The 64800-nt window shown below is 44.1% G+C and overlaps 3 protein-coding genes across 3 annotated transcripts; all 3 read left to right on the top strand.

The window, feature by feature from the left end:
- The first annotated feature begins 26643 nt into the window (after positions 1 to 26643).
- On the top strand, positions 26644 to 28667 carry LOC141083383 (E3 ubiquitin/ISG15 ligase TRIM25-like). The gene has a single exon (XM_073567602.1). The coding sequence runs from the start codon at positions 26676 to 26678 to the stop codon at positions 28275 to 28277; it is 1602 nt and encodes a 533-aa protein (XP_073423703.1). The 5' UTR covers positions 26644 to 26675; the 3' UTR covers positions 28278 to 28667.
- Positions 28668 to 38064: 9397 nt separating this feature from the next.
- LOC141083382 (E3 ubiquitin/ISG15 ligase TRIM25-like) lies at positions 38065 to 41918 on the top strand. Its single transcript, XM_073567601.1, has one exon. The coding sequence runs from the start codon at positions 38533 to 38535 to the stop codon at positions 40120 to 40122; it is 1590 nt and encodes a 529-aa protein (XP_073423702.1). The 5' UTR covers positions 38065 to 38532; the 3' UTR covers positions 40123 to 41918.
- Positions 41919 to 53331: 11413 nt separating this feature from the next.
- LOC141083380 (E3 ubiquitin/ISG15 ligase TRIM25-like) lies at positions 53332 to 55122 on the top strand. Its single transcript, XM_073567599.1, has one exon. The coding sequence runs from the start codon at positions 53332 to 53334 to the stop codon at positions 54934 to 54936; it is 1605 nt and encodes a 534-aa protein (XP_073423700.1). The 3' UTR covers positions 54937 to 55122.
- The last annotated feature ends 9678 nt before the right edge of the window (positions 55123 to 64800 follow it).

Raw genomic sequence — 64800 nt, 5'->3', positions numbered from 1 at the left:
TCATCGCAAATTACCGCGAGACATCGCGATTCCGCGAGAACGGACGTCATCGCGGGCATTTTCGCAAAGGATTACTGGGAACGGATGCGTGGAGAGGCGGGAAGGCTGCGCGGGACGTCGGAGGGTAAGAATAACAATATTTTTTATTTTTTTTACATTTTATCTTTTACTACTGATGCCGCATAGGCGGCCTCAGTAGTAAAAAGTTGGTCACACTTGTCAAACACTATGTTTGACGAGTGAGACCAACCTGTCAATCAGTTCTCCAAGCGATGCTACAGATCGCTTGGAAAACGCTAGCATTTTGCAAGCTAATTACGCTTGCAAAATGCTAGTTTTTCCGCGGGAAAATCGCGGGAATTTAAAATGCGATTTTCCCGCGGAATGGAATTCCGGAATTCTCGCGGTAATTTCCGCGAGAGTTCCGGTACGTGTGCACTTAGCCTTATTTGCATTGGACTCGTTACTGTGCGAGTAATCGCTTGGAAACTCGCAGAGTACCGACTCCTGCGAGTCCCCTACTACTCGCAGAGTAACGAGTCCTAACGAGTAGATTCGCCCATCCCTAGTCAGGATCTGTCTGGATTATGAGGTCGGGCAGTTGTCCTTTTATGAGCTGTGTGACCCCATCAGACACTTACACACCTTCACTGCCACCTTCACCGAGCCCCTTCATCCTGCATTATGTGTACCTTGGAGAAAAGTTGATGGAAGCTGTGTGGATAACTGGGTGAGGATTACAGGATAGGAAATGACATCTTATGAGGTGCTCTCTCACCATTGCAGTTGAGGACCGCACCGCTCCATATTTCATGCCTCAGCTCCTGATTTATTGATAGTTATCCGTGTGCCCTTGGATGATACAATCAGGGTCAGCTTTGCCTTAGCTCCATTAGAGGAGCGCATTTGCACTGAAGCAGAACCAGAGATCAGGCAGCTTCCCAACATTGCTTATAAATACAGGGACAGGGTGGGCCATTTATATGGATACACCTGGGTGGGCCACGTATATGGATACACCTAAATAAAATGGGAATAGTTGGTGATATCACCTACCTGTTTGTGGCACATTAGTATATGGGAAGGGGAAAACTTTTCAAGATGGGTGGTGACCATGGTGGCCATTTTGAAGTCGTCCATTTAGGATCCAACTTTATTTTCTCCAATGGGAAGAGGGTCATGTGACACATCAAACTTATTGAGAATTTCACAAGAAAAACAATGGTGTGCTTGGTTTAAATGTAACTTTATTCTTTCATGAGATATCTACAAGTTTCGCTTTGTTTACAGCCATTGACATGTCGCAGAGGTTAACACGTGAGGAGTCGGAGCAGATAGAAATTGTGTTGATGTCTGGTGAACGCAGTACCCGGGTCATTACAGCAGATTTCAATGCAAGACACCCTACGCAAGAAAACAGTCACCATTCCCACTTTATTTAGGTGTATCCATTTAAATAGCCCACCCAAAAAAGTTTGCCTCATCACTGAACATAATGTTCTGTGTAAACTGAGGGTCCTGTTCCAATTTTTGTTTTGCCCATTCTGCAAATTCAGTGCTCCCATCTGGCATCAGTTGAACATCCTTCGGCGGATATTAGCTACTCACAAATGGCACCCTTACAGAATCTAGCTGCTGCAGCATCTCAACAAGGAAAACCCAGATCGGTCTGCGACATGTCAATGGCTGTAAACAAAGAGAAACGTGTAAATAACTCATGAAAGAATAAAGTTATGTTAAAACCAATCACACCATTGTTTTTCTTGTGAAATTATCAATAAGTTTGATGTGTCACATGACCCTTTTCCCATTGGAAGAAATAAAGTTGGATCCAAAATGGCCTACTTCAAAATGGCCGCCATGGTCACCACCCATCTTGAAAAGTTTTCCCCCTCCTATATACTAATGTGCCACAAACTAAGCACCAAGCTGTAAACAATAACATTCATTGATAATCTTAATAAGTAAATTGTAGATCCTTCCTTTTAATAGACCTTTGAAATTTTAACTATTTATAATGAAAATAAACTTTAAGGTTAAGCTACGGGGGTTGTCCACCTTTGGGGGCATTTTTCATTCTACTTAAATGCTTGTATTTAGGGTTAAAAATCATGTTTTACATGAGGATTTCATTAAGAATTTTCGTCGGTTTGGCTTTTACAGGCTTTTTGTTTCCCTGTTTATCTCTGATTTGGTCTATGCTCATAAATTAGCTGAGAAGAGGTCAGAAAAAGAGGGATAAAAGAGTTACAAACTCTGCCGGAATGTGCTCACGGTACAAGTGTTCGCTCACATCTTCGTTTTTTCATTCACTTATCATTCGTATGACAGCCGTATGAAATGCGCTTTTAACATCATGTTTTACATATAGTAATTCTCTATGTAATTTAAAGCTAGTTTACAAAACTAATAAAGCAATCTTATATACAGATATAAATATAGATAAATGGAATAGTTAGATGTCCGTGAGATATATAATCACTGCTTTACGTGTGTAACTTACTGTACATTTATTTAGCTAATAATTAAATAATTTTAACAAATTACGTGGGGTTCCTCTCTATAATTGATAGCCAGCTAAGGTAAATCAGACAGGTGGGGGCTGGTCTTATTAGCCTGGGAAGGGCCCAATAACCAGCCACTGCTGGTTCTCACGCTGTACTACGTATGAACCTGCCTGTAAACTGCAGTGTTGTCAGTTAGGTTACCGCACTTCACAGCCGTTGGTCTCAAAGACAGCAGAGCAAGAGTTCAGAATGATGAGCGGTGATGTCACAAATTTGTTTTCTAGATGTGTTTTTTCTGGTTCTCGAAACCTAAAGGAGATAAAAACACCAAAAAAAACAAGTTCAGCAGCGTCATTTTTAAATGTTTGGTACATATGGATGTAACTGTGGAGCCGTGCTGGGGCCCTCATATGCGGCGAGGGGGTTGTTTTCAGATACTTATATGAGCTATCATGCCTCAGTATATACTGCAATACATTAGTATTGCAGTCTACAGTATATGCCATCTTACTATCACAGGTTCAAGTCTCCTAATGGGACTAAAAGACAAAATAAAGTTTTGTTTAAAAAAAAAAAAAATATAAGCAAATGAATCACCCCTTTAAAAATTAATAAATAAGGTAATAAAAAATCATCTTGGTATTGACACACTGATAAAAGTTTAATCTATCAAAATATAGAATAGAAAAAAACCTAAATGCCAGAAATGTTGCTTTTTCGTTGCCACTCCTGTCAAAAAAATGCAATAAAAATTATTAAAATACTGTATGTACCTCAAAATAATATGAGTAAAATCTACAGCTTGGTATGCAAACACAAATCAAGCCCTCAAACAGCGCCATCAACAGAAAAATAAAAAAAAGTTGCGGCTTTCTGAAAATGGAGGAAAAAAGTTTTTTTTTTTTACAGTATTTTCAATCTGTTTTAGCCACTAAATTAATATAAAAAAACTATATTTGTGGAATCACCATAATCACTTACCTGAGAGATCACATTACCAGGTAATTTTTACCATACAATGAATGATTTAAAAAAAATTAAAAAACAATAAAATAACATTTTAGGTTTTTTTTTCACCGTTTCCACCTTCTTGAATTTTTTTTCCTACTCTTTTTTTTTTTCATTACATTATTTAGAAAAAAATGAAAAACCCTCATAAAGCTATGACAAATGAAAAATAAAAAAGTTATGGCTCTTTGAATTTGAGAAGGAAAAAGTAAAAGAGGGGAAAAAAATAAACCATGGCCTGGTTCTTGAACATGTAAACCTTAGAGATGAGCAAATTGATTCACAGGACTTTGGTCTACAGGCCACGTTAGTTGTCCGTGGCCACCAGACAGGATCCCTGCAGATCTACTTTCTGTTAGAATCCCCGGCGCCTCCTCTGATTTGTAGGCACAATGTCATCTTTGCGCCTGCAAACCCAACCAGCTAATCAAAAGAGCAGCGGATTTGCTGGGCCCCGAACTATTGTTGATTTGATCATTTTGTTAAATACGCAAAGGTGAAGTGAAGACATATGATTTTGCAGATGCTTCTGTGAACCCGGACTGTTAATTTTTTTATGCCTGGGGTTCAGCATGAAGGCACTTTGTGACTGCCTCGGAGTATCGACATGGATGGGGTACAAAAACCCTGTGAACCTTTTTGCTCAGATGTAAAGACAGTAATGTAATATTTGACATAAGTAGATGTATATGCTGTTTTTGGAACTCTAAGGACTGTAGGAAAGCCAGGTAGTCTATGGTTAAATCCTAGCACTACAGGTTCTGATTAGGTCACCTGGCTAGCTCTGTATATAGCCAGGCTAGTTGTTCACCACAGTCGAAGTCAGCTGGGGGAAGCTAAGAAGACTGGATTGTGTTGGAGATAAAGAAAGAGAGAAGCCAGAATCTCTCTGAGAAGAGACTGCACAGAGAGTGGGCACCAAACTGCAAGTATCACTGGATGCTATGGTCAATAGCCGTTTAGTTTGATCGGACTGGGACTAGCTCAGTGTACAAGTAGCCAGGGTCTATTGTGTACTTAGCGCCTGGACAAGGATTTTGTGTTTATGATGTAGTTTTTTGGTGCTGTGCAACCTGTAGAAATAAATGTGAGGAAAGAAAAAAAGATGCCATATAGAGGATAAATAAAATATAATACCATATTTTTCGCTTTGTAAGACACACTTTTTCTCCCCCAAATTTGGGGGGAAAATAGGGGTGCGTCTTACAATGCGGATATACCTTATCTGTGCTGCCGCTGCGCTCTGTCCCCCAGTGCTGCCGGGTTCTACTGCCGCATTCTATCCCCCGGTGCTTGCCACCGCCGTGCTCTGTCCCGTGCTGCGTGGGGGGCTCTGCATGGCCGCCGCGCATGCGCAGATGGAGATCTCGGCACTGAAATCTCGGGAGATAGAATGCGGCGGCAGCATCAGGGGACAGAGCGAGCGGCAGCACCGGGGGGACAGAGCGGGTGGCAGCACCGGGGGACAGAGCAGACGGCAGCACCAGGGACAGAGCACGATGACAGCAACACTTGGCAACACTGGGGACATAGCACAGCGGCAGCATCGGACACCTGCAGCGGTGCGCCGCACATCAAAACACCCCCTCATCTCAGCAGCAACGTTCCACTCCTGCCTCTTCCAGCAGCAACCCATTTCGCCGCAGCCACAACCCCCGGTATGCAATAAGATGCCTGGATTATAAGAAGCAACACCATTTTATTAAAAAAAAGGTTTTTTTCCTATTTTTCTGGGGAGCGTCTTATAAAGCAAAAAATAAGTAAACAAAAGAGATGGGTATGAAGTGCAATGCATGGCTGCAATAATGAAGGTGGCGTAACACAGGCACAGAGAGTGCGGCTATTTAGGTGGATGAGAACCAATCAGAGGGAAGAACAGACGGATATAGTAAGCTAATACAGCTGAATGGATTAATAAACTGTATCCATATTAGTGCACATGATCATGGAACAATGTGGAGGAAGATGGCGCTGATTGCTGGTGCCCGCACAGAAAAAAGCAAACCAGAAATCAAAGAATGCATATGGGGGGCGCTGTGATAGGAGACACACATCACGAAACAATCACTGACCTCAGGGAGACCAGTCAAAGAAAACACTGCGGCAGCCGGCAAAGGCGCTCAATCAGTGAAATCCTAGGTGCAATGCTCCCTGGGAAATATGAATATGCAAATAAAGTCCGTGGAGCCTCATTTAAGAGTCTCAAACACGGGACTAGCCAGATCTTCCTCCAGGGAAGAACCCAGCCAAGGGGTGGCTCCTTTCGGAAACCACCATATTAAGTGGCCCTTTAAGTCAATATCCAGCTCTTTACGAGTTTACAGATGTGACAAGGGAAATACCAAGGCCAGGTATCCATCCACAGACAGCTGTTTCGGGGTGTTGCCCCTCATCAGTGTGGAGTAGGATTCTGGCTAGGTAGGAGCAATGCCTAGTAGACCAACATCACGAAACACTCATTGACCTCAGGGAGACCAGTCAAAGAAAACACTGTGGCAGACGGAAAAGGCGCTCAATCAGACACGGCAGATGGGTGCCGCCACGACGCCTGGCAGAGTCAACCAAAAAATGAAGACTTTATTTTTATTAAATAGCAATTAAAATAAGAATAGAAAAGGTTGTTGAGCTGTATATCCATTGGGCTGCACAGTGTAGGAAATAAGTATTTGATCCCTTGCTGAACAGTCTAAAATTTTAAGGGTAGGTTAATGTCAACATTGAGATATAGAATATCAAAAATAAAATCCAGAAAATCACATTGTATAAATTATATAAATTTATTAGCATTTTGCAGTGAGAAATAAGTATTTGATCCCTCTGGCAAACAAGACTTAATACTTGGTGGCAAAACCTTTGTTGGCAAGCACAGCAGTCAGACGTTTTGTGTCGTTGATGATGAGGTTTGCGCACATGTCAGGAGGAATAGGAGGAATTTTGGCCCACTCCTCTTTGCAGATCATCTCTAAATCATTAAGATTTTGTGACTGTCGCTTAGCAACTCGGAGCTTCAACTCCCTCCATAAGATTTCTATGGGAATAAGGTCTCGAGACTTGGCTAGGCCACTCCATGACCTTAATGTGCTTCTTTTGAGCCACTCCTTTGTTGCGTTGGCTGTATGTTTTGGGTCATCGTCTTGCTGGAAGACCCAGCCAGGACCCATTTTTAATGTCCTGGCAGAGGGAAGGAGGTTGTCAATCAGGATTTTACGGTACATGGCTCCATACATTCTTCCATTGATGCGGTGAAGCAGTCTTGTAGCCTTAGCAGAGAAACACCCCCAAAACATAATGTTTCCACCTCCATGTTTGACAGTGGGGATGGCGTTCTTTGGGTCATAGGCAGCATTTCTCTTCCTCCAAGTTGAACTAATGCCAAAGACCTCAATTTTTGTCTCATCTGACCACAGCACCTTCTCCCAACCACTCACAGAATCATCCAGGTGTTCATTGGCAAACTTCAGATGGGCCTGCACATGTGCCTTCTTGAGCAGGGGGACCTTGTGGACACTGCAGGATTGTAAACCTTTATGGCGTAATGTGTTACCAATGGTCTCCTTGGTGACTGTGGTCCCAGCTGCCTTGAGATCATTAACAAGTTCCCCCATGTAGTTTTAGACTGATCTGTCACCTTCCTTATGATCAAGGATACCCCACGAGGTGAGATTTTGCATGGTGCCCCAGATCGATGTTGATTGTCTGTCATTTTGTATTTCTTCCATATTTTCTTACTATTGCACCAACACTCTCCTTCTAAGCCAGCGTCTTACTTATGGTTTTATAGCCCTTTCCAGCTTTGTGCAGGTCTATGATCTTGTCCCTGATATCCTTATAAAGCTCTTTGGTCTTGCCCATGTTGTGGGGGGTTAGACTCTGACTGATTAATTGAGTCTGTGGACAGGAGTCTTTTTATAAAGGTGACTATGTAAGACAGGTGTCTTTAATAGGAGCATCTAACTGGTCTGTTGCAGCCAGAACTCTTAATGGTTGGTAGGGGATCAAATACTTATTTCTCACTGCAAAATGCCAATAAATGTATATAATTTATACAATGTGATTTTCTGGATTATACTTTTGATATTCTATCTCTCAATATTAAAATTAACCTACCATTAAAATTATAGACTGTTCATGTCTTTGTCAGTGGGCAAACTTACAAAATCAGCGAGGGATCGAATACTTATTTCCTTCTCTCTATATCCATATTGTACTTGTACTTTATTCAAAATCAACTTTGATCATCCCCCTGGTCTATTACCATCTATTTTTTATTATTGACCTTCATTATTGCAACCATTCATTGCACTTCATCTCCATCTTTTCGTTTCCTTGTTTGGATCTCTTTGTATTCCATGTCTTGACTGTGTTGACTTGAGCGACCAATCACAGCGCGACTTTCATTTCCTCAACTGCTCTGGTAAAACGAAAGCAGCTCTGTGATTGGTTGCTATTTGAGAACAAAGTCAGAGTTTTTTTCCTTTTGTCTGTGTTATGGATGATAGTGTAATAATCCTCCGAGGCAGAAAGGGACAGAAGTGAGGGAAAGAGTGAGAGAAGGCGTCTGTAGCTACCTGGGCGCAGCAAAGATGATTAGCCAGTGTTTTCCTCAGAAATGTAGGTCGCAATACGCGCGACCTCCTGAGGTAAAACCCTCTAACGCTACATACAACGCAACTATTATTTTTTTGAAAATTTTTGCTTCCTTTCCGATTTACTTTTATTCAGAATTTTATTCTGCACATTTTGAGACATTTCCCCGTCTTTATCGCATTTTCCTGGGACTATTTATCATTTTTTCAAGGTGACAGACAGCTAAAATGGCGTCATTTCACGGCTGGCCCCTGTGAGGCCTTGCTTTTCTGAGGTAAAATAAACTCTATGAACGCTCTTTTTCTTGTTAAAACATCTTTTTCATTGTTATTTAATACAATTGTATGACTTTCTGACATTTTTTAGTCCATTTGTTTTGCCTTGCTTCTCTGAGGTAATTTCATCCATATTAACTGTATACTGCTCTTCTGGGGGCTTTTTTTATTTCTATATTTATATGTCTTTTTATTTTTATATTCTTATTTTTCATAGCCCTTGTTAAATTAAAGGATTTTTTATGGACATAACCGCATAGATTATTATACTGCTGGCCGCTGGTTTCCATGGCAACGCGGCTTATACCTATAAATATTGATTTTTTTCATTGTGGGCTTTTTCTTAAGAATACCCCTGTTGACCTTCTCAGGACTTGCCCCGTGCTAATCGGGGGGTTTTCGCCCTCCTTAAACCCCGTTTATATCAGGCACACCGGCTCAGAAGATCCTGTCATGGCTTTCTTCTTTTCAGGTTTTCCATGCACACACGCTGGTGGTGAAGATCCTGTGCAGCACAGCTGCGGGCGCCATCTTCTTTTCTCCCACTGCTGCTTGCGTCGGCCATCTTGTTGGCGGGATAAGACTTCAGCGTTCATTTTCATTCTAGCTGCTGCTGTCTACCTGTTGAAAACTCTCTGTGGCTCTTCTCTAGAGGCGCCCCTGCCCGGCCTGGCGATTTTAACTTTCATTTTTCAGGTTTTCCATGAACACGCTGGTGGTGAAGTTCCTGTGAGGCACAGCTGCGGGCGCCATCTTCTTTCCTCCCACTGTCACCGCTGTTGGCGTCGGCCATTTTGTTGGTGGGGTAATCTTCAGTTTCTCTTCATTCAGGTGCTGGCCAGCTGCCGGAGTACATGGGACATTGAGTGACACTGAGTGACTGCGCTTTTGTTGCCACGTTATTGGTGAGGTCTTTCATAGCCTGCTGGTGTCATTTCTTTGCCCCACCTGCATTTTATCTTCCCTTCTCCTTGCTGGTGATATTATTAGGCCTGTTTCACACTTCCGTTTTTGACCATCAGTCAAAATCCGCTGTTTTTGCAAAAAAACGGATCCGCCATTTTTTTTGGCAGATCCGTTTTTTTCCCCATTGACTTGCATTACCGGCGGATCTTGACGGATGGCCATCCGTTGGATCTCTCTCTCTTCCCCGGGCAGCGGTTCGTTTAAAATTCTTCATTCGGCGGATCCGTAAAAAAACCCGGATCCGGTGGCATCCGTTCACATCAGTTAGGAACGGATCCGCTTTCCGCCTTTTTGGCGGATTTTAACTGACACAAAAAACTTAAGTGTGAAACAGGCCTTATTAAACGCGGTTACTTTGTTTCATTATAAAATAGGTTGTAAACCTAGTTCATAACTTCTCATATATATTTTACATTTATATGTAATATTTGATACTTTATATTGGGAGGGTGAGTAGGAGAGGTGATTAGCTTTATTTCTTGCTTTAGATGGTAATTCCTCCCTCGGCCCTATTTCTGGAGATCCGACTATCCTTATCTCGCCAATTGATTTTACTCGGAGTGCTCTTAAAAGAGATAAGGATAGGAACTTTTAAAGGACTTTTTCAAGGAATTTTGTAAAAAAACTTGATTCCTTCGCTTTCATTAGTTCCTTATCAAATCGCTTCCCATAATGAGTCATCTCGCCTCTGAGTTGCCTATGACCAAATCTTCTGGTGCTTCTAGAGCTCAGAAACCAGCTAAGGAGTTGAAGGCTGGTTGAAGCTCTCTTTAAGTATTTCTTATGAATTCAGAGTTTGGCAGTGAAGCCCCCTTCACTCATCTCCACTAACTATAGATTCCCCTGGCACTTCTCCATCTTTGAATGCTTGTGTGCCCTTTGTTCCCTACCTCCTGGAGTAATAAAATGTGCTCATATCTTATCACCTTTTTGGATGTACCTGGGTTAACCATTCTGCATCCAGATTGTATGATCATCTGTGCAGTAAAGGAGTTAGGGTGAGTCCACACGCTGCAGATTCACCTACAGATTTTTCCACGCGGATTTGTAGGTAAAACCGCAGGTAAAGTGAGTCTGTGGTTTTCCTGTGGATTTGCCAGCGGTTTTCCCCTGCGGATTGACACCTGGACAATGGACCAGGTGGCAAATCGCTGTGGAATCCGCAGAAAGAATTGACATGCTGCGGATTTAAAACAGCAGCAAATCCGCACAGAAAAATCCGCAGCATGTGCACTGTGGATTTGAAATCCCATTGGTTAACATTGTACTGTACAATGTCTGTGGAACTGCTGCGGATCCGCAGGGCCAAATCCGCAGCAGAATCCGCAGCGTGTGCACATAACCTTTAAGGGTAACAACATCACATGCCCCCTTTTGAGTTTGGTCCCGTGTGACTTTTCACCTTCACTCTATGCCTTTTATAACCTGCAATAAAGATTATTCCTGACCTTTCATCTTTTGCCCCCTCCCCAGGCTAGAAGTTAATAAATATTTGGGTAGGAGGAATTCACAAGTGAGACTGAGGCTACGTTCACACGTAGCGGAACTCTCGCGGAAATAACCGCGAGAATTCCGAATTCCATTCCGCGGGAAAATCGCATTTTAAATTCCCGTGATTTTCCCGCAGAAAAACTAGCGTTTTGCAAGCGTAATTAGCTTGCAGAATGCTAGTGTTTTCCAAGCGATCTGGAGCATCGCTTGGAGAACTGATTGACAGGTTGGTCACACTGGTCAAACATAGTGTTTGACGAGTGTGACCAACTTTTCACTATTGAGGCTGCCTGTGCGGCATCAATAGTAAAAGATAGGATGTAAAAAAATAATAAAAAAATAAAAAATATTGTTATTCTTACCTTTCGGCGTCCCGCGCAGCTGCCCTGCCTCTCTCCACGCTCCCGATCCCACTAATCCTTTGCGAAAATGACCACAATGACGTCCGTTCTCGCAGGACCGTGACGTCTCGGGGTCATTCGCAATGATGTCGCGCGAATTACCACGAGACTTCGCGATCCCACGAGAACGGACGTCATCGCGGCCATTCGCGATGACGTCACACGAATGACCGCGAGGCTTCACGATCCCGTGAGAACGGACGTCATCGCGGTCATTTACGCAAAGGATTACTGGAACCAGGAGCGTGGAGAGAGGCGGGAAGGCTGCGCGGGATGCCAGAAGATAAGAATAAGAATATTTTTTATTTTAAATTCTATTTTATACAGGGATATGGTACCCAAAGCACGGAGGACAGTCTCCTCTCCTCCAAACCGTGGGTACCATCCGCAAATGTTCTTACTTTTTGCATGGTGTGCACAGCCACATGCGGAAAGTAAGCAGAGCAATGCATTCCTATGGGTGCGGGATCGCCGCGATTCCGCTAATGAGCATGCTGCGTTTTTTACCGCGAAGCGATTCCGCCGCGGTAAAAACCGCAGCATTAGCACAGCATTGCGGAATCTCATAGGAATGCATGTGATGCTTATTTTTCGCGGCAAAATTGGGCGGTTAAAACTGCCGCGAAAATGCAAAAAACGCCACGTGTGAACGTAGCCTGACACATATAAGATATTTTGCGGAAAATCTTCACACAAAAAAAATCCAGAAAAGGCCTCAGGAAATTCTGCATAACTGAGCTGCACCAAATTGAACAGATTTTCATTCCCTGTTGCTTGTGTGACAATCACAAAGACCCCCAATCAGAAGCCTCTCATTTAGCCAAATCAGTCCTCTTGCTTTGCACTTACCGTATAAGGGGCAAACACCCTGAAACACATACTGTCTGCAAAAGTGTCTCCTTTGGCTTCCAAAGCTAAGTCACATGGCAAAGCTTGTTAAAGGGTCGATATTGACTTTTAAGATTACTAACCTTTAATAGGTGGCTCTACAGTTCAAGTCCTCCTTTCTGAAGAGGCTATTTTCATATTTAAATTTCCAGAAAATATTGCATTGTAATTGTACAGACCTGGAGAATCATGGTGTCAGGTTGTTTTTACCACAGAATGAACACTATAAAATCAAAGAAACAATGGCAGAAATGAGTTTTTTTCACCATTTCATTCCACTTGGAATTTTTTTCCAATTTTCTCAGAACAGCTTATTAAAATGAATGGCGTCATTCAAAATTGCAACTTGTCCTAAAAGAAACGAGCGGCTATGTCGGTGGAGAAAAAAAGTGATGAGTCTTGCAAGATGCGGAATAAAAAAAGGCACAAAAATGAAAAATAGCTGCGGCGGGAAAAAAATAAATAGCAATATTATTATGTTTATTCTTCCATCAACCAATAGCATTTAGTAGAGCGCTGCCAGGATACTCCTCCTACATATTTCTTGAGTCAGTCAGATCTTGGATGGAAGCAGCAGGAGAAGAGGGAACTGATTTTGCAGGAGACAATGACTTATGTCCCATCCTAAGATCATAGAGAGAAAATTAAAGCGTCTAAGAGCAGCACAGAGTATATCAGGAGTGTGCTGATAATGTGTGGGACAGAATCATAAGCTGATAATCAGTGGGAGCTCATATACCAATAGCGAAAGAAAAAGAACACTCCAGTAGTATTTCAGGAGATAAGTGAGTCTACAGTATATTGTGGAGCTGCCCATACATATAAAAGTCTGCATCCTGAGTGCTAACAGGAATGCTGCACTGTCGTATGGAGCTCAGAATGTGTATTGGAGTAAAAACAGTATTTTTTTTTAAACATACAATTGATCCGCAGGTAATGCCTCCTATTTTATTGTGTTGATTAGAGATAAGTGGATCAGGCAAAGTTTGAAATCGCTGATTCGCGTGGAGAATTTTCCCTTGGGAGTTCAATTTTCGGTCAACTTATTACCCACAAATGTATTGCTCCTTATTATGCGTTGGGGTCTTTTTAGACCCCAGAACATAATAAATGTAATATGTAAAAAATAGTGATCAGTTAGCACTAAAATGCCTGGGTTTTCGTTACTTAAGTTGAGCAAATCGTAATGCTCGGATACTCGACCCGAGTAACGAGTATAATGGAAGTCAATGAGAAACTTGAATATTTTTCCGGTGGCCCCACACCTGCCCCGGAGGTCTGGAGGGGGTCTAAAAATTGCTGAAAATGATGGAAATGGGAGAATGAATGAAATAAGAACCCGACGTGGGGTCCCCCTTTTTTTAATAAACCAACCAGACAAAACTCACAGGTGCGGGCTGCTATTCTCAGACTGGTAAGGGGCCATGGGTTTTGGGCCCCCCCAAGCCTAAACACAGCAGATAGCAGCTGCCCAGAAAAGACGCATCTATTAGATGCACCAATTCTGGAGCTTTGCCCAGTTCTTCCCACTTGCCCTGTAGAGGTGGCAAGTGGGGTAATGGGGGTTAATGTCACCTTCCTATTGTAAGGTGACATTAAGCCCGGCTTAATAACGGAGAGGTGACAATAAGACACCTATCCATTACTAATCCTAGAGTATTGAAAGGGTTAAATAAACAATCACAGCTAGAAAAAAGTATTTTAATGAAATAAAACTAAACACAGTTTCCCATCTTTAGTCTACTCTTATTCCAGGAGATGCCCTTGATCTCCCAATATACCATACCTGTCTAGCGTTCAGTCCCTCGCCGTAATCCATATCTGGGCGGATATCGGTTTACAACCGGAGCAGTGATAATGCAACTGCTCTGGCTGTAAACTACTGGGGAATGAATGAGAAGCAGCGGGCGCAGGCTCAGTGACTAGCGGTGACGTCACTGAGCCTGCGCTCGCTGCCGGCCTGAACTCCTGTGACCTCAGTACCGTGCATCTAAAAAGCCCTAATGAATGACATGGGTCAGTGTGCTGTATATAGCCGGCGGAATAGAAATTATAAGCGTGCTAAGCCTCACTGTCTCTGTTCCCATAGCGACCGTTCACAGTGCAGTTTTCATTTTCTCCACTGCTCTGGTAAAATGAAGCTCTGTGATTGGTTGCTATGGAGAGCTCTGGTAAAATGAAAGCAGCTCTGTGATTGGTTGCTATGGAGAATAAATACAGATTTTCCTGTAGATTGTCTTCACAATTCTGCCGCTGTGTGTGTTGACCTTCTCAATATGGCTACTACGTTATGTCCACACTGGATGTTGATGTAATAATCCTCCGAGGCACCTGACAGAAGGCGTCCATTGCCCAATGCGTAAATGACAAAAGTGAATGTATGGGGAGGCTGTGACAGGAATCCTGGAAAGGACTGTAATGTAATCCCTACTGTTATAAAAAAAAACATGGACATTGATGTTTGTGACTCTCTCAGCTCATATTAATGAAAGACGGAGGTACAAGGATCAATCTCAGTAACTGACAAAACATATGCTACATCATACATATCACCCCAGTGACTCCAAGGCTGGTCTGGTGGTCTGCGCTGGGTCGGGTAGCGAAAATAGGGCCATGAGGAAATCATAGGACAGCTGCAGACAATCACAGGCTTCAGCGGTCCTATGATTCCCTCATGGCCCTATTGAGACTCGAACAGTTAATCATTGGATCCTTCTCTGTCCTAAATTTTGGATTTCCAAAATTTTACAAAACCTACAACCTGTAATCTTTGTGATGCCTTCAGCCAATCAATAGCCTCAGCGGTTTCTGGCTATATACCGCAGAGGCTACAGATTGGCTGCAGACACCAAGTGGTGTATACAGGCTGTGATGTCTGCAGCCAATCTAAACCAAAAACGAGTGGGACGTGTAGATGAATCGGGCAGGAATAAAAGTCTGAGTATATTTAATTTGCTCTTTTCCATGTATTGCTGCCTGAGTGCAGCTTATTCATCATCTTGAATAATTAATTTAACCTCTTCAGCAATGTTTATACCCATTAGGAGATCTAGATATTATAGAGAGGGTGCTTCATGCTTCCTTTGCCCGACAACATATTGCAGACATTTGTGGACTCTGCAAAAGCATATACAGTGGGTTGTGAAAGTAAAACAAGGAATTCGCCGCCACCATTCAATCTTGCGCAGCCTCGTGGAGGTAAATGCAGCTTGCTGGCTTCGAAATCAGGTGCTCCACCTAGAGGAAACAAGATCTTTGTGGAATCGTAGAGTCAGAAGAATGGGCGGCACTTTTATGTTCCATAAAAAATCTTTTAAAACAAGTTAAGACATGGTTGCAAGGGAGTGTGGCACAGAAGGGACACTCTCCTCTGCTTCCATGTCTTAACTAGTTTCAATAAAGAAGAGTTTTTTATGGGACACAAGAGTTTTGATCGTTCTTCTGATTCTAGGATCCCACAGTGGCTTGCAAAAGTACTATTCGCCCCTTCCTTGACATTTTTCGTGTTTTTCTACTTCACAAACTGAAATTTCACTGTTTTTTTTTATAGGGTTTGCATCAGTTCATGTTAAGAACATGTCTACAACTGTGAACATTTGGTTTTCTTTTTAATGTGAAGCAAAAAACAGGTAAGACAAAATAACTGAAAACTTCAGGGTGCATAACTATTTAGCCCCCTAAAGTCAGTACTTTGTAGATCCTCAGTTTGTGGCAATTACAGCTGCAAGCATGGTGGCTCAGTGGTTAGCATTGTTGCTTTGCGGTGCTGGGGTCGAGGGTTCAAATCCCACCAAGGACAACATCTGCAAGGAGTTTGTATGTTTTCCCCGTGTTTCTGTGGGGGTTCTCTGGTTTCCTCCCACCCTGATAGGGAATCTAGATTGTGAACCTCATTGGGACAGCAATGATAGTGTCTGTAAAGTGCTGCGGAATATAAGCTAAAGCATAATAAATATAATAATAAAGTCGCTTTGGATAAGTTTCTCTGAGCTTTCCACATCTTACCACTGGGATTTTTGCCCATTCGTCAAGGCAAAACTGCTCCAACTTCTTCAAGTTATATGGTGAAGAGCAATCTTCAAATCTGACACAAATTCTTAATTGAATTAAGGTTTGGGCTGTGACTAGGCCAATCCAACACAATTACCCTTTTCCCCTTAAAACATTTGAGCATTGCTTTAGCAGTATGCTTTAGTTCATTGTCTTGTTGGAATGTGAACTTCCGTCTCAGCCTCAAATCACTGACAGACTGAAACAGGTTTTGCTCAAAAATAACCCTGTATTTCACACCATTAGAGTTGAGCGACTTTTGCTTTTTTAGGGTCGCGTTTCGTTTCGCGAAACCCGACTTTTCCAAAAGTCGGGTCGAGCAAGATCGTCCGATTATAGGGAAAAGTCGGGGTCGTCCCGAAACACGAAACCCAATGTAAGTCAATGGGGAATAAAAGTCGGCAGTGAGAGGAGGACAGGAAACACACCTACAGTGCCCATTTGAATGCCAAAAGCATCAATTCTTCTTACTTAAGCTTGTCAACCTTAATTAACTTCATAATACAAGTTACGCACTGAAAAATGGGGGTTATTTGGCTAAATTTGTGGGGGGGGGGGAGGGCTGGCTGCAGGTTTTCATGTGCCCTGGGCGAAAGAGCGACCCTTTAACACATACCACAACTCATCATGCTCCGATACGGCAGAGAAATAGCGGTATAGTACAATGAAAAATACCTCACTTTTTACATCTCATGACGAGGCCCATCTATTTCTCCATACAAAATCATTGGTCCCATATAATGTTTGAAACAGTATATGATGAGCTCCACATAATGCTACAGTATATGTTGGTCCCCATGGATGAAGCTCCACTGTCTTATGGGCCCAAATAATGCTCCAAACATAATGGGCCCCATTTCTAATGCTCTAGTGTATAATGGGCCCTGTAAATGCTGCTCCAGTGTCTGATGTCCACCTTTGGAATGTTTCAGTGTATGGTGGGCCCCATCTATCATTCTCCAGAGTATAGTGCTCCCCAAAAATTGCTGTCCCAACATAGAAAACAATCAAATAAGTCTCCTCGCTAGGGAATCCTTGCTTAACAGCTCGCCAGCCGTTCTCACGCCCAGTATGGATTGCACGTGATTGCACAAAGGTTAGAAAGGGTACCGTATCCCTGGATAACATGTATGGATAGCGTACACATTCAAAATATATGTCTATACAGCATGAGGCAGGCTCAGACGGTGTTAGGCCCAGTATGGATTGCACGTCATTGCACAAAGGTTAGAAGGGGTACCGTATCCCCGGATAACATGTATGGATAGCGTACACTTTCAAAATATATGTCTATACAGCATGAGGCAGGCTCAGACGGTGTTAGGCCCAGTATGGATTGCACGTCATTGCACAAAGGTTAGAAGGGGTACCGTATCCCCGGATAACATGTATGGATAGCGTACACATTCAAAATATATGTCTATACAGCATGAGGCAGGCTCAGACGGTGTTAGGCCCAGTATGGATTGCACGTCATTGCACAAAGGTTAGAAAGGGTACCGTATCCCCGGATAACATGTATGGATAGCGTACACATTCAAAATATATGTCTATACAGCATGAGGCAGGCTCAGACGGTGTTAGGCCCAGTATGGATTGCACGTCATTGCACAAAGTTTAGAAGGGGTAACGTATCCCCGGATAACATGTATGGATAGCGTACACATTCAAAATATATGTCTATACAGCATGAGGCAGGCTCAGACGGTGTTAGGCCCAGTATGGATTGCACGTCATTGCACAAAGGTTAGAAAGGGTACCGTATCCCCGGATAACATGTATGGATAGCGTACACATTCAAAATATATGTCTATACAGCATGAGGCAGGCTCAGACGGTGTTAGGCCCAGTATGGATTGCACATCATTGCACAAAGGTTAGAAGGGGTACCGTATCCCCGGATAACATGTATGGATAGCGTACACATTCAAAATATATGTCTATACAGCATGAGGCAGGCTCAGACGGTGTTAGGCCCAGTATGGATTGCACGTCATTGCACAAAGGTTAGAAAGGGTACCGTATCCCCGGATAACATGTATGGATAGCGTACACATTCAAAATATATGTCTATACAGCATGAGGCAGGCTCAGACGGTGTTAGGCCCAGTATGGATTGCACGTCATTGCACAAAGTTTAGAAGGGTAACGTATCCCCGGATAACATGTATGGATAGCGTACACATTCAAAATATATGTCTATACAGCATGAGGCAGGCTCAGACGGTGTTAGGCCCAGTATGGATTGCACGTCATTGCACAAAGGTTAGAAGGGGTACCGTATCGCCGGATAACATGTATGGATAGCGTACACATTCAAAATATATGTCTATACAGCATGAGGCAGGCTCAGACGGTGTTAGGCCCAGTATGGATTGCACGTCATTGCACAAAGGTTAGAAGGGGTACTGTATCCCCGGATAACATGTATGGATAGCGTACACATTCAAAATATATGTCTATACAGCATGAGGCAGGCTCAGACGGTGTTAGGCCCAGTATGGATTGCACGTCATTGCACAAAGTTTAGAAGGGGTAACGTATCCCCGGATAACATGTATGGATAGCGTACACATTCAAAATATATGTCTATACATCAGGAGGCAGGCTCAGACGGTGTCAGGCACAGTATGGATTTGACGGCCCAGATTACACAGCGGAGGAGCAGGGAGAGGTAAAGATTGCAAATGCTGGGGCCCTGGCCAAGCAAGGGGGGCCCACTCGTGGGCGTCGGTACTGGCACTGGGCCCCTCATAGTACAGCGGTGTGTCTGACGGCGGGTGTGCACCACCGCCGTCAGAGACACTTGATTGCACTATGATGGACCCTGTGCCAGTGCCCGCGCCCAAGAGTCGGCCTACCCACCTGTTCAGGGCAACGGCACTCGCACGGTGTCGTGCGCTAGGTGGTGACCCCGGCCATGGGGGGGGAGGCAGCACAGTTAGGGAGTTTTAGAAAGTGGCATATGTTGTTGTTGGACATTCAACTGATGCAAAAGGCGAAATAGGTGAAGTACCAGGAAGAGGTGGACCAAAGCAAGCCATTTTTCTGTCACCCTATGTGTCATCAGGGGAAGGTGGGACAAAATCCTTGGAAACCCATGCGTGGTTCATTTTAATGAAGGTTAGATCATCCACATTTTGGGTTGACAGACGGGTCCTTTTTTCTGTCAGGATTGATCCAGCTGCACTGAAGACTCTTTCCGATAGCACACTTGCAGCTGGGCAAGCGAGCTCCTGTAAGGCATATTGGGCCAATTCAGGCCAGGTGTCCAGTTTAGCGGCCCAATAGTCAAAGGGGAATGACCTGTGTGGGAGAACATCGATATGGGAGGAAAAGTAGTTTGTAACCATAGTTGACAACTGCTGTCTCCTGTCACTTTCCATCGATGCAGTATTACCAGTTGTGTGAGCGGTATTTGAAAAATCAGTCCACAACATTGTCATGAAACCCCTGTCTCCAACGCCACTTCTGCTGTGTGCACCACGAACACCTCTGCCAAGCTGCCCCCGGCCCGTACGGCTCGTGTGAGAACCATCACCGCTGCTGTGTGCTGGGAATGCCTCAAGCAACCGATTTACCAGAGTTGCTTGTTTATTAGCCAATATTAGGTCAAGGTTCTCCTGTGGCATGATGTTTTGTAATTTGCCTTTATAGCGTGGATCCAGGATGCTGGCCAACCAGTAGTCGTCATTGTTCATCATTTTGGCAATGCGGGGGTCCCTTTTTAGGATCCGCAAGGCATAATCTGACATGTGGGCCAATGTTCCCGGTGTCAATGATGCACTGCGAGTGCTGGGTGGAGGAGCACTTTCTGGCAAATCCACAACCCTCCAGTCACGCACAAACCCTGTACCAGACCTTGCCACGCCAACATTTTCACTTGCCCCACGAGATGCATCCTCCTCCCCTAAGTAATCATCCCCATCATCCTCCTCCTCCTCCTCCTCTTCTTCCTCCACCTCGTCCAGGAGAGGTCCCTGAGCAGACAATGGCTGAATGTCATCAAGGATTCCCTCCTCCTCTTCCTCCTCATCAACATTGGCTGCAGACGCCTGCTCCTTAAGGTGCGTCAAAGTTTGCATGAGCAGACGCATAAGTGGGATGCTCATGCTTAGGATGGCGTCGTCTGCGCTTACCAGCCGTGTGCATTCCTCAAAACACTGAAGGACTTTACAAAGGTCTTTCAGCTTCGACCACTGCACGCCTGTCAACTCCATGTCTGCTCTCAAAGTGCCTGGCCGTGTATCCTCCCACAAATGCATTATGGCCTGCCTCTGCTCGCACAGCCGCTCCACCATGTGCAGGGTGGAGTTCCACCTTGTTGCAATGTCGATAATGAGGCGGTGGTTGGGAAGGTGGAGCAATCGCTGCAGCTTCTGCATACGAACGGAGTGTACAGGTGACCGGCGGATGTGCGCGCACAGTCTTCGCACCTTCTGGAGCAGGGCTGTTAACTCCAGATAATTTTTGAGGAAGCACTGCACCACCAGGTTCAAGGTGTGAGCCAAGCAAGGTATGTGGCTGAGTTTTGAAAGGGCTATGGCTGCCACAAAATTACGGCCGTTATCACTAACTACCTTGCCTGCCTCAAGATGTACACTGCCCAGCCATGACTCAGTTTGTCGCTTCAAGTACTCGGCCAGCACCTCGGCGGTGTGTCTGTCGCCCAAACACATCATCTGCAACACAGCCTGCTGACGCTTTCCACTAGCTGCTCGATAGGGGGACACATCGTGTGCAACAGTGGCAGCTGCAGATGGAGTGCTCGTACGACTGCGCTCTGTGGACGAGCTGTCGCTTCTGGAGGAGGAGGAGGAGGGTCGAACGCCTACAGCCAACTGTTTCCTAGACCATGGGCTAGGCAGCACTGTCCCACCACCGCTGTCCCCTGTGGACCCTGCATCCACCACATTAACCCAGTGCGCAGTGATGGACACGTAACGGCCCTGGCCATGCCGACTGGACCATGCATCAGTTGTGAGGTGCACCTTTCCGCTCACTGACTGCTTGAGTGCATGGACAATGCGGTCTTTCACATGATGGTGGAGGGCTGGGATGGCTTTGCGAGAGAAGAAGTGGCGACTGGGTAGGTCATAGCATGGTACTGCATAGGCCATGAGTTCGCGGAAAGCTGTGCTTTCCACCAACCGAAAGGGCATCATCTCAAACGAGATTAGTTTGGCAATGTGGGCGTTCAAACCCAGTGTACGCGGATGAGAGACTGAGTACTTTCTTGACCTACTCATAGTGTCTGGGAGGGTGAGCTGGACTTGAGAGCTGCATATGGTGGAAGTAGCGGTGGACAGGGCGGACTGAGAGAGGGTTGATGATGGTGATGGAGTTGGTGTTCTTTCTGATGGCCTAGAATCAGTCTTTCGTTGATATAACAGTGGGATTCCCTGACTGCTGTGGCCTTGCAACGACACCTCAACATTTGCTGCTGTGCTAACCGGTGTGCTGACAGTGGGGGAAACAATGTAGCGTTGCTGACTACCTTCGTTGTGATCAGTTGCACATGTGGCACTTGAGGTTTGGTGTTGTGTCCACGCTTGCAAGTGCATGCTGGTTAAATGTCTAAGCATGCAACTGGTATTCAAATTTTTCAGATTTTTCCCTCGGCTAAAGGTCTTTGCGCACTTCTTACAGATAACCTTGGCCTGATCATGAGGATTTTGTTCAAAAAAGTGCCACACTGCACTCTTCCTACTTTGGCATACATTTTGCGGCCTAGCACGCTGTGATCTTTTGACCCTCTGGACAAGCTGTCCAGCAACTCTTTTGATGTTTGGAACCTGTCTTTGGAGTGCTCCGGGCCTGCCAGATAACAGCTGTTGCGATGTCGATGTCTGCTGTGGATGCTCCTCATCTGAGCTATTGGAAGCAGCACCCTCTTCCCCCAATGGATGCCAATCTGGGTCAACAACTGGGTCATCCATCACCTCCTCTTCTATGTCATGTGCACCTTTCTCTGTGTCACCGTGTATGGTGGTATAGTGTGCGGGAAGGGGCACCTGAGTCTCATCAGGGTCAAAATCTGGCTCTGTACACTGCGAGGACAATGTAGTGCTCTGAGTGAATGTACCAGCAGAATCATCCATCAGCGGCTGTGCATCAGTGCACTCCATGTCAGATTCATCTTGGCCTGGGTAATTCACCATTTGACTTGATAATCCAGGCATGGTATGTGAAAACAGCTCCATGGAGTAATCAGTAGTATGGCCTGCGTCATCCTTCAATCTTGGTTGGGGTGAAGGACACAAGGAAAGGTGTGGTTCATGAACATGAGCCTCCAATGACGACTCAGTGCTTTTACTTTTTACAACTGAAGAAGAGGAGGCGATAGAGCTGGAGGCTGAGTCAGCAATGTAAGACAAAACTTTTTCCTGATGCTCTGCCTTTAAAAGCGGTTTGCCAACTCCTAGAAAACTAAGCGTTCGAGGCCTTATGTAGCCAGACGATGACGCAGGGTCAGCACCTCCTGCATTCGGTCCTATTTTGCTCTTGCCACTACCATCAGATCCACCACCAACACCATCATTACCAGCTGCCAACCCCCGCCCAATTCCACGGCCTCTTCCACCAGCCTTCCTCATTTTTGGTAGAAATGTAGACAAAATCCAACAAACTATATAGTAATGTAAAACAAGGTAAAAGGTGTCTATAGGACAGGGGAGATTTAGAATTTCTGCACACACTTGTGGACAGTGGACACTTTTGGATTGTGTGAGGCCCACTGATATCTTAGCGCTATGTGACACGCTCGATGGCACAGCTGCCTGTGACCAAAGTGACGAGAGGATAATGGAGATTTTGAATCTCTGCGTACACTTTTGGACACTGGACACTTGTGGATTGTGTGAGGCCCACTGATATCTGAGCGCTATGTGACACTCTCGATGGCACAGCTGCCTGTGACCAAAGTGACGAAAGGATAATGGAGATTTTGAATCTCTGCGTACACTTTTGGACACTGGACACTTGTAGATTGTGTGAGGCCCACTGATATCTGAGCGCTATGTGACACGCTCGATGGCACAGCTGCCTGTGACCAAAGTGACGAGAGGATAATGGAGATTTTGAATCTCTGCGTACACTTTTGGACACTGGACACTTGTGGATTGTGTGAGGCCCACTGATATCTGAGCGCTATGTGACACGCTCGATGGCACAGCTGCCTGTGACCAAAGTGACGAGAGGATAATGGAGATTTTGAATCTCTGCGTACACTTTTGGACACTGGACACTTGTAGATTGTGTGAGGCCCACTGATATCTGAGCGCTATGTGACACGCTCGATGGCACAGCTGCCTGTGACCAAAGTGACGAGAGGATAATGGAGATTTTGAATCTCTGCGTACACTTTTGGACACTGGACACTTGTAGATTGTGTGAGGCCCACTGATATCTGAGCGCTATGTGACACGCTCGATGGCACAGCTGCCTGTGACCAAAGTGACGAGAGGATAATGGAGATTTTGAATCTCTGCGTACACTTTTGGACACTGGACACTTGTGGATTGTGTGAGGCCCACTGATATCTGAGCGCTATGTGACACGCTCGATGACACAGCTGCCTGTGACCAAAGTGACGAGAGGATAATGGAGATTTTGAATCTCTGCGTACACTTTTGGACACTGGACACTTGTGGATTGTGTGAGGCCCACTGATATCTGAGCGCTATGTGACACGCTCGATGGCACAGCTGCCTGTGACCAAAGTGACGAGAGGATAATGGAGATTTTGAATCTCTGCGTACACTTTTGGACACTGGACACTTGTAGATTGTGTGAGGCCCACTGATATCTGAGCGCTATGTGACACGCTCGATGGCACAGCTGCCTGTGACCAAAGTGACGAGAGGATAATGGAGATTTTGAATCTCTGCGTACACTTTTGGACACTGGACACTTGTAGATTGTGTGAGGCCCACTGATATCTGAGCGCTATGTGACACGCTCGATGGCACAGCTGCCTGTGACCAAAGTGACGAGAGGATAATGGAGATTTTGAATCTCTGCGTACACTTTTGGACACTGGACACTTGTGGATTGTGTGAGGCCCACTGATATCTGAGCGCTATGTGACACGCTCGATGGCACAGCTGCCTGTGACCAAAGTGACGAGAGGATAATGGAGATTTTGAATATCTGCGTACACTTTTGGACACTGGACACTTGTGGATTGTGTGAGGCCCACTGATATCTGAGCGCTATGTGACACGCTCGATGGCACAGCTGCCTGTGACCAAAGTGACGAGAGGATAATGGAGATTTTGAATCTCTGCGTACACTTTTGGACACTGGACACTTGTAGATTGTGTGAGGCCCACTGATATCTGAGCGCTATGTGACACGCTCGATGGCACAGCTGCCTGTGACCAAAGTGACGAGAGGATAATGGAGATTTTGAATCTCTGCGTACACTTTTGGACACTGGACACTTGTGGATTGTGTGAGGCCCACTGATATCTGAGCGCTATGTGACACGCTCGATGGCACAGCTGCCTGTGACCAAAGTGACGAGAGGATAATGGAGATTTTGAATCTCTGCGTACACTTTTGGACACTGGACACTTGTGGATTGTGTGAGGCCCACTGATATCTGAGCGCTATGTGACACGCTCGATGGCACAGCTGCCTGTGACCAAAGTGACGAGAGGATAATGGAGATTTTGAATCTCTGCGTACACTTTTGGACACTGGACACTTGTGGATTGTGTGAGGCCCACTGATATCTGAGCGCTATGTGACACGCTCGATGGCACAGCTGCCTGTGACCAAAGTGACGAGAGGATAATGGAGATTTTGAATCTCTGCGTACACTTTTGGACACTGGACACTTGTGGATTGTGTGAGGCCCACTGATATCTGAGCGCTATGTGACACGCTCGATGGCACAGCTGTGACCAAAGTGACTAGAGGATAAGGGAGATTGGATTGCTTTTAAAAAAGCAGTTTGCGGAGCAGTGGGTAAACAGCAATGCCAGCGTGTCAGGAAGCCTTAGAAGGCAGCCCAACAACCAACACCACTGATACACCACAATATAGCCTCCCCTTGCACTGCACACACAGTGACTTGTGTGTTGTGCAGGCCAAATCGCTAGCAGCAGAAGCAGTTCTTTTGTCTTCTTCCCTGCCTAACGCTCTCCCTACAGAATCAGCAGCAACCTCTCCCTATACTAAGATCGGCAGAAGTAAGATGGCGGTCGGCGTGCACGCCCTTTTATACCCCCTGTGACGCCCACCAAAGCAAGCCAATCACTTGCATGCCCTTCTGAAAGATGGTGGTGACCCGTGCCTAGGTCATCACGTTGCCCACAGTGTCCGTGGATCCTGATTGGCTGAAAAAGAGCGCAAAACAAACTTTTGAAACGCGACTTTGGCGCGTAAGTCGCCAACCTCGTGGCCGACCTCATCCTAGGGTCGGGTTTCGTTTCATGAAACCCGACTTTGCCAAAAGTCGGCGACTTTTTAATTTTTTCGACCCGTTTCGCTCAACTCTACACACCATACATCTTCCCATTGACTCAGACCATTTTCCTTGTCCCTGCTTCTAAAACATCCCTGCAGCATGATGCTACCACCACCATTTTTCATTGTGGGGATGGTGTTCTTGGGGTGATGAGTGTGTTGGTTTGGCGCCAGACATAGCGTTTACCTTTGTGGCCAAAAAGTTCAGTTTTAGGCTATGTACCCACGTGCGGATTTTTCGCGGAATTTTCCTCGGCAACTCCCTGTCGTGGGAAATACGCGAAAAATCCGAAAGCTGATTGACAGGTTGGTCACACTAGTCAAACATAGTTTTTGACAAGTGTGACCAACATTTTTTTTACTAATGATGCTGCCTATGCACATCAGTAGTAAAAAAAAAATAAAAAAATCGGGATATTCTCACCTTCCGACGTCCGCCGCAGCCTTCTCGGTCCTCGCGATGCTCCCGGCAGCTCCCGGTCCCTGCGATGCCTTGCGACAATGACCTCTGATGACGTAGCGGTCATCAAAAAGCTCTATAAATTGAAAAATAAATGGATTTTGGTACTTGAAATGCAGTAGTCCAAAAGGAAATTGTTTTTAAAAAATTGTGCAAGAGTGCTAAACATGAAAATTATATGAAGTTTGCAATGCTATAATTGTAAAAAATCCTTATAAGATAATGTTTATTACAATTATGGCAGTGAAAAGTGAATATTTTATAAACAAATCCTAAAATACAGTGTGGATATTGCGTGCCCCTTCTCTACAGAAAAAAAATAAAAACAAGTATTGAAGTTATACAATATATTACATGTACCACAAACTAGTGACACATTACTGGACTCATAAAAAAGCCACTAAATGGCAAAGTTAACAGAAAAAGGAAAAGGTTATAGCTTTCACTATGCAGTAATTCGATAAAAAAAAGCATGCTGTCTCCTTAAGGGGTTAAGCAAATGGGCGTAGCTACAAATTTATTGTTTAACCGGTGTCATACTTCTTCCTTCTTCCGTAATCCGTAAGCCATGGCGACTGCTGATCTGAGAGACGAGCTGCTCTGCTCCATCTGTTTATCTGTTTTTAAGGATCCTGTAATACTGAGATGTGGACACAACTTCTGTCGGGTCTGTATTGATCGTGTGCTGGATACACAGGAGAAGTCGGGAGTTTACTCCTGCCCAGAATGCAGAGAAGAGTTTTGGGAGCGGCCGGCACTGATGAGGAACATAAATCTATATAATGTCGCAGAACGTTTCCTGATTACTCAGCCAGAACAAGAGGAGATCACCGGGATCTGCTGCACTTACTGTGTGGACTCTCCTGTACCTGCTGTTAGATCCTGTCTACACTGTGAGGCTTCTCTGTGTGATAAACACCTGAAAGTTCACAGCAAGTCAACACAACATGTCTTATCTGATCCCAGCACTTCTCTGGAGAAAAGAAAATGTTCTGTCCATAATAAAATCCTGGAATATTACTGCACTGAGGACGCTGTTTGTATCTGTGTGTCCTGTAGTTTGGTTGGAAAGCATGAGGAACATCAAGTGGAGATGCTGGATGAGGCCTCTGAGAAGAAAAAGAACAAACTGAGAAATATTCTTCATATACTGACCATAAAGAGAGAAAGAACAGAGGAGAAAGTCAAGACTCTGAAGGATCACAGGAGAAAAGTTCAAAAAATGGCAGCTGGAGAAGCCGAGAGAGTCAAGGCCCTGTTTATAGACATTAGGAGACAGCTGGATGACCTGGAGAAGAACGTCCTGAGTGAGATCTCCAGGCAGGAAAAGGAAGAGTCATTGTCTACTCTTACCAAGCAACTGGAAATAAAGAAGGACGAGCTGTCCAGGAAGATGAGACACATTGAGGAGCTGTGTAACATGACGGATCCACTGACTGTCTTACAGGAATCAGACACCGGTTACTTGTGTGATCCTGAGGAGGAGGGAGGTGATGAGGACCCAGGGGAACATGATAAACAGCCCCATGATGGAGATGACCTGGATGTGGCTGTGATCTCACACACATTACACACATTATGTGACGTAATATCAGGTATAAGGAGCGGGATCTATGTGGAGGGTCCTGCAGACATATTACTGGATGTAACCACAGCTGCTAATAATCTCCTTATATCAGATGACCTGAAAACTGCAACCTGGACAGACGAGAAGCAGAAACGTCCGAAAACAGCAGAGAGATTCCAGGATTACCAGGTGATGAGCAGGAGGGGATTTACTTCAGGACGACATTACTGGGATGTGGAGATCAGTAGATCGGGATGTGGGAGGGCGGGAATGTGTTACCCCAGTATAGACAGAAGAGGCCGTCAGTCATACGCTGGAAATAGTAATAAGTCTTGGAGTTTGTGCAGAACACACAATAATCACTATTTTATGAGACATGACAAGAAAGAGATTCTTTTGCCTGACAAAATTTCTAGTGATAGATTCAGGATCTGTCTGGATTATGAGGCCGGTCAGTTGTCCTTTTATGAGTTGTGTAACCCAATCAGACACTTACACACCTTCACTGCCACCTTCTCTGAGCCCCTTCATGTTGCTGTTTGTGTATTTTGGAGAAAGGTCAAAGGATGTTATGTAGATAGCTGGTTAAGGATTAGAAGTTAAGGAATAGCCACCTATAAGGCATGAGCCAATTAAAGGGGGGAGTCTTTCACCCCATTTTTGGACTATCAGCTACCGGCACTGCCATCAAGGGCTTATCTACAGCATTCTGTAATGCTGTAGATAAGCCCCCCGATGTAACCTGAATGATAAAAAAAGAGTTAGATTATACTCACCCTGGCATTCGGTCCGGTCCGATGGGTGTCGCCGTCCGGTTCGGCACCTCCCATCTTCATACGATGATGTCCTCCTCCTTGCTTCTCCCTCGACTCCTGCACAGGTGTACTTTATCTGCCCTGTTGAGGGCAAAGTACATGCAGTGTGCAGACGCCGGACCTTTCTCACCTTTCCCCACGCCTGAGCACTGCAGTACTTTACGCTGCCCTCAACAGGGCAGATAAAGTACGCCTGCGCAGGAGCCAAGGGAGAAGCAAGGAGGAGGACATCATCGTATGAAGATGGGAGGCGCCGGACCGGACCGCGACACCCACCCCACGCGACTCCGCCCCCCGGTGAGTATAATCTAACATGTTTTTCTTATCTTTCAGGTTTCATCGGGGGGGGGGGGGGGGGCGCTTATCTACAGCATTACAGAATGCTGTAGATAAGCCCCTGATGGCGGTGGCCGCAGCTTATAGGGCTAAAATGGAGTGACAGATTCCCTTTAACAGTGGTTGGATCAGCGTGAATGGCATACTGTTGGACACATTTCAGATTTATTCTAGTTATCTTCATGAAGTTCAGGAGAGCCTCCAATTTAAAAATTAACCTAGGGAAAAACAAAATTTTGAACTTTACTGCCCCTCATCCTATATTACATTACCTTAATCTCCTCACACTCCTTCCTATAACCACTGGTCTCAATCAGAGTGTTAAGAGCACACATTTAGGCCAACCCTGATCTTCTCTTCTCTTAATACTAAACCTCACTTTTCACTTATGTTAGAGTATCAATCTCCAGAATAGTTACAGAAGATAAAGTATCTTCTACTATTTAATATCTCCTGAAGTCCTTCTTCATGAAGTCCTCATCCTTTTTAACTCCTTGCTACGGCCAGATGGACAACTAAGACTTGCCTACTCAATTTGGTCCCCTAAAAAGGCAGGGAGGATTAGCCCTGATTTGCATTACTTATATAAGCAAACTTTTTGTCTAGATTGTTAGATCTCCTCTCCCCTAAGATACCCCCAAACATGCTACACTAGAGAAAAGCCTACACCCAGCCCATTACATTTAGTTTATCTGGTCCAAGCACCTACTAAACCACGAATCCTCATGGACATCTTAGAGGGAATGTATCATCAGAAAATGACCTACCGTTTAAAACAGGTTTGTTGTTAAATGTATTTTTCTTATAATTTGGAAATGTTTTTAATTTTTTTCATATCACAATCTCTATTATAAAGTAAAATTAGTAACCTTACTATTTTCACACTGGCCTCTGGGGTTATTTTAGACTCTTGCTTCCTGTCCTTTCAGGAAGCGTTTTCAGCAGGCTCATTATCATCAGAGGCAGGATTACAATGACAACACCTCTAGGTGATATCACAGCTGACCCTGCTCTCCCTCCTTTTACAATGATCTTTGCACAATCTCTACAAATACTTAGATACAACAGATGAGGGTCAGAGTTTATTCATCATTGCCGTGTGAAAATTGCAAGATTTCTAGTTTTTATTTTAATACAGATTGTGATATGAAAAATAATGTAAAAAAAGTTTAAAAATACATTGAAACACCAAAATTTAATTTCAACATTAAAGAGGTTGTCCACTACTTTTTGATTGATGACCTATCATTAGGATAGGTCATCAATGTCTGATCGGCCGGGGTCTGACACCTAGCACCCCCGCCGATCTGCTGCTGGCCAGAAGTACTCACTTGCGGCGCTTCTCTGTCTTCTAGAAGTGGGCGAGGCTTGGTACTACACATCGACCTTCAAATCAATCGGAGGCGGATGTGTAGTACCCTGCGTCGGCCACTGTCAGAAGATAGCCGGCTCCGCAAGTGAGTACTTCCGGCCGGTGCCTCCAATAACAGCTGATCGGCAGTGTGCCAGGTGTCGGACCCCGGCCGACCAGACGTTAATGAAATATCCTAAGGATATGTCATCAATCAAAAAGTAGTGGTCAACCTCTTCAAGTAGTTTTCTGATGACACATTCATGTACTGTTAAAGCCTGACAGAACTTAAGCTTTGCTCTGGATCTAGAACAAATGATCACTTCCCAATTTCTGAATTTCCCACTGGAGTATTTAGTCCCTAGTATCTTCCCTCTAGGAAAGACCTGATGACCTTTTTATATAAAGACCTAACTTTTTATAGACACATTTAATCCTTTATATTTACATGTAGAACGTTCCGTCGCACTATTAAGTTGCAACTGTCAGGTCTGCAATGACTGGAAAAAAGACTGGCTTCATTCACTACATGATCCAGATCACAACTGCAGGTTATATAGCCTAAGGAGACTAAAAAATAGAGAATTGAAACTCAAATATTCAAAAAATATTAATTAAATAATTGTTATATAGATATAAATTAAAAAAATATAAACATAAAACAAAAAGGTTTGGAGTCTCAGGAAATGGAAACACAAATCAATTTTTTTTTACAGGTTTCCAAAATTTTTGGTCACATGTATATATGACTATATCGATTACAATAATGAAAAAAAAAAATGTTATGGCTTATGGGGAAAAAAGATAGACAAGGAACGGAAAGTGCAAAAATGATAATTGGGTGTGGGAGGAACACGAACTAATTATCATTTTGATTATATTCTTACAATATTGTATATTCATTGCTACTAATTACTAATGCCACTTTCATAGTGATATGTATAAAGGGTATGAAGTATTCCTCTAGCGTACACGTCTCACTAATATATCCGGTTTCGGGTGACGTTCTACCTATTTTTACGGCTGCCACATCTTTCCTAGGGTCCTTGTTAGATTCAGAGCCCAGGATCCTGGAGCGACTGTAGTTCCCACACCCCTTTCTAGTTACACCCCGCTTGTAATATCTGCTTTGTTCTGCAATCTTTGTGCAATAAACAGACATATCCTTGTATATTAGAGCCGTTGTGTTTTATTATGTGTGTGTGGGTGTGAACTCTTCAAGATTTGAAAATTAAAGGATTAATCCTTGAATCTATTTTTTTTTTCTGTACAGGATAAATACTTCTTTAACGTACCCCATCCATATCTACAGATCATTGCTGGGTAATGTTTTACATCTTTTTCTGGCTCCATTTCCTCCATATCTATACATAGGTTATTATGCTCAGTGTGCAGTGGGCGGTCATTAAGTGTTGTCATGTGACCACTTTAAACTACAATTCCCACAAGCATCTGCTTCGTTTCCTGGTTCCCATCATTCCCCCTTGCAAGATTTTAGCTGCTCCTCCAACTGCTCTGTTACAGCTAACAGGAGGGGTTGTGGTGCTAATGTAACTCTTGTCTCTCCCGACCACCCTGTGGAAAAGTTTCTAATCCTCTTTCCTCCAATTCTGTATGTGTTTTAGGTATCTTTCCCCTATGTGTCCTCTCCTATCTCTTTGTTAACCATAGTAACCAATCACATTACAGCTTTCATTTTACCAGAGATGCTTAAAACATGAAATCTGAGCTCTGATTGGTCGCTAGGGGCAACAAAGACAGTTTCTCTTTCAGACAGTACGATGAAGGCCAAGTTATATTAATAGATAGGAAACCGCCATTCTAACAAATATGGACAGAAATATGAATGCTTTATATGAGAAAAAACATTGGTGGTTAAATACCTGATATGTCTGTGCTCGTTCGGCTTTGTCTATCACACCGCTGAGCGACACGATTGGGGAGGAGGATCCCTGTTCCTCCATTTATTGGAGCCGCCTCACAGTGTCTTGCCCAACCCTGTGCAGTGAGGATGGTGCAATTACACACCCACTTTAGAAGAACAGCCAATATCTACTGAGCATGTGCGACCATCCTTGAAAGAACTACAGGACGTATCCATGGGCAACCAGGTAGGCAAAAGATTCTTTTCAAGGGCTGATACCGGGAGCGGTGAGCACTTTTGGAAATTGATTGCATTTCAAAACTTTATTTATTTTAGTATTTTAAGCCAACGAGCTGTGATTGATATTGTGATAATAACCCTTTAAATAAGTACCCCCCTCACCCTCACATGGACAAACTGCAGCAGATTTCCTAGCATCCTCCTATGTGGTTTGTAGGTAAGTTCTTCCACTAGAAATAAGCAATGTATAAGCAGAGCTGTGTCCATTATATTTAGATATCAGTGTCTGGCGAGTCGGAAGGACTGCCCGAACATAAAGGAAGGCAAATTTCTATTGCAAATGAGTTAATGTAATAGATATGACATAGGACAATTTTGGTTCTCAAGTCCTCAGACAGTCCTCTTCTCCTTTTTCTGTTCTCCATGCTCAATGTGACACACCCAGACACGCAATGCAAAGATTGAGTCAACTTTTAACCATTTTATCTGGTTTCAGATGTGATTTTCATGTTGCCCACACCTGTTACTTGCCACAGGTGAGTCGGAATGAACATCACATGCTTGAAACAAAGTTGTTTACTACTCAACTGTTTTGTCTGTCCCATTTTAGGGGTTTCATGGGACATTATGGCCAATTTGCCTTTTTTATTCTGTTTTTTTTTTTTTTCATGTTGTTCCAATACACTCAAATGAAATAAACATATGTATAACAAAAGATGTATAATTGCAATAATTCTCTGGTAGAAATACTTTTTGATTGATGACCTATCGTTAGGACTGGTATTGTTATGTGTACTCCCTGACTGCTTATGGGGGCGCTCTTGTGTAAGGAGGAGAGGTCCGTTGGATGCAGTGAATAGCAGGAGACTGAGAAGGGGTTAAAAGGGTTTACTGAACAGGCAATTAACAAGTAATACTCCACCCAGGGAGGCAAGACCAGTAAAGGAGCAGTGGAAATCGCATACAAACACAATGCTTGGGAATAAAATATATAAAAACACGGGAACTTATCGCTTGCAGTTCTTGCAGGGAAAGGGCTGGAAAATCTCCCGACAGCATCGCAAATCGTGGAAAAAGTCTCTGGCTCTGTTATGGAGAAAAGAGAAGCACTGTCTCCCGACAGAGCTGATGAATTCGGTTCTGCTTGACTTGAGTGTGCCGGGACGTGGAAACAGTCCTTTACGTGGATTCCTCAGAAATGGCGCCGGACACGGAGCAGGGGCACGATAACAGACCATGGCAACTGGCGGCCTTATGGAGTAGTCTCTAGGCAGATTATCCTCTATCACAGGCAAAACAAGGGTATCCAAAAGTACAGGTTCAGATGGTAAATATTAGAGTCAAAGGAAGTCTTAAGGTTACCACGCTGAGGATTGAGTGACATGGAGTTGTCAGCGCGAGCAGCGGAGAGGGAGTCAACCATTTCCTGTCACTTTCCGGCCAACTCTGCCCCGTTCCCACATTGAGGTCTCCTTATATACCCCGCGCCCCCTGCTGTCCAACAGAAAGGTCTCTCCCTCCTAGAAGTAACCTCCCCCGCTAACAGTGGTGACAGTCCCGATAATTCCAGCCTTAAAGGGCACCGGTCACCTCTGACTGTTTTGGCTCATCTTCTTACACCTGTATTGTTATGCGTACTCCCTGACTGCTTATGGGGGCACTCTGATATTGTTATGTGTACTCCCTGACTGCTTACGAGGGCACTTTGGTATTGTTATGTGTCCTCCCTGACTGCTTATGAGGGCGCTTTGGAATTGTTATGTGTACTCCCTGACTGCTTATGGGGTCACTCTGGTATTGTTATGTGTACTCCACGTCTGCTTATGGGGGCGCTTTTGTATTGTTATGTGCACTCCCTGACTCAGGGCCGCCATCAGGGCATTACTGCCCTGACAGACGTATGGGGCCCGGTGGGCTGAGGGGGCCCGCATCGGGCCCAGTCTCATCTGCTCACCGGGCCCCTACCGGCACACTAAACCGGGCCCTTAGCGGCGCTGCACTGCGGCAGCTGAACGCTATTGACATGCGGTCCCTTCGGCCCGCACATCAATAGTTAACAGCCGCCAGCCAAACAGAGGCTGGCAGCTGACGTCGGCTGCAGTGCGCCCATCGCCGGCATCTGACGTCACTGTCAGTCGCCGGCGAATGCACGCTTCAGCAGCGTGGACTGGAGGGAGCGCGAGCGTCGCCACTGGAGCGTAGCCAGGTTAGGAATAACTTTTTTTTTTTTAATTGAAAGCGGCGATCCGGGGGGCCCCGGGCAGATTGCAGACATAATGGGGGCAGAATGCTGGAGATGATGGGGCACAATGCTGGACATGATGGGGCAGAATGCTGGACATAATGGGGCAGATTGTTGGACATAATGGGGCAGATTGCTGGACATAATGGGGGGGGCAGAATGCTGGACCTAATGGGGGCAGAATGCTGGAGATGATGGGGCACAATGCTGGACATGATGGGGCAGAATGCTGGACATAATGGGGCAGAATGCTGGAGATGATGGGGCACAATGCTGGAAATGATGGGGCAGAATGCTGGACATAATGGGGCAGAATGCTGGACATGATGGGGCAGATTGCTGGACATAATGGGGCAGATTGCTGGATATGATGGGGGCAGAATGCAGGCATGGGGGCAGAATGCTGGACATGATGGGGGCAGAATGCTGGACATGATGGGGCAGAATGCTGGACATGATGGGGCAGAATGCTGGACATGATGGGGGCAGAATGCTGGACATGATGGGGCAGATTGCTGACATAATGGGGGCAGAATGCTGGACATGATGGGGCAGATTGCTGGACATGATGGAGGCAGATTGCTGGACATGATGGGGCAGAATGCTGGACATGATGGGGCAGAATGCTGGACATGATGGGGCAGATTGCTGGACATGATGGGGGCAGATTGCTGGACATGATGGGGGCAGAATGCAGACATGGCAGAATGTGACAGTGAGACACAGGAGGGGGCAAATTGGACACGGGGCAGAATGTGACAGTGAGACACAGGAGGTGGCAGAATGTGAGGCACTGGGGCAGAATGTGGCAGTAAGACACAGGAAGGGGCAGAATGTGAGGCACTGGGCAGAATGTGGCAGTAAGACACAGGAAGGGGCAGAATGTGAGACACAGGAGGGTGCAGGATCATGGGACAGGATGGATATGATGGAGACAGATGGGGAGATCGTATCGGGCACAAAGGATACTCATGAGGGCGGGATGGGAGAACATATGGCTGAAGCCAGGAATGAGACACACGGGAGCCAGGATGGGGTATATTACCATCGGGGCTAATTAAGGGATATTATTACTGCAGTGATGTCTTTATTTTATTTTTTGAGTATACTGTTTTAAATGGTTTTAAATGGGGGAAGGTCCTGTTACTGTGTAGAGTAACACTATGTCGCCTTTTTTTCTTCATGTGATGTAATGTAGAAGTTGGGGAAAAAAATAAGTAATGTGTTCTGCAAGCAGAGCTCTAGATAACTGTGTTATTTCCTGCAGAGATGAACCCTGGCTGGAAGAAGTGATGGCGGTCTGTGCTGGATGAAAGATGAAAAGCAAGGATGAAGGACTTCACCTAGATACATCACTGGTGAGTTAGTGTGTTACCTATACACTGACACTATATACTATATACAGAGGTCCTGTTTATAATGTAACCAGTGATCACTGTATTACCTGTACATTATATACAGAGCTCCTGTGTATAATGTCATTGATCACTGTATTACCTGTACACAGACACTGCATACTAAGTACAGATCTCCTGTGTATAATGGCACTTATGGTGATAGTATTGTGTTTTTTCTATTACTGATCAGCATTGTAGTATTCAGTCACTATGTGGTGGTAATATGTGGTCTGGACATGGTGTTGCGGTATTTGTCCCTTGTATGTGCTATTATTTGGTCACTTTGTGGTGGCAATATGTGGTCTGGACATGGTGCGGTGTTATTTGTTCCTTGTATGTGATATTATTTGGTCACTATGGTAGTAATATGTGGTCTGGTCATGGTGTGGTGGTATTTGTCCCTTGTATGTGATATTATTGGTCATTTTAAAAATTGAAAAATAAATAAAAATATACTGTACCTAAATTGTATTGCATATTTTAACAAATATTTAATACGTTACAGTAGAGTAGGGCTCGGCCAAAAGTGTCTACAGTGTTGTGGTGGTGGCGGCTTAAAAAATCTTTTGGCCAAAACAAAAGCTGCCGGCTATATGTGTGATCTGGTGATGGGAACTGTTAATGTGTGATTGGTGAGAAGTGGAGGTATGCCGATTCATCTGGACACCTCATATCGCTGGCACTGCTAGGTTCCTCATTAGGGCCTCCTGATGAACCGCAAAAGACAGGGAAACGCGTCAAGGCTGGAGCTAAGTAGGGGCTTTGTGCCCTGTTGTATATATTGATATTTCTCCTTTATCTGGAACTAATGTGCACAAATATAGCTGTTCCTTATGATTGATATGTGAACCTTGCTACTTAAAATTGGTTTCCTGGTATGCAGTCAGATCTTTTTGCCCCAATGGGGCGATTTTAATATTTATTGTGTGACCCCATTTTGCTGTGTGTTATCCTACAAAATGCACATTGTCCAATGTTTGACATGTGAATATAGGGCATTCTAGAAGATTATGGGATAAGAAGCATTGTTTTTTGATTGAATATTGGGGTCATATAACTTGTTTATTTTTATGTAATCTCTCTATTCTTATATAAGTTCTATCCTTCATCCCTTTACTATGCCCATTGTTTTCACACCTATAGTTTATTAGGGGCTAATAGGGTCAGTCTGGGATAGCCGCCGCGGAGTGGGAGCGCCAAACAATCGTATCTTTCTAGGGTGCCAACCTCCACTGTCAGGAAGGGACAGCAGGCTATCGTAGTGATTTTTGACAGATAACTTATTTTTGTTTGCTTGTGTTATCTGGTACACTGGGCTGGTGAATTTTTAGCCTTTATCTATTAAAAATTGATGTTTTAATGGGAATATATGTTTGCACGTAATGGTAATTTTTTCCCAGTCCTTGGGGACATTTTTTTTGATTTTTGCTTTGAAGTGGAGTTTTTCCAAGAGAGCGGTGGGGCTGTGGACAGTTTGAGGAGTGGAGGCGGGGCTGGGGTGGAGCCTGGGCGTAGTCTAAAGGGGGCCCCGAAAATTTTGCCAGTATGGAGCCCCGAAATTTCTAGTGGCAGCCCTGCCCTGACTGCTTATGAGGGCGCTCTTGTATTCTTATGTGTACTCCCCTACTGCTTATGGCGGCACTCTGGTATTGGTATGTGTACTCCCTGACTGCTTATGGGGGCACTCTGGTATTGTTATGTGTACTCCCTGACTGCTTATGGGGGCACTCTGGTATTGTTATGTGTACTCCCTGACTGCTTATGAGGGCGCTCTTGTATTCTTATGTGTACTCCCCTACTGCTTATGGCGGCACTCTGGTATTGGTATGTGTACTCCCTGACTGCTTATGGGGGCACTCTGGTATTGTTATGTGTACTCCCTGACTGCTTATGGGGGCACTCTGGTATTGTTATGTGTACTCCCTGACTGCTTATTGGGGCACTCTGGTATTGTTATGTGTACTCCCTGACTGCTTATTGGGGCACTCTGGTATTGTTATGTGTACTCCCTGACTGCTTATTGGGGCACTCTGGTATTGTTATGTGTACTCCCTGACTGCTTATGGGGGCACTCTGGTATTGTTATGTGTACTCCCTGACTGCTTATGGGGGCACTCTGGTATTGTTATGTGTACTCCCTGACTGCTTATGGGGGCACTATGGTATTGTTATGTGTACTCCTGACCCTGACTGATTATGGGGGCACTTTGACAGTTGAAGCTTTCTCAGTGTCTCAGTGATACCTTTATTACATGGCGGCAGTGAGTACCCCTGAGCAGCAGTGTCCGGTGATTCACTCTCCCTGTACTGAGTGACCCCACACCAGCTAATATCTGCGGTACCTTTAAGAAAGATTGCATAGCAAGTCAAGCATTCCCCACTTGTATACACTGCTTTAAATCTCCTCCTCCACTCCTCCCAGCCCCCAGAAGAAGCTTAGCAAACAGCAGGGAAAAAATTTTTTGGCTCAGCTCTCAGTGGTGATCCACCCCCTTCATTAACATCAAAGAGCCAACTCTTCCTATCAGATCGTTCAGGAACGACACATCACTACTTTCAGTTTGCGTTCTTCCGTTGTCTTCCTTCTTCCGTTTCCTCCTTTTTCCCTCAGCCATGGCATCTGCTATTCTGAGAGACGAGCTGCGCTGCTCCATCTGCTTATCTATTTTTAAGGACCCTGTAATGCTGAGATGTGGACACAACTTCTGCTTGGTCTGTATTGGTCGTGTGCTGGATACACAGGACGGGTCTAGAGTTTATTCCTGTCCTGAATGCAGAAAAAGATTTAAGGTGCGGCCGGCACTGACGAGGAACATAAATCTCCATAATGTCGCAGAACGTTTCCTGATTACTCAGCAAAAACATGAGATCACCGGGATCTGCTGCACTTACTGTGTGGACTCTTCGGTACCCGCTGTTAAATCCTGTCTACACTGTGAGGCTTCTCTGTGTGATAAACACCTGAGAGCTCACAGAAAATCAGCAGAACACGTCTTATCTGATCCCAGCACTAATCTGGAGAAAAGGAAATGTTCTGTCCATAAGAAGATCCTGGAATATTACTGCACGGAGGACGCTGCTTGTATCTGTGTGTCCTGCAGTCTGGCAGGAGAACATCGAGGACACCGGGTGGAGATGCTGGATGAGGCCTCAGAGAAGAAGAAGGAGAAACTGAGAAATGTTCTCCAGAAACTGACAACAAAGAGAGAGGAGACTGAGGAAAGAGTCCGGAGTCTAGAGGAGAGCAGGAGAAAAGCTAAAGAAAAAGCAGCTGGAGAAGCCGAGAGAGTCACTGCCCTGTGTTCAGACATCAGGAGTCGGGTGGACGACCTGGAGAAGAAGGTCCTGAGTGAGATCTCCAGGCAGGAAAAGGAAGAGTCACTGTCACTGTCTGCTCTGATCCATCAGCTGGAAATAAAGAAGGACAAGCTGTCCAGGAAGATGAGACACATTGAGGAGCTGTGTAACATCACGGATCCACTGACTGTCTTGGAACTAGACACCGGTGACTTGTGTGATCCTGAGGAGGAGGGAGGTGATGAGGACACAGGAGGAAATGATAAACAGCCCCATGATGGAGATGACCTGGATGTGGCTGTGATCTCACACACATTACACAAATTAAGTGACGTAATATCAGGTATAAGGCGCGGGATCTATGTGGAGGGTCCTGCAGACATATTACTGGATGTAACCACAGCTGGTAATAATCTCCTTATATCAGACAACCTGAAAACTGCGGCCTGGACAGAAGTATGGCAGAATCGTCCAGAAACAGCAGAGAGATTCCAGAATAATCAGGTGATGAGCAGGAGGGGATTTACCTCAGGACAACATTACTGGGATGTGGACATCAGTAGATCAGAGTGGTGGTTGGTGGGGATGTGTTATCCCAGTGTAGACAGGAGCGGAAGTGAGTTAGTGATTGGAGATAATAACAAGTCCTGGTGTTTGTGGAAATATGATAGTCAGTATTTAGTGAAACATGACAGTCGCGATATCCTGTTACCTGACAAGATCTCCAGTGATAGAGTCAGGATAAGTCTGGATTATGAGGCCGGGCTGTTGTCCTTTTATGAGCTGTGTGACCCCATCAGACACTTACACACCTTCACTGCCACCTTCTCCGAGCCCCTTCATGCTGCATTATGTGTAGGTCTCCCATCACTTTTTGATGATACTTGGATTAGAATCTGCACCTGAAGAATAATAATTGAAAGAAATTTTCCCAGAGACCGGTGACATCACAGGGAGGAGAATCTGATTGGCTGAACAGTTAATAAAACAGGTCATATGATCTTTGGACCCTTTTATGGACGCCCCCCCCCAGGATCATTACTGTTATTAGTTTTAGGGGAGGTTCACAAAACCGTATAAAAAATTAATTCAGAGTTTCATCCAGAAAAGTGGGACGATCTTTTTCTCATTTGTCCTCCGTGTACAATCCAATTTTATACAGCAGCTATTAACCATTTACAGTTTCCTGTGTTACAGAATTGCAATGTATCCGTGCAAATCGGATCCTATACCTTGGCGCTGTATGGCATCACATTTTATTTTATTTTTTCCGCACCCATAGATTTGAATAGATGAGTCTAATCCAACTTATGCAAGAAACTCGCACATGCTGTGATTTTCTTGTTCACCTGCCGACATTGTTCCTGGCACCGTCTATTTTTTTTTACCAATATCACTCATACCAAAAAGACCGTCTGGAGAACGACGATCAGCGCTTCTGCACACGACCTTATATTTCACCCGACCACACTTGGGCCAATGTTATTCCGTGGCGCAGAGACTCCCCCTTTCATGTCTATGGGTGTGCTAGAAAAAAATCACATGTCACAGCGTAGCGTCTGATCTTTACGGATACACTACAATTCTGCAACAGGAAACTAAATGGTTAATAGCTGCTGCTGTAAAAAACGAATTGTACAAGGATGATAAGTGAGAAAATAATCATTTTACTTTTCTGGATGAAACTGACAGTTTCTTATACTCTCGCGAGAACCTCCCCTTAGGCCACTTTCACATGATCAGTATTTAACCTCAGTATATCATTGACAAAACCAGGATTGGGTGATAATACAGAAGCGGTTCCGTGTTTCTTTTATACTTTACCTCTGATTGTTCCTCTCCTGGTTTTGGCCACAAATACTGAGGTAAAAAACTCACCAAATACTCAACGTGTGAACGTGGCCTGAAAATAAATTGGTTTGTGTCCCCCTTTTTTAGAGATCCGTTTTATGTTTGAGGGCTTGTTTTCTAAATGATGAGCTGTAGTTTTATAGGTGATATTTTCGGGGCTATTCAATATTTTGATCGCTTTTGATTGATTTTTTTTTCAGGGAATTGAGGTGATGGAAAAAAAAACAGAAAATCTGGAGTTTTGATTTCTTTCCTTTTTTGCTTCATGATTTTCACCGTACGGGTGAAATAATTTTATATTTTCAACAGGTTGGATTTTTGTGGACGCGAGAATACGAAATATTTTATGTTTAAATTGTCATTGTAACTGGGAAGATAAAATATGTTAATTGTTTTTTGTTCATATTTTTTATATCTTTTGTTTAGTTTATCCTTCTTTTTCAGTCTTGCAGTCGCTTGCTCGCTTGTACTATATACTGTATAATCTCAGGATTGCTGTATACAGTCACTGGCAGCTTCCTATGATGCTCAGTCACAGTCTGGGCCTTACAATAGGACCGAGGGTGCAGAGACGCGGCCTATACATATTGCACATAGTGAGGAATTGATAAAATGTAACAGGAGAATGTATAACTGCTCATCATACAATAATTTGTGTGACAACCTTATTCCACCTTTCTATCTCACAGGACAAGGGTTGTCGTTATGTCCCGTGTTGGTCACTTCTGGGATATTTCTGGTTTTCTATCATTTTGGAGATTGTGTTTTTCCTTTTCCTGTAATCCTCACACTGTATTATATCTAATGTAACCGCTCGGTATAATAAACTGTCCTCTCCTCCGGTAATATTACTACTCTGTCACGTGTCTCCTTGTGGTATAGTGGGGGCTGGAGGCGTTGATGTAGGGGGCTCACAGGCAGCCATCGCACCAGGGCCAGAAGAAGAAGAAGAGACGATCCGGACTCATGGAAGAGTCAGCAAATCCCAACCGCCCCCGATCTTGCCTGAAACTTCACGGAAACTGGCGATTCCTAAAGGTTTTCTTTATTCAGGAGGCTGGGAACAGGTCGTAGCTCCTGACTTTACTGTTCTCTCTATTAGGACCATGTCTTATTGGCCATTGCCCACTATGGAGGCCATAGTACAATGACATTGTAATGATATTATGGCATTATAATGGCGACCTATCCTAAGGATATGTGATCATTATAAAAGTAGTGGACAACTCTTTATACCCAACGTTTCTTTTTATAAATCCCCACATGCTCTATTCATGGCGTTTGTCTCCCACTGACTTAAATGGAAAGTAACATGTACAGAACCGCAACGGATTATTTATCAAGAAAATGTTCAGTGGACATTATAGAGGTATTCTCATCTTCCACATTATGGCGTTGTCACCGTCAGGGCTGAGGTGGTCACACTCCACTTGCACTTTTGAGAGCAGATGATTTAGTACAGTAATATGCAAAAGTTTTAAACAGGTGTGAAAAAAATGCTGGGCCTCATCAGAGACGGAAGTCCCGGCCTAGCACAAAGAGGCTCAAGAAATTAGCGCTCAGCAGGGAAGATAAGGAGATGTGACAAGGACTGGACGGGTGATGGTGAGAAATGGAGGGGCTGGAGAGGCGAGCGGTGAGGTGAGGATCAGTATTTTTTATTTTTATTATGTTTATAACATAAATATAATTTTAGAGACCCCAGAACATAAAAAGAACATTCAATTCATGGAGAATGACTTGATTGCTAATTGAGTTTCCTATGAAAATCCCTGAGAATAGGTGAATTTGGAGTTTGCCTGATCCGCTCATCTCTAGTCTGTCATATTCGACTATTAAATGTGTTAAGAGAGCGCTCCTACAGTTACAACTATGGAGACTTTTTTATACACCGTATATAAGTTTATCCTTATTAAGTTTTCAAAAGGGAATAGAAATGCGAACACCGGGTACTAGTTGTGCCACAAGTAGTAGGTCAAACATGACCACATAACCATAACAATATACAGTATTTCCAAAACATTTGAAAAAACTGCATGAAAGAAGTAAACATATTCCAAGGTAGAGTCGATGGTAGTTCATTGGTTCACCGTGTTTTAGGATATGCCGGTATGGTGACTCAGACTTAAACATGGTCAAGGTAATCGGCGGAAGAGTTAACCCCTCTCTGACATCTGACATACTATCCCGTCCTTGTGCCCTGGGCCCGTCTGATCATTGACAGGATAATACGTCATAGCGATTGGCCACGCACATGGGTGGTGTGCGGCCGATCGCGGCTGGGTGTCAGCTGATTCTCACAGCTGACACCCGGCACTAAGTGTCAGGAGCGGTCACAGGCGGCTCCCGGCACTTTAACCTCCGAAATGTTGCAATCGCACACGATTGCAACACTCTTGGAGCAGGCAGAGGGCTGAGAGCCCCTCTGTCTTTGGGTCGGAGACCATGCGGCATGACGCGAGGTCCCGATCTCTGCCATGGTAACCCGATGTCATGATGACATCAGGGTCACCAGAGCTGAGAAACTTCCTGTCATGCGCAGTGCATTTCAGGAAGTCTCTCAGGTCAGTGTAAATTACATGCAGCGCTGACAGCTTCTGTAGCATGTAGCTGCTGCTTCATCTGCATGCTATAGAAGTGATCAGCCTGCACAAAATGATTGTCCCATAGTGGGACAAAGTGTAAAACTTAGAATGAAATAATTGGAAAAATATATATATAAAAAAAAAAAAATCCATATTTATTCTATTAATAAATAAATATTTGAATGAAAAAAATCTAAACCATAAAAGTACACATATTTGGTATCATCTCGTCCGTAATGACCCGCCCTATAAAACTGTTCCACTATTTAACCCCTTTAGTGAACTCCATAAAAAAACAAGGCAAAAAACAATGCTTTATCATCATACTGACAAACAAAAAGTGGAATAACATGCAATCAAAAAGCCGGATATAAATAAACATGGTACCGCTGAAAACATTATCTTGTCCCGCAAAAAACAAGCCCCCACACATTTCCATCAAAAAAAAAGTCATAGCTCTCAGAATGAAATGATGCAAAAATAATTATTTTTTATATAAAATAGTTTTCAATGTATAAAAGAGCCAAAACATAAAAAAAAGATATAAATGAGGTATCGCTGTAATCATACTAACCCGAAGAATAAAACTGCTTTATCAATTTGGATGGAAGTATTCATCTGCTGCTCCTGCCCGATAAATAAATACAGTAATTAAAAAACAAAACGGCGTGGGTTCCCCCCAATTTTTGATAATCAGCCAGACAAAACTCACAGCTCAGGGCTGCAACCCTCAGCTGTCAGCTTCAGCAAGGCTGGTTATCAAAAATAGAGGGGTCCCCACGCTGTTTTTTAAAAAAATTATTTATGATGAGAGCCGTGTTCAGCACTCAGTGCCGGGGAACAGCGCTTACTGTAACGCTTCTTTCCTGGCGCCGATGCATGTCACATGGATGACATCCATGTTTGTTATGTGTATACACGTGTGCTGGATGTTTTGTAGCCCGTGCTGACATTAGAAAAAGGAGATGTCAGAGTGTTTTCCCCATGGACATATGGTCCGTGGAAACACACTGACATGTGCACAGACCCATTCACTTGAATAGGCAAATAGCACTCCGTTCCTCCCAAGTCTCTCCGCATGGCTAAGTAGCACTGTACAGCCACATATGGTGTATTGCTACGTTCAGTAGAAATTGTGGGACAAGTTTTGGTGCCATTTTTACTCACTTCTTGTGTGAAAATGTAAAATATTTGGCTAAAACAAAATTTTGGTGGTAAAAATGTAGTTATTTTGTCCTCACTGCCCAATGGTATAAAATTTTGTGACACACCCATTGTGTTAATATGATCACTGCACCCCTAGATGAATTCATTGAGAGGTGTAGTTTGTAAAATGGGGTCACTTATGGGGGGTTCTGCTGTTTTGGCACCTCATGGGCTCTCCCAGTGGGTCATGGCACCTGCAAACCATGACAGTAAAATCTGGCGCTCCTTCCCTTCCGAGCTTTGCCATGTGCCCAAACAGTGGTTTACCCCCACATATGGGATATTAGCATACTGAGGACAACTTACACAACAACTTTTGGAGTCCAAATTCTCCTGTTACCCTTGGGAAAATAAAAAATTGGGGGCAAAAAGATTATTTTTGTGAAAAAAATATAATTCTTTAGCTCTACGTTATAAACTTCTGTGAAGCACTTGGGGGTTCAAACAGTAGAAACCCCCACAAGTGACACCATTTTGGAAACGAGACCCCCTAAGGACCTTCTCTAGATGTATGGGATAGAGGATATGTATGATGGGTATATGGGCATGGGACTATGGGATGGAGGAGATATGTATGATGGGTATATGGGCATGGGACTATAGGATGGAGGATATGTATGATGGGTATCTGGGCATGGGACTATGGGATGGAGGATATGTATGATGGGTATATGGGCATGGGACTATGGGATGGAGGAGATATGTATGATGGGTATATGGGCATGGGACTATAGGATGGAGGATATGTATGATGGGTATCTGGGCATGGGACTATGGGATAGAGGATATGTATGATGGGTATATGGGCATGGGACTATGGGATGGAGGAGATATGTATGATGGGTATATGGGCATGGGACTATAGGATGGAGGATATGTATGATGGGTATCTGGGCATGGGACTATGGGATGGAGGATATGTATGATGGGTATATGGGCATGGGACTATGGGATGGAGGAGATATGTATGATGGGTATATGGGAATGGGACTATAGGATGGAGGATATGTATGATGGGTATCTGGGCATGGGACTATGGGATGGAGGATATGTATGATGGGTATATGGGCATGGGACTATGGGATAGAGGATTTGTATGATGGGTATATGGGCACAGGACTATGGGATGGAGGATATGTATGATGGGTATATGGGCACTGGACTATGGGATAGAGGATATGTATGATGGGTATATGGGCATGGGACTATGGAATGGAGGAGATATGTATGATGGGTATATGGGCATGGGACTATAGGATGGAGGATATGTATGATGGATATCTGGGCATGGGACTATGGGATGGAGGATATGTATGATGGGTATATGGGCATGGGACTATGGGATAGAGGATTTGTATGATGGGTATATGGGCACAGGACTATGGGATGGAGGAAATGTATGATGGTATATGGGCACAGGACTATGGGATGGAGGATGTGTATGATGGGTATATGGGCACTGGACTATGGGATGGAGGATAATCATTATAATTTGTTATAACTAACCACAGTTAGTTACTATGCCCGGGCAGCGCCAGGCTCTTCAGCTAGTGTTTTATAAAATTTATTATGGGAGTTATTGATCATTTGATCATGGAGGTGAGCTCCTCCATTAACATAATCTCATTTACTTTGGAGTACCAAAGTGAGATTGTTGGGATAGTGTTACTTTTGCATAGCAGGGGAATACATGCTCTGACAGACATGATCAAGTGTCTCAGTATTTATATGTTTTTAAAGGGATGTTGCTGTGATGGAGAAGCATGAGAGCTGGGTCAAGGTCTGAGATATTGCAGATATTATCATATTGCAGATACGTAGGGGCAGGAAACATAAACCCTGACGCACGTTTCAGTGTGGATGTCCTTCACGCCCCCTGAAGAAGGACATCCACACCGAAACGTGCGTCGGGGTTTATGTTTCCTGCCCCTACGTATCTGCAATATGACGGGTAATTATTTAATTATGATGCACAGCTGCTAATGCTATTATCAGACCTATTCTCAGTATGCCTTATGTAATTTCAGAGGACAGTTCGCTAGCCTTCCCCAGTGTATGGATCTCCCTTGGTCTCATTGTGGAGTCTAATATGGCTATGTAGTGTATACTATTTTAGGATTTTTCCCTAGGAAGCCCCTAAACTCTCGGGTTTAGCATTACGTCTTTTTTATCTAGAACTGTTCTCTTTCATAGGCAATTGGTACAATTATTATTACTATTCCCGTCCTATATGCTTTTCCTATGAGGGCAGGTCATTTGCTAGATCTAGGGTATTTAGGTCACTATAATGTCTACTAATTTTACCCTCTTATACTTTTTCTCTGCTCATGTATGTTTATCTTATTGTGTTGTTCATACTTATTGCTATATTTATGTCATATTTTATGACCAATAAAAATATTTGTATTTTTTCATATTAGCGTAGACTCCATTCCTCTGGTTTTTTTCAAGTTTAATCCATGAGTCGTTGCTTGTATGTTGAGTTTTGAGCATGGTGGTACTTTTGCCACCACAAATTAACTGATTATGGTTTGGAGATTGTTTCTATTAATTAATCATCTGTAGTGCTCTACTACCACCTAGTGGCACTACGTGTAACTGCATTGTCATTTTCTGGCTACTGCATCAAATTGACTTACACTTTAACCATACCGGTCCACAAGTTGGCTTCTGATATATTACGTTTGCATGAAAATCAAATCTCATAGACCAGAGAGGCATGCTTTGTAACTGGGCATGATGGATATGTAGAAACACCATTCCCCTCCTCACCGTCCATAGAGAGAAGAAATCACATCAGCATTTAAAACTAACTTGCCAAGAAAAAACCAGGAGAGAAGGACTGAATTAGTCCCAAGAGTACAACAATCAACAATCCATTGAACATCCCTAGACTGGTTCTTTGTAAAGGGAACGTGTCCCTAAACTTCTCAACAAAAAACATCACATTTTTACAGAAACAGAACCGAGACTTTTGCCAAAGGCGTCCTGTCTTCTGCTGGGATGCAACAAGGAGGAATCTCTTCTGAGCTTTGAGCCACAATGTGATGCAGACATTCCCCGTATACATTCACTAGACTTGCAACTAAAAGGACAACAACCCTCAGCTAATTCTCCATAAGGTGCAGCAGTGAAAGAGAGAGATACCAAGCACGCACTCTCTCCATTACCTGCAAGCTTCTTCCCTGGGCCTTTATATACTCCATTGGGAATATCCCCTTTTGGATAAATTAAAACTCAGACTTCTTCTACCCTTCCACTTATACTGCAAAAAATCCGCATCGGAACTACTATGCCATCAAAATTTCAACAACAATCTGCCCATAAGGGAGGACTAGGAAAAAAATGAGTAGCCTCGTTAGACCCCCCGATACGTAGTTGGGGGCATCATTAAGAGAAATCGATTTCCTCTCAGGAAACAGTCATCTCCCTACTAAAGAGGACTTTAAATCCCTTGTCTCTGAGGTAAAGGATGCCTGCAGAGCAGAAAATAATTCCATGCGTCAGGATGTATAACTTCTCGTGCTCAGAGTGGACTTCATGGAAACAGAGAATGTCGTTCCCAAACAATACATCTAAAAGCTACAGAGTCATGTCGCCGTTTACCCTAAGGCCTTAAATGACACAAATAAGCTCCTTGAAAACCCAGCCAACGATATCAGAGTAAGAGATATTTCTGAAGCAACAGGTTCAGAGGATATTTATGCTCTACTGGAATCGTTATTCAATTCCATCCTGGACCAAACTTCCCATAAAATAAAGTTGGACAGAGCACTAGACCCCAAAAGGTCTCAATCACAACCACAGGATATAATCTGCTGTGTCCACGACTTTTAGTTAAAATAGTTCATATTGTCCAAAGCTCGTAAGCTCCACAAGATCTAATTTGAAGAAACTCTTATTCAGCTATACCCCGATCTCTCCTGAATTACCCTTCAAAGAAGAAGACTCCTAAGACCCCTCCTTCTTGCTGTAAGGAACGAAAACTTCCAATATAGGTGGAACTTCCCATTTACCCTTTACAGATATGAGAAATGGGTGACCAGTGACTCTATGCTCACCCAGAGATCTGGCAACTTTTTGTACTGAATTGAATATTCCTACTCCTTGCCTTCCAGATTGGGAGTTGTAACTTCCTTTCACTGCACCTTCACCGATCTGGCAACAAGTAGCAACAGGAAAAACTGTTCCTCACCACGAGAAGCAACACAGCCTGACCCGAGCTGAGGAATTGGGTCGCCCTCCCAGGGCTGTGGGCTACTCGGTACCGGGCCGGTGTCAACGGGATGTGTCACAGCAGCAGTGACCCGGTCCGTGGCCCTGGACGCCCAAGCAATGGGGGAATTGAAATGGTGTAATGGAATAGTTCATGACGCCACCTGTGGTGTTCGGCAAGTGAGATGTTAAGCCGACGCTGCATGCAGATCCACTGGGACTGATGGTATGGTGCAGCAAAGATGTGAAAGCTCCTCACAGGTGAAGCTGTAGTCCCAGGGCAGTGTAGATGTAGTTGACACGGGGATGTAGCAGTGCCAGAAGGGTAGGAAGCAGACAGAGACACAGCAGGGTGCAATTTCTGTACCTTTATTTGATAACTGCTGTCCAGGATCCTGATTACAGATGGCATCAGAGTAGGCTAGCCTGGAAGCAGCTCAGGATTCTCTCTCAGCAGACGGGCTGTGCAGTCTCCTTCCTAGTGCTTATTTGAATGAAGTACTCCTAGTACTGAGTTACACTGAAGATACTCCTAATTCTCTTCTTGTCTCTTAGAACTACCTCGTATGGCAGACAGCTGTAGCCGTATTCCTCTCTTGGCTCACTCCGTGCTGTTGTGTCTCCGAGTCTTAGATGAGAGTAGGGCATTTACAGCCTCCTACTCCTCTGGTTTCTGTTGCAGGACCGTTAGTATCCATACAACCGTGGAGACCAGGCTCCAGTTCATGCGCTCTCACCGTGAGGGAGCTCTCCTTCCTCAGCTCAACCTCCAGCTTCTCTTCACAAGTCTGCACCTGTGTACCTCCTCACACTAACTGACCACTCCTTCCTCTTGGCCCCCAGAGAGCACTCCTCCCCTCAATTCCGGTTCAGAGTTCCCCCTGCTGGCCTGGAATGGAACTGTGTTGCATGTATAGGTTAACTGCGAGAGAGACCCTTCACTGCTTCCAAGCATGACCTCACCCTCCCTGGAGGAAGGCAAAGCCAGTGTGGCGACCATACTCCTGGGGGCGCCACAGAATTGTGCTTTTACTTGATCTCACGACATTGGTGACACTATCCTTCCCCTACAGTGCCTTGCGAAAGTATTCTGCCTCATGGAACTTTTCAACCTTTTCCCACATATCATGCTTCAAACATAAAAATACCAAATGTAAATTTTTGGTGAAGAATCAACAAGAGGGACACAATTGTGAAGTTGAACAAAATGTATTGGTTATTTTAAATTTTTGTGGAATTTTAAAAAACTGAAAAGTGGGGCGTGCAATATTATTCGGCCCCTTTACTTTCAGTGCAGCAAACTCACTCCACAAGTTCATTGTGGATCTCTGAATGATCCAATATTGTTCTAAATGATTAATGATGATAAATATAAACCACCTGTGTGTTATTAAATCTCTGTATAAATGCACCTGCTCTGTGATAGTCTCAGGGTTCTGTTTGGTGCACAGAGAGCATCATGAAGACCAAGGAACACAACAGGCAGGTCTGTGATACTGTTGTGGAGAAGATTAAAGCCGGATTTGGACACAAAATGATTTCCAAAACTTTAAACATCCCAAGGAGCACTGTGTAAGCGATCATATTGAAATGGAAGGAGTATCATACCACTGCAAATCTACCAAGACCCGGCCGTCCCTCTAAACTTTCATCTAAATGAAGGAGAAGACTGACCAGAGATGCAGCCAAGAGGCCCATGATCACTCTGGATGAACTGCAGAGACCTACAGCTGAGGTGGGACAGTCTGTCCATAGGACAACAATCAGTCATACACTGCACAAATCTGGCCTTTATGGAAGAGCGGCAAGAAGAAAGCCATTTCTCAAAGATATCCATAAAAAGTGGCATTTAAAGTTTGCAACAAGCCACCTGGGAGACACACCAAACATGTGGAAGAAGGTGCTCTGGTCAGATGAAACCAAAATCCAAACTTTTTGGCAACAATGCCAAACGATATGTTTGGCGTAAAGGCAACACAGCTCATCACCCTGAACACACCATCCCTACTGTCAAACGTGGTGGCAGCATCATGGTTTGGGGCTGCTTTTCTTCAGCAGGGACAGGGAAGATGGTAAAAATTGATGGGAAGATGGATGGAGCCAAATACAGGACCATTCTTGAAGAAAACCTGTTGGAGTCTGCAAAAGACCTGAGACTGGGACGGAGATTAGTCTTCCAACAAGACAATGATCCCAAACATGAAGCAAAATCTACAATGGAATGGTTCACAAATAAACGTATCCAGGTGTTAGAATGGCCAAGTCAAAGTCCAGACCTGAATCCAATCGAGAATCTGTGGAAAGAGCTGAAAACTGCTGTTCACAAACGATCTCCATCCAACCTCACTGAGCTCGAGCTGTTTGCCAAGGAAGAATGGGCAAGAATTTCAGTCTCTCGATGTACAAAACTGATAGAGACATACCCCAAGCGACTTGCAGCTGTAATCACCGCAAAAGGTGGCGCAACAAAGTATTAAGTTAAAGGGGCAGAATAATATTGCACACCCCACTTTTCAGTTTTTTAATTTCCGCAAAAATTTAAAATAACCAATACATTTCGATCAACTTCACAATTGTGTCCCACTTGTTGTTGATTCTTCACCAAAAATTTACATTTGGTATCTTTATGTTTGAAGCATGATATGTGGGAAAAGGTTGAAAAGTTCCAGGGGGCCGAATACTTTTGCAAGGCACTGTATGTATTAATTTCTCTTGTTTACCAATGTTGGATTTCTGACTGAGATTTTTTTGCATAGAAATGCTTTAAGTTAACATGCATTTATCTTCTCTCATACACTATTTTAATCTCATTATTGTTGGGCGGCGAGCAAGGGACAATGTGATTCCCCTCCTCTCCGAGTTCTGATGTACTTCATGACACCCCACCTCCCCCTTAATACAGCACTTTTTCCTAGCTGGTCGTTTGAGGAAGACCCCGGGAGAGGTTAGGCTGAATTCTTCACTCACAAATTAGTATTTTTGTAAACATTTTGCTAAGCCCTCACCGGGGAAAAGGGAAATCAGGAGACAGGTAATTTTTCCAAAATTTTGTTCCCCCTTCCCTAATGTGACATTATTGATCTACACCTGTTTGTTTTGTTATAGTGTATGTTATGTCTTAAGGCCCTGTTACACACAACGATGTCCCAGCGATCCCACCAAAGATCTGACATGGATGGGATCGCTGGGACATAGTTAGGCTGATCGCTGGTGACCTGTCACATAGACAGACTCACCAGCGATCAGGACCAGCGAGCAAGCTGGTTTCCAAGGTAAACAGCGGGTATCTAAGACCCGCGCGGCTCTTGGATACCCGCTGTGGATGGAAATTTGGAATTTCAAATAGCCAAGATTGTTGATTCTCACTTAGTTCGTTGGTTGCTTCAGTATCTGATACAATGGATGGGATATGGTAATGAGAGAATGTGGGTACCACCATCTGATGTTCATGCGACCAGGCTGATAAAGTGTGAAGACCGGGTGAGACCGGACCGGTGTGGAGGGGGGGGGGAATGGAGCGGAGGATTTGTTACTGTGTGAGGAGGGCTTGTTCATGTGGGACGGGGAGGGCCTGTTGCTATGGAGGGTGTGGTTGTTGCTATAGAGGGCAGGTTTTTAGTAGAGTAGGAGGAAACGACCAGTTCTCATTTCAATGCCAGAACACACCCCCCCCTTGGACGTTCTGATCAGAAGCAAGAGTGATATCTAGAAAACCCTGCAAACTGGTGACAGGAGGTAAATTACTTATTTTCACCATTCTGCAGCCCAGATATGTACTGAGATTTTGTGAAAAGCCCGGACAACCCCTTTAAGTCTGGACGGAGTACTATGGTATACAACTACTCTCCTATTCCCTGGATGGGGGAAGGGTACAGACTGAGGGTGGATTCAGGAGCCAAGGCACGGTACGTGACTCCGGCGTCTTCACCATCAGAAGTAACCCAGGGAGCAGGGTGAGCTAGGGTGGCCCTAGCATTAGGGACAGGGATCTCGGGACACCCGACAACAGTCTTGATATTAGGATATTTTCAGCTTAATTAATTCCTTCTTTTGTTAGACTTTACAATTTCCAACTTATTCAATTAAAAATAGCAATAATACGGCTACATTGATGGAACAATAGTACAACCATGGCTTTTACCATGAAGCGATGAAAAAATAAATGCTGCATCACTAAAGAGTTAAGTAAAAAGGGTGTAACTAAGACTTTACTGTTCATCCTGCCTCATAGCATTTAGTTTCATTTCTTCCGACAGCCATGGCGTCCGATATTCTGAGAGACGAGCTGCTCTGCTCCATCTGTTTATCTATTTTTACAGATCCTGTAACGCTGAGATGTGGACACAACTTCTGCCGGGTCTGTATTGATCGTGTGCTGGATACACAGGACGGGTCTGGAGTTTATTCCTGTCCTGACTGCAGAGAAAAGTTTCGAGTGCGGCCGGCACTGATGAGGAACATAAATCTCCATAATGTCGCAGAACGTTTCCTGATTACTCAGCAAGAACAAGAGGAGATCACCGGGATCTGCTGCACTTACTGTGTGGACTCTCCGGTACCTGCTGTTAGATCCTGTCTACACTGTGAGGCTTCTCTGTGTGATAAACACCTGAGAGCTCACAGCAAATCACCAGAACACGTCTTATCTGATCCCAGCACTAATCTGGAGAAAAGGAAATGTTCTGTCCACAAGAAGATCCTGGAATATTACTGCACTGAGGACGCTGCTTGTATCTGTGTGTCCTGCAGTTTGATTGAGGAACATAATGGACATAAAATGGAGTCACTGGATGAGGCCTGGAAGAAGAAGAAAAAAAAACTGGGAAATGTTCTACAGAAAATGACCACAAAGAGAGCGGAGACTGAGGAAAGAGTCCGGAGTCTGGAGGAGCGCAGGAGAAAAGCTCAAGAGAAAGCAGCTGGAGAAGCCGAGAGCGTCACTGCCCTGTGTACAGACATCAAGAGACGGGTGGACGACCTGGAGAAGAAGGTCCTGAGTGAGATCTCCAGGCAGGAAAAGGAAGAGTCACTGTCACTGTCTGCTCTGATCCATCAGCTGGAAATAAAGAAGGACGAGCTGTCCAGGAAGATGAGACACATTGAGGAGCTGTGTAACATGACGGATCCACTGACTGTCCTACAGGAACCAGAGACCGGTGACTTGTGTGATCCTGAGGAGGAGGGAGGTGATGAGGACCCAGGGGAACATGATAAACAGCCCCATGATGGAGATGACCTGGATGTGGCTGTGATCTCACACACATTACACACATTATGTGACGTAATATCAGGTATAAGGAGCGGGATCTATGTGGAGGATCCTGCAGACATATTACTGGATGTAACCACAGCTGCTAATAATATCCTTATATCAGACGACCTGAAAACTGCAACCGGGACACGAGAGAAACAGAAACGTCCAGAAACAGCAGAGAGATTCCAGTATTATCAGGTGATGAGCAGGAGGGGATTTACCTCAGGACGACATTACTGGGATGTGGAGAGCAGTAGATCAGGGGGTTGGAGGGTGGGGATGTGTTACCCCAGTATAGACAGGAGGGGAGGTCGATCATACATTGGAAATGATAACAAGTCCTGGAGTTTGTGGAGATACAAGTATCAGTACTCAATGATACATGACAGGAATGAGATCCGGTTACCTGACAAGATCTCCAGTGATAGAGTCAGGATATGTCTGGATTATGGGGCCGGGCAGTTGTCCTTTTATGAGCTGTGTGACCCCATCAGACACTTACACACCTTCACTGCCACCTTCACGGAGCCCCTTCATGCTGCATTATGTGTATTTGGGGAACATTTTTTCGGACGCTATTTAGATAGCTGGGTGAGGATTAGAACTTAAAGGCAACGTAGCACCAGAAAATGACCTGTTTTTAAACTACGTTTTACGGTAAACATTTTTCTGCTCTTCTATGATATAAAATATATTTACTACCTGACCCTCCTTAAATCTTGTAGTGTTTCCTGAAGCCACTGACCCTCTCATGTCCCATGATTTGGGAACCATAAAGACAGTATTGTATTATCATTGTGTCATTATATTATGCTGTTTCATTGCAATGCAATAAGGTTTGCCTCTCTTTAGAAGTTTGTCCTTCCTTTTTCCCTTGAGCTCTGATGTCAGTAACCCCTCCCTTTGTCTTCATTCTCTGTCTATCAGCCATCTTAGAAGCTCATGTGTTTGCAGCTCGGGTTCAGAAAATTATTTTTTACATACTGTATTGTATTTGTGCACAACAGCAAGAATTCAGCTGGAAAATTAACCTTCTTCTGGAATCTTCATATGTGCCTCCTGCAGTCGAGTTCAAGCTATCTGATGATATATGTTTGTGTAAGTATTGTTTCATACAGGCAGCCTAGAAAAGGTGTCTCCAGCACCCTACACTTGCAGCCTTGTTATGGAGTCAGAATGGTAAAAAAGACTTTTGCCAGATACATCGGTAAAGCCAGTCTACAGCTTCTATAAAGTGCGAGGGGTTGACTCTGCTGCTTTCCGAAGTAAACATAGAAACACTTCTTAGGTAACTCACCTGCTGGTTTATTATGGAACAACATAAACCATAGGAGGGTCCAGTAAAGTAAACATGGCATTTCTGGCATAACAGCAAAGCAAAAGATAAATCAGAGTGAAGTCCTTATGTCTGAATGGTTTGCCTGCTCATATGTCTCTTCTGCTCCTCCTAGGGCCACAGCTGGAGAATTTCCTCTCCAAACCACAACACAGAAAAAAAACAGTGGTTGAGCATTTGGGTCGCCCTCGCACACCCAGAGCAGCGGGGTACTCGGTACCGGGACGGTGTCAAGGCGGGAATGTGTCACAGCAGCGGTGACCCAGCCTGTGGCCCTGGGCGCCCAATGTCAATGGCGGAGATGTTAATGGTGTTAGAGTTTATTAGAATAGTTTGTGACGCCACCCGTGGTGGCATGAGCCAACGCTGCATGCAGATCCACTGGGACTGATGGTGTGGTGCAGCAAAGATGGTGTAGCTCCCCACAGGTGGAGCTGTAGTCCCAGGGCAGTGTAGGTGCAATGGATGAGGAGAGGCGCAGAAAGGTATAGATGTTGTTACCCAGATGTGGCGGTGCTGGAATAACTGGAGGACACCAGGGTGTGCGGTTCCAAGGCTTTACTCACTGTTTGCAGTTCACACAACTGCCTGCCTCCGCACTGTGTTCTCCGGGTCAGGGCTCCAGCCAACCTCCAGGCCAGATAGGGTTCTCCCTTCCACACTCCGCCAATATGTACCTTACTGAACGACTCCTCCATTGTGCCTTTAGGTGCGAAGCACTGCAGTACTTAGTTACCCTGGAATGCCTCTCTCTAGGTGTTCCTAGTCTTTACTTCTATGACAGACAGCTGTAGCCTGCTTTAGGGACTTCTCACTGCGTCCCGGCTCTCTATTCAGTTGCTGTTGTGTCCCAAGTCTATGATGGGAGCAAGGCGTTAGCGGCTCACTACTCCTCCGGTGTCTGTTGCCGGACATAAAGATCCAATCAACCTCGGGGACCGGGCCCCGGCCTTTGCGCTCTGGACTGGAAGGGTTCTCTCTCTTTCTCAACCTGCTTCCCACCGTCCTTCTATTCTCCTTCGTTCCGATCTGTTCTATCTCTCTTATGGAAGGTTAGGTTACGATCTTATCAGTCTCTTTCTCTGGTCTTTCTCGTGCCAGCAGCCCAGATCACTGGGACCTGCTGCAGCACGTCCCTCAGACACCCATCTTCTCTCTTCTCTCTCCTCTAACCAACTGTCTAACTCTCTGTTAACTTTCACTCTTCCCACTCTTTTATAGCTAACTCCAGCCGCCTCCCCAGCACCTCTCGTGTTACGAAGCCAGGGACAACAAAAGGCACCCTATGACCTTTCCAGCATAAAGCATGGATGGGTCCCTGCTGAACTCTCCTGTGTGTGGGGTGCAGGTGTGGAGTGCGGTCAGGAGTTCCCACTTTACCTGGATGGTGGGGCACTACACCTTAGGAGAAGGTGCAGTACCTCTGTGGCGACTGAAGCCTCAGGGGTGCCACACATTTAACTTCCCAGCCACACCCTTGAGTTGGAGATATGATGAGTAGGCATTCCAACCATCTCTGACCTACTCACCTAAATAAACCTGGTCCCTTATCATGGCTGATTATCTCTTTCAGCACATAGCATGCTAGAGAGAAACTTATGGGTTTTTAGATCATGGAAGAAAGCAACCTTCATGACACATCTCAAATCACATATAGCACCAGTGACCCTGTCACAAAAGCTACAGAACAGAAATCCGAGCATCTGCTTACAGCATAAAAGAAATCATCAGTGTGTGTAAGCATAATAACACAACCCCTCCTTCAGTGTAGACAGTCTAGAGTTTAATCCAGAGTCCGGTGAGAAGGCTAAGTGTTGTACTAAGCCTATATGGACAATTAGAAAGTATGTTGAAACCATTAAATATGAACTTTCTTGTGATTTATCAAACTCAGCATATCCCAGCTGTTTCTCTCAAACTACCACTATAGGGAGCTCTAGGACAACTGTGTTCAGTTTATGATATCTATACAAGAAAGGCAAAGGAATACATTACAACTCTGCAGAGGCTTAATACATCTGATTCTCTTGAAGAACTGCAAGGTTTCCAACAAATTAATTCTGAGAGAATGCATAGTGATATTAAAGCTAAGACAGAGGCAAGAATTGCATTTGGAGAGCCCCTGATGTGCCTAAACAGTGGAAACCCCCACAAATGACACCATTTTGGAAACTAGACCCCCAAGGAACTTATTTAGATGTGTGGTGAGAACTTTGAACCCCAAGGGCTTCACATAAGTTTATAACATACAGCTATAAAATTAAAAAATCATATTTTTTCCAGAAAAATGATCTTTTCACCCCCAATTTTTATTTTCCCAAGGGAAACAGGACCCCAAGTTATTGTGCAATTTGTCCTGAGTACGCTGATACTCCATATGTGGGGGTAAACCACTGCTTGGGTGCATGGCAGAGCTCGGAAGGAAAGCAGCGCTGTTTGACTTTTTCAATGCAAAATTGGCTAGAATTGAGATCGGGCTCCATGTCGCATTTTGGAGAGCCCCTGATGTGCCTAAACAGTGGAAACCCTCCACAAGTGACCTTGTTTTGGAAACTAGACCCCCCCAAGACCCCCAAGGAACTTATCTAGATGTGTGGTGAGCACTTTGAACCCCCAAGTGCTTCACAGAAGTTTATAACGTAGAGCCATAAAATAAAAAAAAAAAATCATATTTTTTTCCACAAAAATGATATTTTTTCCCCCCAATTTTTTATTTTCCCAAGGGTAACAGGAGAAATTGGACCCCAAAAGATGTTGTGCAATTTGTCCTGAGTACGCTGATACCCCATATGTGGGGGTAAACCCCTCCACTATGCTGTAACATCTTGACTCTGCAGATTAAACACTGCGGCTGTACGCAGCGTTCAATCCGCCGCAAATTCGGATGTGATATGGCCCGTGGATACATACCCTTACAAGAGCACATGCAGAAGCTGAGGCTATTAAGATACAAGCAAAAAAAAGTGCGATGGAAGTGGAAGCAGCTGAAGCTGCACGGAAAAAGGCAGAAATGAAATCAAGCACAGCATGCAAGAAGGCAGAAATGGAAGCGAGTGCAGCGTGCAAGAAGGCAGAAATGGAAGCGAGTGCAGCATGCAAGAAGGCAGAAACGGAAACAAGCGCAGTGTGCGAGGAGGCAGAAATGGCAGACATCGTAGCACACGAGAAGGCAGAAATGGATGACAATGCAGAATGCAAAAAGGCAGAAATAGAGGCCCTAGAGAAGGAATGTGAGCATGCGTGATTGATTAATGGCATAGAAAATGGAGTGATTGATTTTTTTCTCCATTCATTCACTCCATTCTATCCATAAAACATTTAATAAAAATGTAACACTGAGGCTGTGCTTACACCTAGTGTACATGCTGCAGTTTTTCTTTTGCTTTTCATCTGCAGATTTTCTGCAGGTGTCTGTATCACATGATGCAACAACAATCTTTTCTGATTATTGTGTCTTCACCGCATGTTTTATACCTTTCCCCTTTTATTTGATGCATTTTTGGTGCAGAATTGAAGCAGCATTTTTTAATGCGTTTTTTTGATTGTAGTTTATCTACAATCGAAAAAAGCAATAAAAAATGCTGCTTCAATTTTTTTTTAGCTTTGATTCTGCGCCTAAAAATACAACTGCAATTTTCTTACGTGTCTTTTTTCAGTCTCCACAAAGAAGCTTATAGAGAAAAAATGCACCAAAAACCACACAGTTCAACAGCATCTTTAGGCTGTGTGCACATGTTGTGGATTCTGCTGCGGGTCCACAGTAGTTTCTGTTGCGTTGTACAGTACCATTGTTTGCAATGGTAAAACCAAAAACACTGTGCACATGCTGCGGATTTTTCCACCCGGATTTGCTGTGGGTTACAATCTGCAGCATGTCAATGCATTGTGCGGAATCCGCTGCGGTTTCACACCTTCACCATTGTGAGGTGTGAAACCGCAGGGCTAAACCGCAGGCTAATCTGCAGGTAAACCGCAGGTCTTTTAACCTGCGGATTTACCTGTGTATTTTTCCAAATCCGCGCAGAAAAATCTGCAGCACTTCCAACTACGTGTGCACATAGCCTCAGACTCACAATGGACAGAGTCATCATGACACCACATCCGCTTGGCTTGGAAATTTGTACTGTGTCCACATGTATTGCAAATGCTGCGTTTTTTCTACTGCTTTTTTTTTGCATAAAAAAATCTGCGTTTAAGGCTATGTGCACATGTGCGGAATGCCCGCGGATTTTATGCGTTTTTGCTGCGTTTTTTCGCCACAAAAATGCTGCGAAAACGCATCAAATAAGCAACCCATTGAATTCAATGGCAGTCTGTTCATGCTGTGCTAATGCTGCATATTTTTCTGCTGTAAAATTGCATTGTGGAAAAATACGCAAAATGCTCATTCTTTTTGCGGAATCGCGGGAATTCCGCCCACATAGGAATGCATTGTTCCGCTTACTTTCCGCATGTGGCTATGCCCACCATGTGCAAAGTAAGCGGAAAATGTGTGGATGGTATCCAGGGTCTGGAGGAGAGGTGACTATCCTCCAGGCTCTGGGTACCATATCCCTGTAAAAAATAGAATTTAAATAAAAAATCGTGATATTCTCCCACGCAGCGTCCCCAGGCCTCAGCGATTCTCCCGGCAAGTCCCGTTCCCAGCGATGCCTTGCGACAATGACCTGTGATGACGTAGCGGTCTCGCGTGATGCTACGTCATCTGGGGTCATTGTCGCAAGGCATCGCTGGGAACGGGACTTGCCGGGAGCATCGCTGAGGCCTGGGGACACTGCGTGGGACGCCGGAAGGTGAGAATATCACAATTTTGTTATTTTTTATTATTTTTAACATTATATATAAGCAGCCTCAATAGTAAAAAGTTGGTCACACTTGTCAAACACTGTGTTTGACGAGTGTGACCAACCTGTCAATCAGTTTTCCAAGCGATGCTACAGATCGCTTGGAAAACGCTAGTATTCTGCAAGCTAATTACGCTTGCAAAACGCTAGTTTTTTGCAGGAATTATGCACGTGGATTTCTCACATATTTCCCGCGGCAGGGAGTTGCGAAACTGCCGTAGAAATTTCCGCGGCAATTCCGCACGTGTGCACATAGCCTAACTGTCCAAGCAAAGTGGATGTGATTTTAGGAAAACTTTGCCCACTGTGCATCTAAAGTCGTTGTTGAACGTTGCTGTTTTGGTGCTTTTTTCTCTCTATAGGTTTCGATGTGGAAAAAGTGCATGTAAAAAAAAAATACATTGCTTTTTTAGGTGCAGAATCAATCTATAAAAAAACCCACATTAAAAACCTGCTTCAAATCCGTACAAACAAGGCCTCAAATAAGGGGGGGGGAATGCATACAAAATGCAGCAAAAAAGACAAAAACCATAGTAGATTATTGTTACTTAGTTTGGTGCGAACACTTACAGAAAACGTGCTGAAAAAAAACAGTATTTACACAACATGTGAACAAGACCACACAAAAAGCAGGACCTCATATAGTGAAGTTTACGTAAAAATGAGAAAGTTCTGGCTGCTACAACTACGAATGAATGACCAAAAAATAAATCCACAGGTCCCAGATACAGTACAGCGGGACAGTCCCGGATTTGGGTCAATGTCCTGCTGGGACTTACACGTGCACTAGGCCTCATTTATGAACACTGGATAAAAGAAAACTTGGTCTGTTGCCCATAGCAACCAATCTGAGCTCAGCTTTCATTTCTAAAACTGCTCAGGTAAAATGAAAGCTGCACTGTGATTGGCTGCTACGGACAAGAAGAGTGAGATTAACAGCAGGAGGATCTCATATCAAATGTGAATCACAGATTACTGAGGTAAAATCCAAGAATGACACAAGCAGACGGTGCCGTCCCCGATGTGCGGTCCAGCTGGCTCTGTATAATGGCCGTATACGGACCGCACACAAACCAAAACAATTGCCGAACGACAGGCGGCACGAATCACACACTGCGGCCATGGTTGTATTACTCTTAAGACGCTGTGGTGTTTCAGAGACAACATACTTTTCGAAAGCCAAACCGGGGACCATGGGCCCGATTCATCCTTTTTGTGGTTTTAAGTCACTTTCTTGGGGTATTCGTTGATTTTTTTTCCGTCAAATTCATGAAAATCGTTCAAGAATTTTGTTCAAAGTTAAAAATTCAGCTTTTTTTTATTCCTTTTTGGAATTTTTACCTCAAAAAGTCACAAAATTGTTAAATTTTTATATCAACAGTGTAAAAATTTCTGCTGTATATAAATATTACATCTATATTAGTAAAGACAGGGAGGATTGGAGAACATTTAGGACAAATTTTGTGACTTTTTGAGAATTCACAGATGATGAATCGGGCAGAAACATCTGGAAACATTAAATTTTGCTCCAATGGTGAAATGAAAAAAAGAAAAAAAAAATCATCAGGTGAGCATATATAAAATAAACATAAAAAAGGCGCAAATGTAAAGATGAACTTGGTGCAAAAAGAGCTAAAAATTGCGCAAAACACAAAAAACGGAATGAAATTCAATAATAAATTAACCTCTATTTGTCTCAGATGTCTAGTCCAAGAGACTCATCGCTGGCGTTTTTTCACCGCCCTACTCCCCTGCATCCATAGGGAGAGATCTGTCAGTCAGATTTTCAAAGTGTTTTGTCGGAAATGACGCAGCACAGTTGTACTTTTGAACGACACCATTTGTTTTTAACATATTGTGTACTGGAAAACAGGAAAAAAAATTCCAAGTGCAGAGAAATTGCAAAAAAAAGTGCAATCTCACAGTTGTTTTTTAGATTTTTTTTTACCATGTTCACTAAATGCCAAAACTAACTTGTCAATTTGATCCTCCAGGTCATTATCAGTTCATAGACACCAAACATGTCTAGGTTCTTTTTTATCGAACTGGTGAAAAAGAATTCCAAAGTTTGTTAAAAAAAAATAATACAATTGCGCCATTTTCTGAGACCCCGTAGCGTCTCCATTTTTCATGATCTGGGATTGGGTGAGGGCTTATTTTTTGACTGCTGAGCTGATGTTTTTAATGATTGCTTTTTTTCTCGCTATGAGGTTTAACGATCAGGTTATTTTTTTTTATATTCATAGATCGGGAAATTCTGAAGGCAGCAATACCATTGGGTGCTGAAGACAGAATAATTACATTTTTACCACTAAAATGTTGTTTTAGCCACACATTTTAAATTTTTATAAGGACTAATAGAAAAAAACGGACCTCTCAGTTTGTTGTGCAATTTCTCCTGAGTGCGTCAATACCCTACATATAATCAATAAACACCTTTCAGGCACAGAAGGGAAGAAGCACCTTATTATATTGCCGATTTTACTGTCATGGTTTGCGGGTGCCATGACCCACTGGGAGACCCCCTGAGGTGCCAGCACAGCAGAACCCTCCATAAGTGACCCATTTTTACAAACTACACCTCTCAATAAATCCATCTATGGGTGCAGTGATCATATTGACACCACAGGTAGGTCACAGAATTTTATATGATTGGGCAGTGAAGAAAAAGTAATTCCATTTTTACCACAAAAATGTTGTTTTAGCCCCAAATTTTATATTTTCACAAGGAGACGTGGATAAAAGTGGCACCAAAATTTGTCACATAAGTTCTGCTGAAAGTGGAAATACCTAATATGTGTCTATACAGTACTGCTTAGCCACTTGGCCAGACTTGGGAGGGATGGAGCGCTATTTGATTCTTGAAGAACAAATTATCGTAGAATAGTTTGCGGACTACATATACAGAGAACCTAAGTGCCAGAAAAGCAGACTCCCCCTCAAGTGACCTTATTTTTGAGAATTTATCTATAGGTGTAGTGGGTGACGATTTTGACTCCATAGGTGTTTTCCAGAAACAAGCAGCAGTGGATGTTGCCAAGTGAAAATTGCAAATCTGCCAGTGTAGAGCTCATACATTGTGCCTAGTATGTTGTAGTGCTCCCACATTATGTCCAGCTCATGCTTCTGGAGATATGAACCCATAAATTAAGCAGGTTCTTCTTGCTACAGAAATGACAAACAAATAGACGCTATATGTGGTTTAGGCACACTGGGGTTCCAATCGCTGGGTTTCATTTGGGGGTCGAAGAGCCATAAGGGCTTTTCCAGAAACTTTGTTCTACCAGTAATGTGGAAGCCCTTATATTTTCATTGACACATGACGGACCTGATTGGGGACTTGCTTTTTTGTGTTTTGAATTGAAGCTTTTATTGGGAACATTTTACATAACATTTTGGGTCACATTTATCCTGTGCTCTACTCTGAGCACTTACATCTCGGTTCCCACCTAAACCTCCGAATGATGGGATTCAGAATAAACCCCGACGGTTCCATTCACTATTATGATGCAACAGAGTTACCCTGGACTCCATAAGCGTCTGTTCATTGGTGTCCTTCTTTTCAGATGGACTGCTCTTTCATGCACGCTTAAAAAGACGGAGACCGCCGGTTCACCGTTCAGCGGTGCGGGCCCTGCTTCTGGTCATGACAGCGGAAGGTCAGCTATGAGTTTGTTATACTTTTACTATCAATTTATGTCATTTTGCGAGAACCTTTGCCCGACCATAATATATATTTATGTCAAATGTCGCAAAGAAGGTTAATAAAAAATACAGGACCCAATAAAAGAAGTGATAAATTGCTAGAATTAGGATCTCTGCCCCACATCATGATAATCTTGTGACGGGTATCAAAAATCTGGAGCCAGATTCCCTTTAAAGAGTTAAGTGAATGGGTGTAACTGCAATATTGCTAAGTATTGAGTAATAGACACTTTCAGTTTCCTTTCTTCCTTCTTCCGTCAGTCATGGCGTCTGCTGATCTGAGAGACGAGCTGCTGTGCTCCATCTGTTTATCTGTTTTTAATGATCCTGTAATGCTGAGATGTGGACACAACTTCTGCCGGGTCTGTATTGGTCGTGTGCTGGATACACAGGACGGGTCTGGAGTTTATTCCTGTCCTGAATACAGAGAAGAGTTTCAGGAGCGGCCGGCACTGATGAGGAACATAAATCTCCATAATGTCGCAGAACGTTTCCTGATTACTCAGCAAGAACAAGAGGAGATCACCGGGATCTGCTGCACTTGACTTATGGATATGGGACGGACCCCCACTCCATCTTAAAACCACC

The sequence above is a fragment of the Dendrobates tinctorius genome, unplaced genomic scaffold (genome assembly GCF_039654945.1).
Source record: "Dendrobates tinctorius isolate UK_male_01 unplaced genomic scaffold, ASM3965494v1 ptg000020l, whole genome shotgun sequence".
NCBI lineage: Eukaryota > Metazoa > Chordata > Amphibia > Anura > Dendrobatidae > Dendrobates > Dendrobates tinctorius.
The sequence above is the reverse complement of the archived record's forward strand: the minus strand, read 5'-3'. Positions and strand labels throughout refer to the sequence as shown.

Bases quoted from the DNA above. Each gene is read 5' to 3' on its own strand.
- LOC141083383 (XM_073567602.1), top strand. From the start codon at position 26,676: ATGGCGACTGCTGATCTGAGAGACGAGCTGCTCTGCTCCATCTGTTTA.
- LOC141083382 (XM_073567601.1), top strand. From the start codon at position 38,533: ATGGCATCTGCTATTCTGAGAGACGAGCTGCGCTGCTCCATCTGCTTA.
- LOC141083380 (XM_073567599.1), top strand. From the start codon at position 53,332: ATGGCGTCCGATATTCTGAGAGACGAGCTGCTCTGCTCCATCTGTTTA.